Genomic DNA, 72,089 nt, shown 5'->3' on the forward strand with positions numbered 1-72,089 from the left:
TTAAAGGTACTTTTACGCTTGACAATTACCACCATGTTTCGCTGCTTTTAATAGAAGTGTAATAATAAAGTGGTCAGTGTTAACAGAGAAGATCAATGCTAAAACTGTTGCTTATCACTGAACATCAGTGGGGATGTGGTTACATTAATTGTGCCAGCACCACTCATTGTTACATAGCGCACAGCCGGGTCCTGGAAATCGGTGGTGTGGACTGTGTTCTCCAAGGCTCATTTGCTCAGGGCTAAATAAGACCCCTGGATAATAGCTCATACCATGAGTGGATAACAAACATTGTATCCTCATAGCCCCATACTATGACTGGACAAAATCTCCATACCATGACTGAATGATACCACCATACTGTGACTGGATAACACTGCCATTCAATGAATGCATAACACCGCCATACAATGACTGGATAACAGGGTATAAGGAGACACAGTTTAGGGTTTAAGGTGGCACAGTACAGAATATGATTAGGGTGCAGAGTACGGTGTATAATAAAGGGGCAAAGTACAGGGTATGACTGGGGTGCTGTGCAGGGTATGATAAGGGGCAAAATGCAGGGTATAAGAGGGCATAGTACATGTTGGGAAGCACAGTACCACCTATAAGGTGGCTCAGTGCAGGGTATAATAGTGGGGCATATTACAGGGTATTGAAAGCACAGTACAGATTAGAGGGCACAAAACAGGGTAGGGGGCTTTGTATAGGGTATGACAAGGGGACACACTACAGCTGGTTCCCTGAGTTGGGATTTATTATAAAAAATGAAAAGAAAAAAGTTTAACTCTCTCACAATGCCTATCCTGATGGCCGCACCCTAGGCACGTGTCCTTGAGGGCCTAATTAGAAATACTGTCCTGATCAGAACCCCTAGTTGTCTGCAGATAGGGACCTGTGCTTAATAGGAGAGACTCTGCCAGACCGAATATGAGTGACCAAAAGAAGACACTGAGACGGGGATACTCTGCCACAGATCCTGGGTCACCAGCCCTATGACCAGAGAACCGGCTGGACGACTGAGCCACAAACCCTGGGCCACCAGACTTTGGCCAGGGAGCCAGCTTTCTGAGAGAGACAGAGAGGAGGGGGGGGAGACAGCTAGCTCAAGTCTCAGACTGAAGAAGTCCGTTCTGTGCTTTGCCTGTGTTGACTTGTACTGAGTTCCTCCAGTAAAGAAGCACACTGGTTTACTGCAAACATTGACTCTGGAGTTATTTCCCATTGGGGTGCACCATGCCTTACCAGCAGCAACATATGGTGACTAGAGATGGCCTTGCGGTTCGCATGGGCGGTCGTTTCGCGGCAAAGTTTGCGTGTTCGCGATTCGCCAAACATGCAAATATATGGAGATATTCGCGCCCCCCATATTCTTTTACATTGTGAAGAACTTTGACCCATGACACATCCATCAGGAGGTACAGGACAGCCAATTGAGACGTTTCAGCACATGGACATACCCCCTACCTTATAAGTAAACCTGATCTGGCCGCCATTTTACATTCAGTGTTTTGCCAGTGTAGGGAGAGGTTGCTGTGTGGAGCAGGGACAGGCTGTTAGGGACACCAAACGCTAGCTAATAGGGCCACAAAGTACTTTTAAGGACTGGTATAGGTGTGCTATCGATAGGTGTGATACACAGAGGGGTGCGATATACTTATAATATACTTTTATAATGAGTCATAAACACATAGATCTATATAGTGATCACCTGGAAGTCAGGGGCCTAGGGGCTTACTAGGGCCATTTTTATATAGGGTAAGGTTCCGGACGGGGTCACTCTTATCAGGGCGGGTGGTCTGTGGTTAGTCTATCAAGGCCAGAATAGCACCCCCTGTAGGGCAATATCAGGGACAGTTCTCTGCCCACCCTGTCCTTCAATACCACATCATCATCTAGCCCAGGGATAGATGGTTTTTGCTTTCCCTCCGGGATTCATAGATGTGCACTGGAACCCCCCGGATTGTGGTAGGACATATGGTTTCTGATTTGGTGCAGCCGAGCACCTGATTTAGTGCCGCCGAGCACTTATTACCTACCACATCTATGCTTTTTGCTTAACTTTAATAATTTAATTTATTTTCATTTTGAGGGATATCTTTTCCATTCACACGTCCGCAAAATGGGTCCGCATCCGTTCCGCAATTTTGCGGAACGGGTGCAGACCAATTCATTTTCAATGGGGCCGGAATGTGCTGTCCGCATCCGCATTTGCGGATCCGCACTTCCGCATCCGTGCTTCCGTTTCCGAAAAAAAAAGAACATGTCCTATTCTTGTCTGCAATTGCAGACAAGATTAGGCCTTTTCTATTATAGTGCCGGCGTTGTGCGGTCCGCAAATTACAGAATGCACATTGCCGTTGTCCATGTTTTGCGGATCCGTGTGAATGGACCCTCATAGTAACATTATTAAAGGTTACGTTTTATCTTTATGTATATTCTAATGGATTGCCTTTCTTGTACAATGTTATAATATACTTTCTATGTTAGAAAATATATTATAGTGCATTTGTATTGTGCGGCAGTTGTGTGCGGTTCTGCTGCGATACTGCAGGTATATAGAGGGACAAGCGCTATTGGAACAAATAATTTCTACTGGTGTGATATACCAGTCGTCCCCCAAAAAAACTGATTGAAGTGAGGTGTTAGATACCAATATACTTTCTTTATAGTGCATTTGGGTACTATATAGTGCATTTGCGCACGCGAACATTATATTGCCGATATTTTGCATTGAAAAAATAATGAATAGAGATTGCAAATTCGAATAATACATCTGGTATGTCACTGTCCATGTTGTGGGACTATTTGTGCACTTCTAGTAATTATTTCTTGGCTGCAAATATGAGCTGAAGGTTTTTCAGGTTCGCCTGCCATTAAAATGAATGGGACCCGCCGCGAACTTGCGGTTCGCGATCATTTGATCGCGTTCGTGAACCGTCCCGGCAGATGTTCGTCCATCACTAATGGTGACACCTCGGCAGTGTTTGGAGGACCCAGCGTAGCATTGGTCCCACTCCAAAACCCGGCAACAGCATACTGCCTAGAAAAGAAAAAGAAAACACAAGTTGTTTCTATGGCTTTTTACAGTAAAAAACACCAGAACAAATCTATATGTAGAGAGGTGCGGTATGCCAGACCTTGCAGGGGAATTATGTGTGAGGTCACGGCGTGAGCAATAGGTGGGCCGAGGAAAATACAGTTCTGGTTACTCACGGTTTGTCACGGATGGTGTACAGGAAACAAGATAATACAATACAATACAAACAATGACTCACTGGACCCACAACTAAGGAACAAAAGGGAGACCCCTGCAATCGACCTGCCGCTCTCCCTTATTGCTCAGCCTATGCGACCACCCCAAAGGTGGATGGGCGCATATCCACGTACCTAGACTATCTTAGACCTGAAGGCCCTACAATAGTGAGGGGACACGACCACCGGCTCCCTACACAGACACGGAGGGAGTCAGGGTCACCTGGATCCAGAAAACAGAAAATCATAAATACATAAACAGAACTTATCTTGCAGACGACTGTGGACAGGGAACTGGGAACTGGGACAGCATGCACACACACTCCAGGAAGTTGTATCAGCCGCACACTACTGCCTTATGGGTAGGAATTTAAAGGGAAGTAATCAGTCCGACTGCATGACAGCTGAGATAGACTAACGAGGTGAGGAACAGAAACCAAAACAAAGAAACTCAAGGAGGAGGATCTGGACGGCTCCTGTCAGAGCTTCTCAGCTGTCTGGTTGTGACAGTACCCCTCCCTCTAGGAGTAGACTCCGGACACTCAGGGCCCACCTTCTCAGGATGGGACCTATGGAAAGCCCTGATGAGACGAGAGGCCTTAATGTCCGTCACTGGGACCCATATCCTCTCCTCAGGACCATAACCCTCCCAATGAACGAGGTACTGGAGGGAACCGCGGACAAGACGAGAATCCACAATCCTAGAGACCTGAAATTCAAGATTTCCATCAACAATAATCGGAGGAGGAGGCAAAGGCGAGGGTACAATAGGTTGAACATAAGGTTTCAATAAGGACTTATGGAAAACATTATGGATCTTCCAAGTCTGAGGAAGATCAAGACGGTAGGCAACAGGATTGATGACAGACAGGATCTTGTAAGGCCCAATAAACCTAGGACCCAACTTCCAGGAGGGAACCTTCAATTTGATATTCTTGGTAGACAGCCACACCAAATCACCAACATTCAGGTCCGGACCAGGCACACGTCTCCTATCCGCCACACGCTTATATCTCTCACTCATGTTCTTTAGATTATCCTGAATCTTTTGCCAAATAGATGACAAAGACGAGGAGAATCTGTCCTCATCAGGCAAACCAGAAGAGCCCTCTCCAGAGAAAGTCCCAAACTGCGGATGAAACCCATATGCACCAAAAAATGGTGACTTATCAGAGGACTCCTGACGACGGTTATTTAAAGCAAACTCAGCAAGGGACAAAAAAGAACACCAATCCTCCTGATTCTCCGCCACAAAACAGCGCAGATATGTCTCCAGATTCTGATTGACACGCTCTGTCTGGCCATTCGACTGCGGATGGAAAGCAGAAGAGAATGACAAGCGAACCCCCAAGCGAGAACAGAAGGCCTTCCAGAATCTGGAAACAAACTGCGTGCCCCTATCAGAGACTATGTCTGAAGGAATCCCATGCAATTTGACAATGTGGCCAACAAATGCCTGCGCCAGCGTCTTAGCATTGGGCAAACCAGGAAAAGGGATAAAATGCACCATTTTGCTAAAACGGTCCACCACCACCAGAATCACAGACTTCCCCGAGGAACGAGGCAAGTCCGTTATGAAGTCCATGGACAGATGTGTCCAAGGACGGGAAGGAATGGGCAAAGGAAGGAGAGGACCTGATGGCCGTGAATGAGGGACCTTGGCACGAGCGCAAGTCTCGCAAGCTGCCACAAAACCCTCAACCGACTTACGAAGCGCAGGCCACCAGAATCTCCGGGCAATGAGATCCAGTGTGGCTCTTGTCCCCGGGTGCCCAGCAAGGACCGTATCGTGGTGTTCTTTAAAAATCTTGTGTCTCAAAGCGAGAGGCACAAACAACCTCCCAGGAGGACAAAGATCAGGAGCTTCTGACTGAGCTGCCTGCACCTCTGCCTCCAATTCTGGAAAAAGAGCAGAGACCACCACACCTTCAGCCAAAATGGGACCCGGGTCTTCAAAATTCCCACCTCCCGGGAAACAACGTGATAGGGCATCTGCCTTCACATTCTTAACCCCAGGGCGGAACGTAACAACAAAATTAAACCTTGAAAAGAACAAAGACCATCTGGCCTGTCTCGGGTTCAGACGCTTGGCTGACTCCAAGTAGGCCAGATTTTTATGGTCAGTAAACACGGTAATAGGGTGTCTGGCTCCCTCTAGCCAATGGCGCCATTCCTCAAAAGCCAACTTGATGGCCAACAATTCCCTATCTCCCACATCATAATTTCTCTCTGCGGAGGAGAGCTTCTTTGAGAAAAAGGCACACTGTTGCCATTTGGCAGGAGAGGAACCCTGAGACAAGACCGCACCCACCCCTACCTCAGAAGCATCAACCTCAACTATGAAGGGTAACGAAACATCAGGTTGTACTAGGATGGGAGCGGAAGCAAAACTCTCCTTGATATTAGAAAAGGCCTTACGCGCCTCTACCGACCAGGAAGAAAAATCTACCCCCTTTCTGGTCATATCAGTGAGTGGTTTAACAACAGAGGAATAATTCAAAATAAATTTCCTGTAATAATTAGCAAAGCCCAAAAAACGCATCAGCGCCTTCTGATTCTCAGGAAGCTCCCACTCAAGCACAGCGCGAACCTTCTCGGGGTCCATGCGAAAACCAGAAGCGGAGACAAGAAACCCCAGAAATTGGATCTCTGGAACCGCAAACACACATTTTTCCAGTTTCGCGTATAATTTATTCTCCCGCAGGATGAGTAAGACCTGACATAAGTGTTCCTTATGAGTCTTGAAATCAGGAGAAAAAATCAAAATGTCATCCAAATACACTAATACAAATTTTCCCATTAAATGATAAAAAATGCTGTTGACGAAATGCTGAAAAACGGCTGGGGCATTCATCAAACCAAAAGGCATAACTAAATTCTCAAAATGGCCCTCAGGGGTATTGAAAGCCGTCTTCCATTCGTCTCCTTCTCTGACCCTAACCAGGTTGTATGCCCCTCTTAGGTCTAATTTGGAAAAGACTTTCGCCCCAACAACCTGGTTAAACAAGTCCGGGATCAGAGGAAGCGGATAAGGATCACGAATAGTGATACTGTTCAGCTCCCTGAAATCCAGACAAGGTCTTAAAGAACCATCTTTTTTCTTAACAAAGAAAAAACCAGCGGCAACAGGTGACTTCGAGGGTCGTATGTGTCCTTTTCTCAGACTCTCAGAGATATAAGCACGCATAGCGACCCTCTCAGGTTGGGAAAGATTGTATAAACGAGATTTAGGCAGCTTGGCGCCTGGGATGAGATCAATAGGGCAATCATACTCCCTGTGCGGAGGTAAACCCTGAAATCCACTCTCAGAGAAGACATCCAAAAATTCAGAGAGGAAAGGTGGTACAGTTTTAGTAGAAACCTCAGAAATAGATGTTATGAGGCAATTCTCTCTGCAAAAGTTACTCCAACCATTTATTTGCCTCGAATGCCAATCAATGGTGGGGTTATGTTTAGTGAGCCAGGGTAGCCCCAACACTAGAGGAGTAGGCAAACCGCTAAGGACGAAACATGACACATCCTCAACATGAGCATCATTCACAATTAAGCGGATATTGTGAACTATGCCCTTTAATGATTTCTGAGAAAGTGGAGCTGAATCAATAGCAAAAACAGGAATATCTCTTCCCAAAGTGCATACCTGGAAACCATGAGTTATTGCAAATTGATTATCAATGAGGTTGACAGCTGCTCCACTATCCACAAAAATGTCACAAAAAATGCTCTTGCTCTCTAGCGCCACCCTAGCAGGCAGGACAAAACGGGAACTACAAGCAAAAGGAAAACCTTCAATTTCCGCCTCAACCCTGCCAATAGTAACAGACGGAACATTCTTAAAAGATTTCTTCCTTTTTGTCTCTTTATTACTCCCAGAAAACTGCCTGAATCTCCTAGAGGGACAAACATTTGCCAGATGATTTATACCTCCACAACAAAAACAAACCCTCCCATGCGGGCTGAATCTTCTACTGTCAGAGGCAATCAACCCCAGCTGCATGGGCTCCTGCACAGAAGGGGCTGACAGCGACTGAGACCCCTGTGCACAGAATGAGACCGCTGCACTGTCCCGGGACTGAGTATGACAGGAAGGAGAGATCTCTCCTCTCTCTCTAAGACGCCTGTCAATACGAACAGCCTGAGACATAGCAGAATTCAAGGAGGTAGGTCTTTCATGAAAGGCAAATGCATCTCTCAATCCCTCTGAAAGACCATAGCAAAATTGACTTCGGAGTGCAGCATCATTCCAACCCGTATCTGCTGCCCATCTCCGAAATTCTGAGCAGTAAATCTCTGCGGATTGTTTACCCTGGCATAACAGACGTAGTTTAGACTCAGCCAGAGCAATACGATCCGGATCATCATATATCTGACCCAGGGCTAAAAAGAATTCATCCACTGAACGGAGGGGCCGTGCCCCCTCCGGCAGCGAAAAGGCCCAGGACTGAGCGTTACCCCTGAGCAGCGATATAATGATACCCACTCTTCGTTCTTCATCACCAGAAGAATGGGGAAGAAGGCGAAAATGGAGTTTGCAAGCCTCTCTAAAACGTACAAAATTCTCACTACCCCCGGAAAATGTATCCGGGAGCGAAATCTTAGGCTCAGCACAAACTCCATGAACGCAAGCTGAACCGGTCACTTGAAACTGAGAAAAAGTCTTACGGAGATCAGCTACCTCCAAAGCAAGACCCTGAAAGCGTTCAGCCAAAAGTGTAACCGGATCCATGCTTGAGACGGTTTTGGCGGCTGATAATGTCACGGATGGTGTACAGGAGACAAGATGATACAATACAAACAATGACTCACTGGACCCACAACTAAGGAACAAAAGGGAGACCCCTGCAATCGACCTGCCGCTCTCCCTTATTGCTCAGCCTATGCGACCACCCCAAAGGTGGATGGGCGCATATCCACGTACCTCGACTATCTTAGACCTGAAGGCCCTACAATAGTGAGGGGACACGACCACCGGCTCCCTACACAGACACGGAGGGAGTCAGGGTCACCTGGATCCAGAAAACAGAAAATCATAAATACATAAACAGAACTTATCTTGCAGACGACTGTGGACAGGGAACTGGGAACTGGGACAGCATGCACACACACTCCAGGAAGTTGTATCAGCCGCACACTACTGCCTTATGGGTAGGAATTTAAAGGGAAGTAATCAGTCCGACTGCATGACAGCTGAGATAGACTAACGAGGTGAGGAACAGAAACCAAAACAAAGAAACTCAAGGAGGAGGATCTGGACGGCTCCTGTCAGAGCTTCTCAGCTGTCTGGTTGTGACACGGTTAGGTCATCCCTGGGCAGGCTCGCATAAAAGTGAAAAGGAGAACGGCACAAGGATTCTCTGGGGCACACTCTGGTGTAAGGGACACAGGCCAGATGGTGGTTTGAGGTGCCCTTGGTGGTCTGTATTAATGTGCCAGTGGCAAGGTCCCTTGTTTTGTATGGAGGTACAACCATTTACTGTAGTGTTAATAGAGGAAATTGAGTCTGAGGCAAACAGAATGAAACTCAAAGTGGAACTTTACTAAAGATGACTTCTAGTAACAACACATCCAATGCATTAAAACAGTCTCTTAATATAATCCGGCATTAAGCACAATCTCCCATACATATGGGGAAAGGGAAATGCAAATCCTCAATGAAGTACAGGCTCTTGTAATACATAAGAAAGCTACTGCTCAGACTAGGCTTGTAATAATGAAAGTCTTACACTGGTCAAAACTCCGGCCTGATCCTAATCCTTGTTTAACCACCTCCGGACCGCCTAACGCAGGATCGCGTTCCGGAGGTGGCAGCGCTGCGCACAGTCACGCATATACGCGTCATCTCGCGATGGCCGAGATTTCCTGTGAACGCGCGCACACAGGCGCGCGCGCTCACAGGAACGGACGGTAAGAGAGTTGATCTCCAGCCTGCCAGCGGCGATCGTTCGCTGGCAGGCTGGAGATGTGTTTTTTTTAACCCCTAACGGGTATATTAGACGCTGTTTTGATAACAGCGTCTAATATACCTGCTACCTGGTCCTCTGGTGGTCCCCTTTGTTTGGATCGACCACCAGAGGACACAGGTAGCTCAGTAAAGTAGCACCAAGCACCACTACACTACACTACACCCCCCCCCCCCGTCACTTATTAACCCCTTATTAGCCCCTGATCACCCCTGATCACCCCATATAGACTCCCTGATCACCCCCTTGTCATTGATTACCCCCCTGTCATTGATCACCCCCCTGTAAAGCTCCATTCAGATGTCCGCATGATTTTTACGGATCCACTGATAGATGGATCGGATCCGCAAAACGCATCCGGACGTCTGAATGAAGCCTTACAGGGGCGTGATCAATGACTGTGGTGATCACCCCATATAGACTCCCTGATCACCCCCCTGTCATTGATTACCCCCCTGTCATTGATTACCCCCCTGTAAAGCTCCATTCAGACGTCCGCATGATTTTTACGGATCCACTGATAGATGGATCGGATCCGCAAAACGCATCCGGACGTCTGAATGAAGCCTTACAGGGGCATGATCAATGACTGTGGTGATCACCCCATATAGACTCCCTGATCACCCCCCTGTAAAGCTCCATTCAGATGTCCGCATGATTTTTACGGATGCACTGATAGATGGATCCGATCCGCAAAACGCATCCGGACGTCTGAATGAAGCCTTACAGGGGCATGATCAATGACTGTGGTGATCACCCCATATAGACTCCCTGATCACCCCCCTGTAAAGCTCCATTCAGATGTCCGCATGATTTTTACGGATGCACTGATAGATGGATCCGATCCGCAAAACGCATCCGGACGTCTGAATGAAGCCTTACAGGGGCATGATCAATGACTGTGGTGATCACCCCCCTGTCATTGATTACCCCCCTGTAAAGCTCCATTCAGATGTCCGCATGATTTTTACGGATGCACTCATAGATGGATCCGATCCGCAAAACGCATCCGGACGTCTGAATAAAGCCTTACAGGGGCATGATCAATGACTGTGGTGATCACCCCCCTGTCATTGATTACCCCCCTGTAAAGCTCCATTCAGATGTCCGCATGAATTTTACGGATGCACTGATAGATGGATCCGATCCGCAAAACGCATCCGGACGTCTGAATGAAGCCTTACAGGGGCATGATCAATGACTGTGGTGATCACCCCATATAGACTCCCTGATCACCCCCCTGTCATTGATTACCCCCCTGTCATTGATTACCCCCCTGTCATTGATCACCCCCCTGTCATTGATCACCCCTCTGTAAGGCTCCATTCAGACATTTTTTTGGCCCAAGTTAGCGGAATTTTTATTTTTTTTTCTTACAAAGTCTCATATTCCACTAACTTGTGTCAAAAAATAAAATCTCACATGAACTCACCATACCCCTCACGGAAACCAAATGCGTAAAATTTTTTAGACATTTATATTCCAGACTTCTTCTCACGCTTTAGGGCCCCTAGAATGCCAGGGCAGTATAAATACCCCACATGTGACCCCATTTCGGAAAGAAGACACCCCCAGGTATTCCGTGAGGGGCATATTGAGTCCATGAAAGATTGAAATTTTTGTCCCAAGTTAGCGGAACGGGAGACTTTGTGAGAAAAAAATTAAAAATATCAATTTCCGCTAACTTGTGCCAAAAAAAAAAAATTTCTATGAACTCGCCATGCCCCTCATTGAATACCTTGGGGTGTCTTTCCAAAATGGGGTCACATGTGGGGTATTTATACTGCCCTGGCATTCTAGGGGCCCCAAAGCGTGAGAAGAAGTCTGGTATCCAAATGTCTAAAAATGCCCTCCTAAAAAGGAATTTGGGCCCCTTTGCGCATCTAGGCTGCAAAAAAGTGTCACACATCTGGTATCACCGTACTCAGGAGAAGGTGGGGAATGTGTTTTGGGGTGTCATTTTACATATACCCATGCTGGGTGAGAGAAATATCAAATGCCAACTTTGTATAAAAAAATGGGAAAAGTTGTCTTTTGCCAAGATATTTCTCTCACCCAGCAAGGGTATATGTAAAATGACACCCCAAAACACATTCCCCAACTTCTCCTGAATACGGCGATACCACATGTGTGACACTTTTTTGCACCCTAGGTGGGCAAAGGGGCCCACATTCCAAAGAGCACCTTTAGGATTTCACAGGTCATTTACCTACTTACCACACATTAGGGCCCCTGGAAAATGCCAGGGCAGTATAACTACCCCACAAGTGACCCCATTTTGGAAAGAAGACACCCCAAGGTATTCCGTGAGGGGCATGGCGAGTTCCTAGAATTTTTTATTTTTTGTCACAAGTTAGTGGAAAATGCTGATTTTTTTTTTTTTTTTTCATACAAAGTCTCATATTCCACTAACTTGTGACAAAAAATAAAAACTTCCATGAACTCACTATGCCCATCAGCGAATACCTTGGGGTCTCTTCTTTCCAAAATGGGGTCACTTGTGGGGTAGTTATACTGCCCTGGCATTCTAGGGGCCCAAATGTGTGGTAAGGAGTTTGAAATCAAATTCTGTAAAAAATGACCTGTGAAATCCGAAAGGTGCTCTTTGGAATATGGGCCCCTTTGCCCACCTAGGCTGCAAAAAAGTGTCACACATCTGGTATTGCCGTACTCAGGAGAGGTGGGGAATGTGTTTTGGGGTGTCATTTTACATATACCCATGCTGGGTGAGAGAAATATCTTGGCAAAAGACAACTTTTCCCATTTTTTTATACAAAGTTGGCATTTGACCAAGATATTTATCTCACCCAGCATGGGTATATGTAAAAAGACACCCCAAAACACATTCCCCACCTTCTCCTGAGTACGGAGATACCAGATGTGTGACACTTTTTTGCAGCCTAGGTGGGCAAAGGGGCCCATATTCCAAAGAGCACCTTTCGGATTTCACAGGTCATTTTTTACAGAATTTGATTTCAAACTCCTTACCACACATTTGGGCCCCTAAAATGCCAGGGCAGTATAACTACCCCACAAGTGACCCCATTTTGGAAAGAAGAGACCCCAAGGTATTTCGTGATGGGCATAGTGAGTTCATAGAAGTTTTTATTTTTTGTCACAAGTTAGTGGAATATGAGACTTTGTAAGAAAAAAAATAAAAAAATCATCATTTTCCGCTAACTTGTGACAAAAAATAAAAAGTTCTATGAACTCACTATGCCCATCAGCGAATACCTTAGGGTGTGTACTTTCCGAAATGGGGTCATTTGTGGGGTGTTTGTACTGTCTGGCCATTGTAGAACCTCAGGAAACACGACAGGTGCTCAGAAAGTCAGAGCTGCTTCAAAAAGCGGAAATTCACATTTTTGTACCATAGTTTGTAAACGCTATAACTTTTACCCAAACCATTTTTTTTTTACCCAAACATTTTTTTTTTATCAAAGACATGTAGAACTATAAATTTAGAGCAAAATTTCTATATGGATCTAGTTTTTTTTGCAAAATTTTACAACTGAAAGTGAAAAATGTCATTTTTTTGCAAAAAAAAAGCTCATCTGAACTGCTTTGGATTGACCTCAACCAGCTAACAACTTAACTGCCTAACTTAGGTCTGAGCTAAGCTATATATACACACTGACACTGCTCCATCTTGTGGAGAAACCAGTCTAGTGCACCCTGACTAGGCCTGTGTAAAGGATATTTGCATATAGAATCACATTGTGACATGGAGAATAGGACAGGAGATAAAATACAAAATACAGGCATATCACATGACATTAATACATGATAAAAGCACATTTGCGGTGCCCACGGTCACGTGAGTGGGACACTGCAGAGGCAGGGTCTCATGGATTTCAGATAGCTTTTGCTACGTATTTACCACGGATATCATCCTATATGGATGAAATCTGCAGAGAACCTTATGTTCTCTTCTGGGTGGAAATCTTTTTTGCAGCGTGTGGATTTGACTAAATCTCATCCACTTTGCTTTTATTGTACGTTCACATCCACACCTGCCAGAAATTGGAGCAGGCAGTTCTGCCTAAAAAAATGCAACAAAACGAGCAACAAAAACCACGTGTACGATGTGCGCTTTTTCCATGGAAAAGCCAGAGGACTTTTCCCTCTCCATTTCAAAGGGTGAAATCCGCTGGGGAAAACTGCAGCATAAACTGACATGCAGCAGATTTCAAATTCGATCTGTCCGATCCAATCAACTGAAAGAGGGGACCCTGTGTCCCCTTCATTGTTTACCCAGGAACAGCACCTTCAATTCGGTTCTGGTTGCGTAACATACTGTAGCTCACAGAGCTCAATCTCTTTCAAGTGCATGGGACTGATCTGCAGTACCACACACAGCCACAACCGTATGTATGGTGCTGTTCCTGGGTAAATAAAGGCACCCGGTGGTCCAGCTGGAGTGCCCTGCACTTTTGCATTGAAGTCGGATAGGCCATCAATATCGCAGTTTGCGTAAACGACATAAGAACTAATGGATGGCTACGAGGCATTCTAAAGGATACAATGTGTCATTGCCCCTGACAAGAAGCGTGACTACACTTGAATTGTCTTGTGTTGCATTGTTAAGGTAACTGTATTAAGGAAAGTTTTTACTTTGGTGATATATTGTTTCCAATGGGATTAAAATGATAGAGAGAATAGGTAAATAGCAGAAAAGCATGGAACTTTGTAGCTGCTGATAATTGCAGGCCTGTCAGCCTGGCTGATGATGCCACAGGTCCCTCTGTCATGTCATGTGACCTTTAGAATATGGTGATGTCACAGGACCCTTTGTGACATCATGCAACAGTTAGGTTTAGAACTCTGCAACCTGAACGGCAGCCATATTTCTTCATCGTTTGACTGGTGAAGGCGACTTTTTCTAGTGCTTGGCAAATTTTTTAAATACAAGACCAGAAAAGAAGGACTGTTAGCCAAACCGTTCCAAGTGTCATCCCGGAACGTGCTGAAGGCAGACAGGACCTTCCTTAGCCTAACATAACATCTAGGGGCTGAATATGGAGACTTCCAGGAATCTTCCAAAGAAAAGGAAGAGGAAGAGAAAGAGGAGAGTTCAGCCGCCAAATAAGAGGAGGAGAATAGTAACACCGGAGAGGGCAAATGATGGCGGCAAAGAAAAAATGATCAAGGCTTCAAAAAGACCTGGAAGCCCTATACAGGAGAGTATCCAGAGAAAGAGGAAGAGGGGAGAAAAGATGGGGGAAAAAGCTGATGACAGACCCAGCATGTCCTACAATACTGACATGGAACAGCTGTCAGGTGAGTGCAGATCTAAGTTTCCTAGAGCCAATACCCCCTAATGTACGAATTCATGGAATTCTCCACTTTTGGAGAACCCTAATTATGACCAAGATTATGAATTCCTTTCTTTGCTACCCCCTAATGTAGTTACATTGTATTGTAATGGCAAAAATATAGAAATATTAAATCTTACGGTATCTCTCCTGTCTCCACCAGGGACAATCCCAGCAGACGCCCCCATCCTTGTGACTGGACTGGAAAGCTTCACCTTCCATAAAATCCTTGGAGAGGGTGGTTATGGTAAAGTGAGTATTAGGAATTCTTGGGACTTCTTCCTCATGTGTGTCATGTGTGTCGCAGTAATATCACTCTAGGGATGTCAACGCTTCATGTCTTCTCATCAGGTCTCATGGCAAGACAGGCCTTTCTTCCAGTTCTAATGCTCTGTCTCCTACAGGTCATGCTGGCCACACATCCCGCCTGCCAACAACAACTGGCAGTGAAGCTGGTGAAGAAGAGGGTCCTGCTTCAGGACTTTAAAGACACTGTCCTGATTGAGCGACAGGTCCTGGAGGTGACTGGGAAGAGTCCATTGTTTACCCATGCTTATGCCACCTTCCAGACCAAGGTAAGAGTCTGATCCATTATCGAGGCTTGATCAGTGGGTTAGCTATACCGATCCCAACTGAGGAGGCTGCAGGACCTTTACTATAATATTTTAGAAACCTGGATCATATTTTCTGTCTTTTATCATAGGACTATGCCTTCTTCATCATGGAGTTTCTTAGCGGAGGAGATCTAAGTGGCCTCATGAGAGCCAACGCCCTATTCACCGTTCCAGTCACCAGGTAAGACAGAACATGGATATATTAGATAAAACTGACGATTGCTGTCAGGAACATGCAGCTTTGTGTCGATATTAGTCTGGTAGTTTAATAGGTGAAATGTTGATATTCTTTCTTTTTGCCATCAGATTTATGGCAGCTGAGATCATCTGTGGGCTGCAGTTTCTCCACACCAGAGGCATCATACACAGGGACATAAAACCAGCCAATATCTTAATGAACAGCGCCGGTCACTTGAAGATCGCCGATTTTGGTCTTGCCGTGATGAACATCTTTGGGGATAAGAAGATCTCAGAATATGCCGGAACTCTTAGATACATGGCTCCTGAGGTGAGGAATCATCGACTGCACATGCTACTGAGCTGTTTCTTTCTACAGGGCTGGACAGCTGCATGACTTCTGCTGGCCTGAACAATGTTCTAACTCTTATTGTCTGCTGGATGTTTTCACAGATTCTTCTACGGAAGCCCTACAACACGGCAGTGGACTGGTTCTCAGCTGGTGTGATGATATATGAGATGGCTACTGGCAAATATCCATTCAATGCCGGTATACTGCCTGAAACAATCGAAAAGTCACTGATCAATGATGTTCCCAACTACCCAAAAGGGCTCAACCCCCAAGCTAGAGACCTTATAGTGGGGGTGAGTAGAAAGACACATAGCAGTAATACAGCGGCTAAATATTATGAAAATGAGGACATTGAAAATCAGGGATAGCATTGCAACGTGTGATGGAATGAATGTCTTTATTCTACATTTTTCCAGCTCTTAAACAAGTCACCAGAGAGTCGCCAGTTAGCGGTAGATAACATCAGGGAACATCCGTTTTTCATGGAAATTAACTGGACAGATATAGAGGGAGCAGGAGCTCGTCCACCATTCCAACTAGGACCAGTAAGTAAATGATCCAGAGAAGATGTGGCTAGTAGTACAGTTCCATTGTGTTCCTTCTTTATCAACACCGCTTTTGGTATGTTCTCTCCATAGCCACCAGTGATGACATTGACAAAAATCGATGACATCCTGTCCTCCACCGAAGCCAATAAGTCACCAATGGCTGAAAGAGATCAACAACTGTTCTGTGGATTCACATTTGCCAATGAGAACTGGCAGGTCGTAAAGCCAATTAAAGAACCTTTCATACGACCACGCAGGTGAGTCATTGTAGCTGAGAGGGGAATACGGATGGGGATTATTGGAGATTCCCTGTGAATCTGTGCAGTGTGGATTCCATTCACTGGCTTATAGTCTGCTCATGGGTGGACAGAGCAAACTTGAAGGTGGTTACCATTTTGCAAGGCTATTTCATTTCATTTCCAACCTGTTTTAATTTTTTCTTGGTAGAACGTTTGGCAGATTTGTGAGAGAGACCATCCGCAGGTTCTGGAGGAAGATGAAAAACTGGAAGTAAAGAGCTCCACTCTGTATACAGATGTCCCCAGTAGATCAGTGGCTGAAAAACATCATGTTCCAGCAGAGCCTCTTGCTGACATCATAAACAGCAGAAAAACCAACCAACACTTGCTGTCCTTGTATGAGCCTCAGATTCCAAACTCTGACCTCTATCTGCTCTCCTGACTACTCATCGGTACTGTGCCACACCAGTCCTTGTTCCTCAGCTTCATTTCCAGCTGCCACTAGAAGTAACCTGAGGGCTGTGACCTGCAGTCTAGCATGCAGCCAAGAAGCTATGGAGTCGATGAAGATTCTTCCAAGAATCAATGACTTGACCACCAGCGCTTCTAGTCGACAAGTTGCCTCTTGTGCCCAAAGGGAAGGGTGGTCCTTAGGCCATGGTTCCCTAGAGGTTTCCTCCACAGGGGGTTTTTCCTTTCCTGCGTGCCAATGGATCTTAACATCGACAAGAAAATGGCGACTTGTTAGACTTTGCCCTCAGTGGAGATCACACCATCCACTAGTGGTACAGAGGGACAGAAAAGGACATCTACCACCAATAAACAGTACCATTCACCATCATGTGGTTGTAGCTTATTTATGTTTTATCCAACAAGTCCCGCATGCATATTAGGGCAAGAGCCATCTATGTACTGTACTATGGATTGCTATTTATCCTGTAGTTGGGGGAAATCTGAAGGCACTTTCATTAGATGTTGTCTTTTTTAGGTGGTACTCCCCAGTTGCATGCGTTGAATTGTATTTTGTTACTGATGTTCAGTGTAGAAGCTGCATGGAAAAGATCTGCTACAAAACTGTCTTGTTTGCCCAGAGTCTAAAACAGGCTGTAAGGCCCAGACTCCCTGCCCACATATTCAAGCCATTTCTTGGATATCCATGTCAAGACATGGCATGATGAACTGTGTACTTATAGTTGAATAAATTGGAAAACCATCTGAGAAATAAAACCCCTAGAGAGGAGGTTATAGTATCCATTCCCATATTAAAATTAGCCATGCGAGTTTTTAGCTGATGTTTCTGCTCAGTCTGTCCCTTTTATAGCCCATGATGAAGCATTGAAATCAGAGCATTAAATAAAAAGCGTAAAAACTTTCAGAAACCGGCAGACAAAAATAAACGTTTAGGTTAGATAGGCTACGCCACCTAACCTCAGCTTGATCCCTGTTCTGTCTGCCCTGGTTTGTAAACAGTCAAAGTACAGTGCAGAGGTAGTCATATAAAAGATTACACCTTCACTGGTTACTAGAGACTAGAAAACCTCAAAGCTCGGGCAAGAGGGTGGATCCAAAGCCCAGCTAAATAGGGAGGCTGATCAGCTCCTTAGTCATCAGCTGGACAGGGAGCAAAAGGGAAGGATTTACTATGGCAGTGCTGAAACGAAGTTCCCAGAGTACTAGACCCAATACACAAAGGGAGTGCGGAGCAACGCCTGCACCTGCGCGGGACAGCAGGACAGCGGTGGACTCAGACCACCAGCCTAACAGGTTTCTTTACTGAAGAATTAAAATGCAAACAGTTCAGGAAAGGTCATACTTGCAATGGACCAGCTGATGTTACACAGAAATCCAGTATCCTCAGTGTTACGGATATTTTACACTCCAGCTGAGTAAATCCGTACAGCGTCTCCCGAAAACCAAGTAAATCCGAAGGTGAATTTGTGAATATATAGCTCCCAATCCCCCACAAACAGGATCCAGGACTTCAGAGAACCGGCTTGACGACTGAGCCACAAACCCTGGGCCACCAGCCTTTGGCCAGAGAGCCAGCTTTCTGAGAGAGAGACAGAGAGGAGCGGGGGGAAGGGGGGGGGGGTTGACAGCTAGCTCAAGTCTCAGACCGAAGAAGTCAGTTCTGTGCTTTGCCTGTGTTGACTTGTACTGAGTTCCTCCAGTAAAGAAGCACACTGGTTTACTGCAAACATTGACTCTCTGGAGTTATTTCCCATTGGGGTGCACCATGCCTTACCAGCAGCAACATATGGTGACTAGAGATGGCCTTGCGGTTCGCCTGGGCGGTCGTTTCGCGGCGAAGTTTGCGTGTTTCGCGATTTGCCAAACATGCAAATATATGGAGATATTCGCGCCCCCCATATTCTTTTACATTGTGAAGAACTTTTACCCATGACACATCCATCAGGTGGTACAGGACAGCCAATTAAGACGTTTCAGCACATGGACATACCCCCTACCTTATAAGCAAAGTAAATAATATTTTCCAAACCGATTGTGTAACATCCTAAAGTATGTCACTAAACTCTTCGCTACAACATGTTAGGTATATGCATATTGTCATCTGGTATAAGTTTGCATCGCTCTCTTCATAATGTGCATTTTCTAGGCCTGTATTGTATATTTGCTGTAATTCTCAATGTACACCAATAGGTGGCAGCAATATGTAAGCAGACCATGGTTAGTTAATATATCTAGACTGGAATAGACCATTCCAGGCTAGCTCCCCCCTTTCTGAGGAGGAGTGGAATGTTCCCACATCCTACTTCAGGGGGAGGAAGGAAAGTTCTAGGCAGTGTGAGCCACCCCCCTGCTGGGGTAGGCTGTGTTAGTAGGAGCTCCCAGAAACAGGGACCCCAAACAAGGATCCAAGCCTCGGCTGAGGCCCCAGATCAACCTTCCCAGCCTGAGTCCCTTACCTCAGCTGGTAGACCAGGAAAGCAGCCCTTCACAAGACGTATAGATCTCCAGGAAGAAACCACCATACCCTGCGAGCAGTCCTGTAAGTAAAGATCCTAAGACAAAGAGAAGATAATTACCTCAACAGCTAGTCAGACCCAAACTAAGCAGACTAAAGACAGAGCAGAAGATAGATAACTGCTAGATTCTAATAGGCGTATGATCCGATGCCGAAAACATATAAATTCATGCCACATATTGGCAAAACCTGCTGGGACTCTAGACTAACGCTGTAACTTGTATGGATCAAAGCTGCATATCATACCACCAAGTAAAGACAAGTTGGACCCTATTATCTGTGTGGAATCCCATCATTCCTCAGTTACTCCTATTTTTTTTTTTTTTCTTCAAAAATCTCTTTATTGGATTGAGAAATCAGTTGTACAGCATTGGGTATAGAAACAATACAATACAGGAAATTTGCATCAAAGCACAGTTGTGCAAGCAGTTTGGAAAATAAGATTTCTCAATACACATTTTATCATAATATTCCCCAACTCCCCTCCCCCCCTCAACCTCCCCCCCCCCCCCCCCCCCCCTCCCCACCCCTGAACACCAATCTAAGCTTTTTGGACTTGAAGTGGTTCACCCGCAGTACCCCATCCTCCGCCCTGGCAGTTACTCCTATTAACCACACTCAATTTTGTTGCATGTGAGCCGGGATACAGGAGTCCAGCCGTACCACAGGTAGGAGACACCGTTGACACTACCATATCTACTATACAGACACATTATCCCCCTCTGGCATTCCTCACCTGGTACGTGAGCTCATAACATCTTAAAGGGCCCTGCTACAGTACCTGCGCAAGCTGCAACTGGCGTCACGAACTTATACACATATAAACTGACCCACTGCAAAGCATTCCCACTGACCCAGTGTCCTGCTCTTTGCAATTGTACAATTTTCTTTTTATTTCTGAGCGGTAATTTACCTGGATTGTGAAATCTGCAGCCAATTCTTTGTGCTGTTTTCACCATTTTCAACGTGTGGCTGAGATCCACGAAAATCTGCAACAAAAAACAGAAAGTATGAATATGTAGAGTGAATCTCTAAATCGCACATCCTCATACCTATGCTTCTGATATACAACTGTTATTAATAATCAGCATTTCCTATGATAAAGCATGGCTCTACAGCGATGCTATCAATCATTTGCTGTGCACTATAAAGAGACAATTAGTATACAGTTTGATCAAAGTGCATAGGCCCACTTACCGCGACAAGGGTGTCTCTAGTTTAAGTGGGAACCTACTCTAACCATGGCGCAGAGCCGTGCGGCGACCACCACGCCTCCACACCGCTCCAGCAGGCAACGGGATCCGGTAGCCGCACAGCAGCCCCACAGTGCAGTGAGGCCGCATGGGCCCCGGGTCCCATTACTCCACCAGCACGGCATAGAAGCAGAGACGGCCGCCGTCCAGCGCCGCATGTGAACTGGTGCAAATGGCTCACCTGTTCACAGCCTCTCAGGAACTCCAACTGAGATGTGGTAGGAATTTATAGACCCTTTGCAGACTTCTGCTAATTAAAAAGCACCTGATCCGCATGGGGGAGGAGTGCTGATTCAGGGGAGGGGGGAAAAGAATGGTATAGCATAAATTGTATGAATATGTAGAGTGAATCTCTAAATCGCACATCCTCATACCTATGCTTCTGATAGTTCACATGCGGCGCTGGACGGCGGCCGTCTCTGCTTCTGTGCCGTGCTGGTGGAGTAATGGGACCCGGGGCCCATGCGGCCTCACTGCACTGTGGGGCTGCTGTGCGGCTGCCGGATCCCGTTGCCTGCTGGAGCGGTGTGGAGGCGTGGTGGTCGCCGCACGGCTCTGCGCCATGGTTAGAGTAGGTTCCCACTTAAACTAGAGACACCCTTGTCGCGGTAAGTGGGCCTATGCGCTTTGATCAAACTGTATACTAATTGTCTCTTTATAGTGCACAGCAAATGATTGATAGCATCGCTGTAGAGCCATGTTTTATCATAGGAAATGCTGATTATTAATAACAGTTGTATATCAGAAGCATAGGTATGAGGATGTGCGATTTAGAGATTCACTCTACATATTCAAAAAACAGAAAGTAACACGTGGAATTAGTGCAGAAAACACAGAAATCCGGACAGAAATTCATGTGGATTTTCTATTTGTAAGGCCTCCCTCATTCAAACATTTGTATTTGTGGTCCGCACACAATCTGCGGAACCACTTATATCAACCGCCATATGCCGCAGTTGCATAAGACGACATGGTAGGTGGAGTGCCCCATTACAGGACCATGATCCAGGACCCAATTAATCCGGACTCCAGAGTAACTTTTACAAGTCCCACAGTACTGCCTGCCACCACCAGACCAGCCCTCTGCCCCAGGAGAGTAACGGGCTGGAAGCTGGATCATTGGTCCTGTAATGGGGCACCCCAAGGCAGTGCCACTTCATATACTATAGGGGTGCAGAGCAGATTCTGGGGTCTGGGGTCACATCTGGTCTGGCACCTACCAATAAGGCCCCATTCACACGTCCGCAATTCTGTTCCGCATTTTGCTGAACGGAATTGCGGACCCATTAATTTCTATGGAGCCGCACGATGTGCAGCCTGGACACGGGGTTGCGGACCCGCACTTCCGGGTCTGAAATTCCGTTCCCGAAAAAAAATAGAACATGTCCTACTATTGTCCGCAACTGCGGACAAAAGTAGGCATATTCTATGCAGTGTCGGCAATGTGCGGTCCGCAAATTACAGATCGCACATTACTGATGTCAGTGTTTTGCGGATCCACGGGCCCGTGGATCCGCAAAACACTTACGGATGTGTGAATGGGGCCTTACCATGCGTCTTCAGTTAGATGAGAGAGAAAAGTCTGAGTGCACTCAGACTTTTCTCTCTCATCTAACTTTTACAAGTCAGTCCCATCAGACTCCCAGTCCAGACTAGCCTGGTGCCTGCCACAGTAGTGCCTCTGCCACCACCAGACCGCCCACAGTGGAACCATCTACTGCGAGTACAGCAACCTTCAATAAGGAGCAGAACTTAGGGTAGTTTCACACTTGCAGCAGGACGGATCCGACAGGCTGTTCAGCCTGTTGGATCCGTCCTGCCGCTATTTCGCCTTGCCGCCACTCCATCCCCATTGACTATAATGGGAACGGGGACGGAGCTCTGGTGCAGCGTGGCAGTGTGCGGTGAAAGGCTGGCGGCCGAAAAGTACTGCAAGTCCGACTTTTTCATCCGGTGGCCTCTCATCGCGCAGTGCTGCGCCGGAGCTCCGCCCCCATCCCCATTATAGTCAATGGGGACGGAGCAGCGGTCCAGCGAAATAGCGGCAGGACGGATCCGACAGGCTGAACAGCCTGCCGGATCCGTCCTGCCGCAAGTGTAAAAGTACCCTTAGTCTGTTATATAAGGGGGGGGGGGAACACCAGAACTAGAGTGTGCCCCCCAAAAGAAGGAAGGGGCGCCCTCCTTATCACTGCTGGCATCTCTTTTTAACTTCAGATCATCAGACTCTCACTTACTAATTACAGCACACACCCTGGCCTGTCGTGTCCACCATCAGACAGGGGAGGGAAGAAAAGAAACCCCAGAACTAGAGTGTCAGTGTGCCCCCCAAGTTGGGGGGCACACTCTAGTTCTGGGGTTTCTTCCCAGGGTGTGTGCTGTAAATTTGTAATTAGTGAGAGTCTGATGATCTGAATTCTGAAGTTAAAAAGAGCTGCCTGCAGACCTGCAATGATGAGGAGGGCGCCCCTTGCTTCTCTTGCGGGCCCCACTCTGCAGGCAGCTCTTTTTAACTCCAGAATTCAGATCAAGTATCTCAGAAATCATAAGTTCTCACTTTCTTTCACTTACTTTTTTTTAGAGCACACGAGTCACGACACTAGTCACAGCAGACTGGAGTGGCACTGGCAGGACTGGAGTGGAGACCAGTTCAGGAGGAGGCAGGAGCACTGAGTCCCTCAGGTACGCCCCCCGTTCCGGCCCCCTCCTCCGCCTACTGACTCCTCTCTTCTCCCCAGCCAGGCCCGAACCGCGGACCGCCCACTACACTAGTCTAGTGTAGTGGGCGGGCGGTCCGAGGCTCGGGCCTGGCTGCCTGTGTGTAGTGCCTGTGACGGGCCCCCAGTGGCGTAGGGCCCCATAGCCACTGCTATGGCGATCCCTACGCCACTGTTTATAAGTCAGTTAGGTGGGCGGCGGCAGCCATTTCATGCAAGCTCAGTGCACTAGCACTGCATCTGAGCTTTTGGGACATTGAAAATGATTTTTTTTTGCCAATTTACATCTGGTGTATTTGCAGGCTTAGTCGGTGTGCAATTTAACCACCTCAGCCCCCCTAGCTTAAACACCCTTAATGACCAGACCACTTTTTACAATTCTGCACTACACTACTTTCACGGTTTATTGCTCGGTCATACAACTTACCACCCAAATAAATTTTACCTCCTTTTTTTCTCACTAATAGAGCTTTCATTTGGTGGTATTTCATTGCTGCTGACATTTTTATTTTTTTTGGTATTAATCGAAATTTACCAAAATTTTGGGGAAAAAATGACATTTTTCACTTTCAGTTGTCAAATTTAAAAAAAAAAATACATTTCTATAAAAAAAATTCTCTAAATTTATTGTTCTACATGTCTTTGATAAAAAAAAATGCAATAAGTGTATATTTATTGGTTTGGGTAAAAGTTATAGCGTTTACAAACTATGGTACAAAAATGTGAATTTCCGCATTTTGAAGCAGCTCTGACTTTCTGAGCACCTGTCATGTTTCCTGAGGTTCTACAATGCCGTGACAGTAGAAAAACCCCACAAATGACCCCATTTCGGAATGTAGACACCCTAAGCTATTCGCTGATGGGTATAGTGAGTTCATAGAACTTTTTATTTTTTGTCACAAGTTAGCGGAAAATGATAATTTTTTTTTTTCTTACAAAGTCTCATATTCCACTAACTTGTGACAAAAAATAAAAACTTCCATGAACTCACTATGGCCATCACGAAATACCTTGGGGTGTCTTCTTTCCAAAATGGGGTCACTTGTGGGGTAGTTATACTGCCCTGGCATTTTAGGGGCCCTAATGCATGAGAAGTAGTTTGAAATTCAAATGTGTAAAAAATGCCCTGTGAAATCCTAAAGGTGCTCTTTAGAATTTGGGCCCCTTTGCCCACCTAGGCTGCAAAAAAGTGTCACACATGTAGTATCGCCATACTTAGGAGAAGATAGGCAATGTGTTTTGGGGTGTCTTTTTACATATACCCATGCTGGGTTAGAGAAATATCTCTCTAAAAGACAACTTTTCCCATTTTTTTATACAAAGTTGTCATTTGACAGAGATATTTATCTCACCCAGCATGGGTATATGTAAAAAGACACCCCAAAACACATATCCCTACTTCTCCTGAGTACGGCGATACCACATGTGTGACACTTTTTTGCAGCCTAGGTAGGCAAAGGGGCCCAAATTCTAAAGAGCACCATTAGGATTTCACAGGGCATTTTTAACACATTTGGATTCCAGACTTCTTCTCACGCATTAGGGCCCCTAAAATGCCAGGGCAGTATAAATACCCCACAAGTGACCCCATTTTGGAAAGAAGACACCCCAAGGTATTCCGTGAGGGGCATGGCGAGTTCCTAGAATTAAAAATTTTTTGGCACAAGTTAGTGGAAAATGATTTATTTATTTTTTTTCTTACAAAGTCTCATATTCCACTAACTTGTGACAAAAAATAAAAACTTCCATGAACTCACTATGCCCATCACGAAATACCTTGGGGTGTCTTCTTTCCAAAATGGGGTCACTTGTGGGGTAGTTATACTGCCCTGGCATTTTAGGGGCCCTAATGCGTGAGAAGTAGTTTGAAATTCAAATGTGTAAAAAATGTCCTGTGAAATCCTAAAGGTGCTCTTTAGAATTTGGGCCCCTTTGCCCACCTAGGCTGCAAAAAAGTGTCACACATGTGGTATTGTCGTACTCAGAAGAAGTTGGGCAATGTGTTTCAGGGTGTATTTTTACATATACCCATGCTGGGTGAGAGAAATATCTCTCTAAAAGACAACTTTTCCCATTTTTTATACAAAGTTGTCATTTGACAGAGATATTTCTCTCACCCAGCATGGGTATATGTAAAAAGACACCCCAAAACACATTGCCCAACTTCTCCTGAATATGGCGATACCACATGTGTGAAACTTTTTTGCAGCCTAGGTGCGCAAAGGGGCCCAAATTCCTTTTAGGAGGGCATTTTTAGACATTTGGATTCCAGACTTCTTCTCACGCTTTAGGGCCCCTAAAATGCCAGGGCAGTATAAATACCCCACATGTGACCCCGTTTTGGAAAGAAGACACCCTAAGGTATTCCGTGAGGGGCATGGCCAGTTCATAGAAGATTTTTTTTTTGCCACAAGTTAGCGGAAAATGTTTTTTTTTTTCTCACAAAGTCTCCCTTTCCGCTAACTTGTGACAAAACATAAAATCTCCCACTGACTCAATATGCCCCTCAGCGAATACCTTGGGGTGTCTACTTTCCAAAATGGGGTCACATGTGGGGTATTTATACTGCCCTGGCATTTTAGGGGCCCTAAAACGTGAGAAGTCTGGAATATAAATGTCTAAAAATTTTTACGCATTTGGATTCCCTGAGGGGTATGGTGAGTTCATGTGAGATTTTATTTTTTGTCACAAGTTAGTGGAATATGAGACTTTGTAAGAAAAAACAAAAAAACAAAAAAAAAAAATCTATTTCCGCTAACTTGTGCCAAAAAAAAAAAATCTTCTATGAACTCGCCATGCCCCTCAAAAGTGATCTTTTTATAGCCCCGCAGCGATTTTACGGTGTTTTTGCAGTGATCAGAAAAAAATAACTTCTGTCACTACGGTAGGGCGGACTGAACGCAAGTGTGCGCACAAGATCAGGCCTGATCGGGCGAACACTGCGTTTTTTGTAGAGCCTATAGAACATGTCCTTTTCTTGTCCGCAATTGCGGACAAGAAAAGGCATTTTCTATATAGTTCTGGCAAAATGTGGAAAGTACATTGCCGGTGTCCGTGTTTTGTGGATCTGCGGTGTCAGTGTTTTGCGGATCCGCGGTGTCCGTGTTTTGTGGATCCGCGGACAGGGGGGTGATCAGTGACAGGGGGGTGATCAGGGGTTAATAAGTGACAGGGGGGGGGTGTAGTGTAGTGGTGTTTGGTGCTACTTTACAGAGCTGCCTGTGTCCTCTGGTGGTCGATCCAAGCAAAAGGGACCACCAGAGGACCAGGTATATTAGACCCTGTTATCAAAACAGCGTCTAATATACCTTTAAGGGGTTAAAAAATCAGATCTACAGCCTGCCAGCGAATGATCGCCGCTGGCAGGCTGCAGATCCACTCGATTACCTGCAGTTCCCATGAACGCGCGCGCCTGTGTGCGCGTGTTCACAGGAAATCTCGCCTCTCGGGAGACGACGCGCCGCCGTGTCTAGGAGGAATGAATTGACCGCCTCCGGAACGCAATCCTGCGTTAGGCGGTCCGAAGGCGGTTAAGCTAGAAATACAGCCATCATTTTCCGGGTTTTTAAAAACACACTTTTTGCCAAAAAACACTATTTTCCTGATCTGCAAGTGTTAAATTCAAGTTTTATATATACAGCTTTCATATTCTGTTACCAAAAAAACACTTTTTTGGCAATATGCAACATCTGGATTAGTCAGTGTGCAATTTAAGCTAGAAACACAGCCATCATTTTCTTGATTTTTAAAAACTCATTTTTTTTGCAGATTCCACTATTTTTCTGGCCTTGCAGCATCAGCACGTGTGACATTCCAGGGTTATATACTGCTTTCAAATTCAGTTATTAAACAAACACGCGTTTGGGCAAAAAAAAATTAGTTGGCAGCCTTTGCTGTAGATGTCATTGTGAGATACCGCATTTACATACTGTCTTTCTATTCAGTTATTTTAAATAAAGCCATTTTGAGCACAATTCTTTGATAGCGTCCTAGTGTGGATCAGGGCGTGTGAGATACACCCTTTAAATACAGGGGTTCTATTCAGATATTTGAAATACAGCCATTTTGGGCAAACAAATTTAATTGCAGCCTAGTGTGGATCAGGGCGTGTGAGATACACCCTGTATATACAGGGGTTCTATTCAGGTATTTGAAATACAGCCATTTTGGGCAAACAAAACTAAAAGAAGTCCTAGTCTGGTTAAGAGTGTGTGAGATACACCCTTTAAATACAGGGGTTTGATTCTTTTATTAATAAAACACCTTTTTTTGTGCAAAATACAAAATTTTTCAGGCCTTGCAGCATCAAGACGTTTGAAATTCCAGGGTTATATACTGCTGCCATATTCAGTTATTAAACAAACACCCGTTTGGGCAAAAAAAGTTTATTTGGCAGCCTTTGCTGCATATGTCATTGTGATATACACCATTTATATACACTGCTCAAAAAAATAAAGGGAACAAAGTGAAGCACTGCCAGAGCCCTGCAAAATGACCTCCAGCAGGCCACAAATGTGCATGTGTCTGCTCAAACGGTCAGAAACAGACTCCATGAGGGTGATATGAGGGCCCGACGTCCACAGGTGGGGGTTTTGCTTACAGCCCAACACCGTGCAGGACGTTTGGCATTTGCCAGAGAACACCAAGATTGGCAAATTCGCCACTGGCGCCCTGTGCTCTTCACAGAAGAAAGCAGGTTCACACTGAGCACATGTGACAGACGTGACAGAGTCTGGAGACGCCGTGGAGAATGTTCTGCTGCCTGCAACATCCTCCAGCATGACCGGTTTGGCATTGGGTCAGTAATGGTGTGGGGTGGCATTTCTTTGGAGGGCCGCACAGCCCTCCATGTGCTCGCCAGAGGTAACCTTACTGCCATTAGGTACCGAGATGAGATCCTCAGACCCCTTGTGAGACCATATGCTGGTGCGGTTGGCCCTGGGTTCCTCCTAATGCAAGACAATGCTAGACCTCATGTGGCTGGAGTGTGTCAGCAGTTCCTGCAAGACGAAGGCATTGATGCTATGGACTGGCCCGCCCGTTCCCCAGACCTGAATCCAATTGAGCACATCTGGGACATCATGTCTCGCTCTATCCACCAACGTCACGTTGCATCACAGACTGTCCAGGAGTTGGCAGATGCTTTAGTCCAGGTCTGGGAGGAGATCCCTCAGGAGACCATCCTCCACCTCATCAGGAGCATGCACAGGCGTTGTAGGGAGGTCATACAGGCACGTGGAGGCCAAACACACTACTGAGCCTCATTTTGACTTGTTTTAAGGACATTACATCAAAGTTGGATCAGCCTGTAGTGCGTTTTTCCACTTTAATTTTGAGTGTGACTCCAAATCCAGACCTCCATGGGTTGAAAAATTTGATTTCCATTTTTTTATTTTTGTTTGATTTAGTTGTCAGCACATTCAACTATGTAAAGAACAAAGTATTTCAGAAGAATACACTGCGTGCAGAATTATTAGGCAAATGAGTATTTTGACCACATCATCCTCTTTATGCATGTTGTCTTACTCCAAGCTGTATAGGCTCGAAAGCCTACTACCAATTAAGCATATTAGGTGATGTGCATCTCTGTAATGAGAAGGGGTGTGGTCTAATGACATCAACACCCTATATTAGGTGTGCATAATTATTAGGCAACTTCCTTTCCTTTGGCAAAATGGGTCAAAAGAAGGACTTGACAGGCTCAGAAAAGTCAAAAATAGTGAGATATCTTGCAGAGGGATGCAGCACTCTTAAAATTGCAAAGCTTCTGAAGCGTGATCATCGAACAATCAAGCGTTTCATTCAAAATAGTCAACAGGGTCGCAAGAAGCGTGTGGAAAAACCAAGGCGCAAAATAACTGCCCATGAACTGAGAAAAGTCAAGCGTGCAGCTGCCAAGATGCCACTTGCCACCAGTTTGGCCATATTTCAGAGCTGCAACATCACTGGAGTGCCCAAAAGCACAAGGTGTGCAATACTCAGAGACATGGCCAAGGTAAGAAAGGCTGAAAGACGACCACCACTGAACAAGACACACAAGCTGAAACGTCAAGACTGGGCCAAGAAATATCTCAAGACTGATTTTTCTAAGGTTTTATGGACTGATGAAATGAGAGTGAGTCTTGATGGGCCAGATGGATGGGCCCGTGGCTGGATTGGTAAAGGGCAGAGAGCTCCAGTCCGACTCAGACGCCAGCAAGGTGGAGGTGGAGTACTGGTTTGGGCTGGTATCATCAAAGATGAGCTTGTGGGGCCTTTTCGGGTTGAGGATGGAGTCAAGCTCAACTCCCAGTCCTACTGCCAGTTTCTGGAAGACACCTTCTTCAAGCAGTGGAACAGGAAGAAGTCTGCATCCTTCAAGAAAAACATGATTTTCATGCAGGACAATGCTCCATCACACGCGTCCAAGTACTCCACAGCGTGGCTGGCAAGAAAGGGTATAAAAGAAGAAAATCTAATGACATGGCCTCCTTGTTCGCCTGATCTGAACCCCATTGAGAACCTGTGGTCCATCATCAAATGTGAGATTTACAAGGAGGGAAAACAGTACACCTCTCTGAACAGTGTCTGGGAGGCTGTGGTTGCTGCTGCAAGCAATGTTGATGGTGAACAGATCAAAACACTGACAGAATCCATGGATGGCAGGCTTTTGAGTGTCCTTGCAAAGAAAGGTGGCTATATTGGTCACTGATTTGTTTTTGTTTTGTTTTTGAATGTCAGAAATGTATATTTGTGAATGTTGAGATGTTATATTGGTTTCACTGGTAAAAATAAATAATTGAAATGGGTATATATTTGTTTTTTGTTAAGTTGCCTAATAATTATGCACAGTAATAGTCACCTGCACACACAGATATCCCCCTAAAATAGCTAAAACTAAAAACAAACTAAAAACTACTTCCAAAAATATTCAGCTTTGATATTAATGAGTTTTTTGGGTTCATTGAGAACATGGTTGTTGTTCAATAATAAAATTAATCCTCAAAAATACAACTTGCCTAATAATTCTGCACTCCCTGTATTTAATTAACTCAGATCTAGGATGTGTTATTTTTGTGTTCCATTTATTTTTTTGAGCAGTGTATTTAGGTTATATTCAGATATTTGAAATACAGCCATTTGGTGCACAAATCTTTAATTGATGCCTAGTGTGGGTCAGGCGGTGTGAGATACACCCTGTATATACAGGGCTTATATTCTTCTATTAATAAAACACCCTTTTTGTGGAAAAATACACAATATTTCAGGCCTTGCAACATCTTGACGTTTGAAATTCCAGGGTTATATACTGCTGCCATATTCAGTTATTAAACAAACACCCGTTTGGGCAAAAAAAGTTTATTTGGCAGCCTTTGCTGCATATGTCATTGTGAGATACACCCTGTATATAATTGGGTTATATTCAGATATTTGAAATACCGCCATTTGGTGCAAAAATCTTTAATTGAGGCCTAGTCTGGTTCAGGCCGTGTGAGATACACCCTTTAAATACAGGGGTTTGATTCAGGTATTTGAAATACAGCCATTTTGGGCAAACAAATTTAATTGAGGCCTAGTCTGGTTCAGGCCGTGTGAGATACACCCTGTACATACTGTCGTTCTATTCTACTATCAATTAAACACCCATTTAGAGCAAGATCCTTAATTCGAGAAATATGAGGAGAGCGTCAAATTGTCACGGTGGAGAGTGGGGGAAACCCCCCACCGTGCGGTGTTAAATGGTAAAAAGGGGATCAGCCTGGCCAAAAGGAGTAATAAGGGAGCAGGTCACCTCCTGCAGCGTCCCTAATCCTCTCCCTGACTCATCGTATGAGTGGACCCCGATGGTAGGACGACTCATACTCTGGATTCCTAGAGACCCTAAGTTGCCCTGGTAATCCCTCACTAAGGAGTCGGGAAGAGACGACCTGATCATCCCAGTCATGGAGGAACAGGAGTCTCTATCTGAGGCCAGGCTGTAAGGAGAGGGGAACACATACATGGAGATGGCAGGTAAGCGAAACCCATAACACACTTACCTGCCACAGACACACTGACTGGAACACGTGCACAAGTTCTGCTATCCACACAAACATTAAAGGTCACAGAACACACCACAAACCACACAGGAACCCAGGATACCCATAGCTGCAATAAACGTGAGACAGGGGAATGTCTAGCAAACATGCTGGACACCAAACATCACCAGCCATGTAACACCACACAAGACATACAAAACCCTGAACATAATCCACACAAACCAAAACATAAGAAGGGAAGGAGACACCATAAGAACATCAACATCTATGACCACAAGGGTGGCCCTCACTGGACAGATGGAACACCCTGGACTGGAGCAGAGCTTCAGCACCAACGACAGCTGAAGTACCAATGGCTCCAGCCAGAAAACCACAGAAGATAAAAGCCAAGAGACCACACCCAGTCAGGGAGTTAACCCTTACAGCACCAGACAGAGGGAGGCTACAACTTAAAGGGGAAGTGCACACACAAGCATACTAAACCACACGTTACCACCGGCAACAGCATGCGTGGCAACCATGTCACGGCAATCACCCAGAAGGCCGAGACACTACCACCGCATGCTCTCACAGCAACATGTTGCCGCGGGCAACCGCAAATGTGGCAACAGTGTCACAGCACAAACCAAAGGTCGTGACACTCCCACCCCTCAAAGCCCCCCCCCCCCCCCCAAAAAAAAGGGGAACTAAAAAGAACACCCAATATACAACAGGGTGTGGGGGGGGGGGGGGAGTAACAGGATCAGTGTCAGTGCCAGAAAGTCTCTAAAAGACTGCTGCCAGCCCCTGGAACCACCTAGAACCAGGCAGCCAGTCACCATACAGCTCAGAGAGACCGCACTGTACCCTGTCAAGAGGAAGTCCCTAACACTGACCTCCCCTATATATATCTACCCATACTCCTCCTCCCACCGGCTCTCCCCTTCCTTCCTTACTCCACCTACTACTTCTTTAACCTCTTACTATCCTCCCTCCTAACCACTAACCAGGGCCTATTCTTTACCCCTAACCAGGGAAACATAAGGGGAGGGGAGGGGGAAGGGGGACCAACAGTCCCTCATCACCCTCCTTACCCTGTCGGGTGCTCTCCAGACAGCTGGTACTAAAATGGGGATGGGGCAAGGAGGGGGAAAGGGGGAGGACCCCACCGGCCCCTTCCAACTTAAACCAAATAAAGACTCCGACAACTTAGTTTTATCAACCAATCCTTTACTGGGTGATGATCAGCCACAGCTAATTTTTTCTTTTAACAAAACGGTATAAAAAAACACCACCTCCTCCACGAACCATTCCTCCGATGCGGTATACCACCCTGGCTCCCCCAGGGTGTACGTACGCCAATAACTCTTCAGCACGACCTTTCCTTTTCAAATGCCGCCACGGAGGAGGACCGTATCTTAAACGGGGCTCCGACCACCACCCAGCAAACTAAAAGCCTGTTTGATGCCATCCTGCAAACCGGACAAAAAGATATCCAGTCCAATCTCGGTCAGGTGCACACCGTCCGGCCTCATCAAAGATCTATTATCGCCCTCTAACTGCCAATGCCGGACAACCACCCCTCCCTTAGAACGCACAAAGCGGGACAACCGGGCATTCAAATTCCTCCTGCACTTTTCCATAGCCTCCCCGTCCCTGGCCCCATGCCAAACTACTCTTGGCACTACCTCTGACCACACTATAACCAGCTCCGGGAAGAGCGCAGGGAAGCGCTACAAATCAGATCTCATCAACGCCATTAATTCCAGCATCCTCTGGGAACACAGGTCATTCCCACCCGCATGTAAGACCAGTATCACTGGCCCCACCGATCTACGTCCAATTTCCACCACCTTCGGCAACACCTGGGACCATCTCAGCCCCCGAAGCCCCCTCCAGTGCACCTCCACTTCCCTGAATCCCAGGCTGCGACCTCCAGGCCTGCATTCAGCCCTCTGCGCTGCCCAGAAGATGTAGGAATGTCCAACCAACCAGATCACCGGACGAACGACTTCTGAAAAGAAACAGAATTAGTAAAAGCAGGCCGACCTCCAACGACCAATCCGCATGACCTCCGATTCCGGCAACCCTGCCCTAGTCGCCTCCGTCGCCGCACCTATTCTAAAGGAGTGGGTGCCGAATTCCCCCGGATCTAACTCCAACTGCGCCAAACATTTACGCAACACCGAGGAAAACGGAAATTTTGTCAAGGGGGACCCGTCAGCATGAGCGAAAAAATTCCCCCCACTAACCCGTACCGCCCGGTAATCTGAGACCAATCTTATAGGGCAAGCCCCACCCGGGACCGAATGGATAGGTAACCACACCACGTTCCCAAACTGATCGGTTTTTGAGCAACGAATCCGAACCCACAGCGCATTATTATTGAGAATCACATCCGACACCAACAAACCACCCTGTCGAGAGCTTGAAGGCGCTACCAGTTCCCCCACCCGTAGAGCCGCGAAAAAAGCAACGCTAAAACACGCCGCAACTAAAGCCTGCTCGAACCCCGATGAACACACAACTTGACACACATCCACCAATCTGCCCAGCAAACTAAACGAAATCGGACGCCTACTATCACGCACCACATATGCCTTCTGCCACCCCTTCATAGCCTGACGGACCAAGAAATTTTTTGTGACATCTGGCCACCCGCATAATTTAAAATAAAAACCCACCCCCGCCAATTTACGCCGCGCAACCGAAGCCGAAACTCCTTGACCACGTAGCCTTAACATCCACTCCACCGTGACCTCCAAACGCAAATCATCCCGTGCCGCCACTTCCCTATTACCCTTTACCGCCAACCACTCAGCCCAGGCCTTACCATGCGCCTGTCACGTGGCCGGAGTCACCGAAGAGCTGACCAACGTCATTAATTGTTGACCACTAGACGCCACAGGAAATCCGGGCACGCCATTCCATCCATTTCCGCCTCCGGAAGAAGGTCCCGAAAAACCTGTCAACGGAAACGAGAGAGGGCATCAGCAATCCTGTTATCCACCCCCGGCACGTGACGGGCTCTAAAGTAAATATTGCGTTCCAAGTACCGTAGGACCAAATGCCGAAGCAATGCTAAGACCGGCAATGACGAAGAGGACAACCAATTAATACACTGAACCGTGCCCAGGTTATCCGACCAAAAACACACGTGACGATTTTCTAACCTATCACTCCAAATCTCCACTGCCACTACAATAGGGAACAGTTCCAGCAGCGTTAGGTTACTCACCAAACCCAGAACTCTCCACTCATCAGGCCAAGGGGAAGTGCACCATTCCTTACCCAACACCGTACCAAAGCCACAGGAACCAGCCGCATCCGACCACAACTCCAACTCACAACTAGATATTTCCTGCGAAATATAACACGTATGGCCGTTGTAAGAACACAAAAACTCACGCCACACCTTTAAATCAGCCTTGAGCGAATTTGTCAGCCGGATGCGATGACGAGGGGAAAGCACCCCCCGTGTCGCCAATGATAAACGCCGCGAGAAGACCCGCCCCATAGGCATAACCCGGCAAGCAAAACACAACAAACCCAGGAGCGACTGCAGCTGCCTAAGAGTCACCTTCCGCACCACCAGAAACCCCTCAATCAAAGCCTTGAGCCCAACCAACTTGTCCTGTGGCAAACGAAAGACCATAGCCACTGTATCTATTTCGATACCCAAGAAAGACATCCGCGTCACCGGACCTTCCGTCTTCTCAGCCGAAATGGGAACCCCAAAACGCTCCATCAAAGCCAAAAAGGAAGACAAGAGAGCCTGAGAGACCCCCTCACCCCCTGGCGCTACAAACAAGAAGTCATCGAGATAATGAATCACCGACGAACAACCAGATTCAAAACGCACAACCCACTCCAAGAACGAACTGAACAGTTCGAAATAGTGGCACGAAATGGAGCAACCCATGGGCAAATAGGTATCGTAATAGAAAAAACCCTCACAACAACCCCCAAGCAAATGGAAACAATCCGGGTGAATAGGCAAGAGCCTAAAAGCTGACTCAACATCCGATTTAGCCAACAGAGCTCCCTTCCCCGCTTCTCTCACTAGCGCCACCGCCCGGTCAAACAATACATATGACACCGATGACTCCTCCTGAAGTATCGCATCATTCACCGATGCGCCCTTCAGATGAGACAGGTGATATATCAGGCGAAATTTGCCTGGTTCCTTCTTGGGTACAACACCCCACAGTGAAACCTCCAAATTGGAAAAGGGGGGTTGAACAAAGGGACCCATAATCCTGCCCGCTGCCACTTCCTTCTGCAGCTTCTCCCTGAGAGCCTCCGGATGTTCCCTAGCTGATTTAAGATTGTCCAAAAAAAACGGGGATCTATTGAGGATAAACGGTATGAAAAAACCTTCCGAAAAACCCTTCCGCAAAATGTCACCCGCCCCTTTATTGGGGTACCGGTCTAACCAAGGAGCCATCCTTGCCACGTTGACCGGCGTCCTTCTGTTCAAGGGTGGTAGGGGTTTTGAAACCTCTTCCCTGGGTTCTAGAGCACCTACCCGCAGGATGGGGGTCCCCGCATGCCGAACATTCGTGCTTGTACCTGCACAAGCCAGCGTACTTGCAATGCCCTTCATTGTACAACCAACATGCCCCCGGGCGTCTGACGGCCACTGGCCCTTGAGCAGCCGAGGCCCCAACGCCAGTGGCCGTCCCTGGAAAGGAAGGAGGCCGTGGCGCCGTCATAAAGCAGAGCCAGACATCCGTGGCCTTCACACCCCACCCCAGCTCATGCTGTAGCGCAAGACGCCTCTGAAATTCCTCATCATTTTTCCACCAAGCACTACCCCCATGCGCCTTATACGCACTATAAATCGTGTCCATGTAAATAAACAACCCAGCGCACCGCTCCGGATGCCTCTGCCCCATCACACACCCCAAAACCGCAAAAGCCTGCAACCAATTATTCATAGTTCTGGCTACCTTAAACCGTTTATCATAGGGCTTATCCACAAAACGATTCTCTTTATCCACCCCATGCTGATCCACCAACACCAAGGACCATATGTCCACGTATTGGTGGGACCAGATTTTCTCCCTAACCGACTCCTCTAAATGAGCCCCCAAAGAACTGACACCACAAAAACATGAATCCTTATGGATCCCTGCCAAAACTGCGGAGGCCTTCATCACCTGTGAAGAAGCCACCTCTGGCGCCTCCGCCACCCCAACCACCGGAACCGCAGGGGGATCAGGGGAAACCACGGGCAACCTATCCAGCAACGATTTTAATAAAGACTCTAAACCCGCATTGACACCTCCCGCTCCCCACGCCCCCACATATTGGTACTCACCAGAACCCAGGACAACCACTGCAGGTACAGGCACAGCATCCCTGTGTACTGCCACCGAAGCCAGGCTAGGGGCCCTGGAAACCTGACCAACCGCCAGTCGTCCACGCCCGGATCGCGGTGTACAAACAGACTCTTCCGAGGCGCCCGAGGATCCCTCTGAAGATGACGGAGAACGCCACCTGGAAGATCTGGACGGCCTGCTGTACCGGGAGGACCTGGAATGTCGACTGGAACGCCGCCTCCTGCGGCTACGCCGCCCCCGTCTTCTGTCCTCTCTGGAGGAAGTGGGGGACAAAGATCTCTCCCTGCGTCTGCATGATCTAACCGGAGAGGCCGCAGCAGCAGGAGTGGGAGGGATTTGTAAAAGGGGGGCTAATGAAGGGCTCAACACTGCAGCACCAACCGCCACAGAAGATCCCCCAGTAGGAGGAGCCGAACTCCCAGCCGACCCTCCAACCATAGGGGAAGCGAGGGAAAGCATTGCCGCAGGTGGGGGGGGTGGGACAGCTTGTGATGGCGGTGGAGTGAGGGGGCGGTCATCCGCCGGAACATCGCTAGAATGATTAGCCCCCATAATGGCCGATTCACTCGCCTGCCACGCCGGGACACATGTGACCAGCGAGGATGAAGGCGGAAGGGGAGGAGCCAAGATGCGGCCTACTTCCGGCTCTGATCCCCACACCGGTACATAGCAGCCGTGGGCATCAGCCGCCACAACAGGGAAGGGGGACACCTGACGCAGCCTAGCAGGGGGGCGGCGACTACGCGCCGAGCGCCGCACACCTTGAACCACCACCGTGGGGAACTCACCATGCGGCGAATCCGGCGGCACTAAGGGGACAGACGCAGGAGGAGCACAGGCCGAGGAAGGATCAAAGCTGTGCAAGAAAGATCGCAGCCATCCTTCCCCCTCCGCATGAAAACGCGCCAGAAGAGAAGCGCGCAGCGCATCATCACCTGCGGACATCTTGCAAGAGCCAAGCCGGCGGTAAGATCTCACCAACTCGGCTTACCCTGTCAGGAGGAAGTCCTTAACACTGACCTCCCCTATATATATCTACCCATATTCCTCCTCCCACTGGCTCTCCCCTTCCTTCCTTACTCCACCTACTACTTCTTTAACCCCTTACTATCATCCCTCCTAACCACTAACCAGGGCCTATTCTTTACCCCTAATCAGGGAAACATAAGGGGAGGGGAGGGGAGGGGGAAGGGGGACCAACAGTCCCTCATCACCCTCCTTACCCTGTCGGGTGCTCTCCAGGAGCAACACACAGGAACCAGGGCACCAGCCACCAAACAGCCCAGAGAAACCACACTGAACGCTGCGTCCACCTCAGACACGGTTCACACCAGGTCATTGCCAGCATGTATCCACAACCAGCACACAGCCACTACACCAAAGGGATGCACCCAGCACACAACACAAGCACCTGAACCACTGAGAAATGGACGAGGAGAAACGCAAACACGAGTGACGGTTCACACCAACTGCAACCAACTGTCACCGGGAACCGCCCCAGTTATGGAGGAACAGAAGTTTCTATCTGAGGCCAGGCTGCAAGGAGAGGGGAACACATACAGCATATGGAGATGGCAGGTAAGCGAAACCCATAACACACTTACCTGCCACAGACACACTGACTGGAACCCATGCACAAGTGCTGCTGTCCACACCAACATTAAAGGACACAGCACACACCACAAACCACACAGGAACCCAGGACACCCATAGCTGCAATAAACGTGAGACAGGGGAATGTCTAGCAAACATGCTGGACACCAAACATCACCAGCCATACAACACCCTGAACATAACCCACGCAAACTAAAATGTAAGAAGGGAAGGAGAAACCATAAAAACATCAACATCTATGACCACAAGGGTGGCCCTCACTGGACAGATGGAACACCCTGGACTGGAGCAGAGCTCCAGCACCAACGACAGCTTAAGTACCAATGACTCCAGCCAGGAAACCACAGAAGATAAAAGCCAAGAGACCACACCCAGTCAGGGAGTTAATACTTACAGCAACAGACAGAGGGAGGCTACAACTTAAAGGGGAAGTGCACACACAAGCATACTAAACCACACGTTACCACTGGCAACAGCATGCGTGGCAACCATGTGCAATGAGCAGGACCGTGGTACGGTTAGGCGGACGCCAAAGTATGCAGTGGGTCTGGATATGGGTATTTTTAATAGTTTTTGTTCGTGACGCCAATTGCAGCGTGCGCAGGGTACAGTCTCAGGGGCCTTTAAGGTGTTGCAACTCACGTACCAGGTGAGGAATGCCAGAGTGGTATAATGCCTCTGGGTGGCAGTAGGTATAGTGTCAATGGGCATCGTGGAGCGGATGAACCGGACCATCAAAACCCGGCTTTCCAAGGCACTGCTGGAGAAAGGTTCCTCTTGGGTAATCTCTCTCCCCGCCGTGCTAATGGGTATTCAAGCCACCGAGGCCTCCAGTACTGCTATCTCCCCGTTTGAACTTATGACCGGACGTAAGATGCCCCTCTGTCTGCCTAACGAACCACAAGTGTCGGGGCCCACAAAGAACGCCATCGCCAGAGACATGTTTCTCCAACAGGTTCAGCAGAACCTGAAGGAGTTACTGCCTCATGCAGCTATATGGTTGCACAAACCGTATCTACAGGGGGAAACACCAATGCCCGCTGTAGGAGAAATGGTGATGGTGAAAGTCGGGCTGGCCCATGGGACGCAAACTGGGAAGGACCCTACAAGGTCCTTGAAGTAATGGGAGACACCATGCTGAAGGTACAAAGGCCAATCACAAACAAAAAGAAATCCCATAGACTGCAGGAAGTCTTGTGGATTCACATCGACCAGGCCAAGGCCACCCGAGCCTCCCCAACTCAATAACGCATACCGTTCCGAGTTGGGTGAGGGGGGGGGGAAGGCTTGGTAGGTCAATGGTGAATCCATTACACTTATCACACTCCATCTAATTACAGAACACAAGAGGGAGATACGCCATGGGACCACATTGCCAGGGAAGAGCTGGGCGTCCTCTGAACGGGATACGTCTCCAGCTTGTGACACTGGTGGTAAGCATGTTGATGGCAGGATCAGTCTCTTTATGGGAGGGCCTGGGGACAAACATTGGTATGGCCAACATATCACTTAGTGGACCCAGCCTTTTAATGGTGGAATGTTTGGGTGGCAAAATCCGGAAACCATCCGAGAACTTCACCTTTACATCGGGTCAGTGGTATCTGTATGGTTTCCAGAGAGAGGGTTTTGCCAACGGTGTAATTCAGCATTATACCCCGGTGGAGAATGTGTCTGCCATACAACATGTCTCAAGGAATTCAGACATTTTCAGGACTCGGACCCTACACCTATCAAATCCTTAAGATGGGTGTCTAGAGACCCACACTTGCACCCTTAACAGCAAGTGAGAGTCAACACTACTACGGTGTTGTGTACCAAGGAGGGAATGCTGAGTCCGGAAGATGTCACTGGGGCAGAGTACAGCGGTTGGTACATCCTGAAGGCTTCCTTCCTGGGGAAGGATAGCCAGGACAGGTTAAGGGTTAGGACGTATTTTGATAGGCCCATTCCAGTAAAAGGCACCCTGAAGGCTTATTGCATGTTGAGGGATTCCCAGATGATTATCACCAGGGAATCCAGTTATGTTCAGGGACATGTGTCCACAGATTACTTGCGAACCAGTATAATGATGTTAAAGTTAAACTGCAGTGACTCATTTGGAATGACCAGAGTGGTCCGGTAAAACTGGAAGGCCTATACCGAGCCACAGTTTTAAAGGTATGGACCGATGCCAAGGACCCTAGGTATGTTCAGTTAAAGGGATCTCCATCCATACGGTCTTTTATGATCACGATCATGAGAGACAACTGTGTTCCTGAGGTGACAGGATACTATTTCGTCACCTATGCCCACTGGGAGCAGGAAACCCAGATGGTGATGTTGGACACTAATCCCTGGAGGTGGGATTTGGTGTGCAACAGGGTAGATACCCCTACGGTAGATGTATGGATAGATGGATGGCTGGTACCCCTATGACTGAAGAATACCGGGGTAGATATGTGTTTTCTGATTGTAAAGACCCCAGGGGCAGGGATATTAACTTTGACATCAATATAGATGGTTCGTTTAAGTGGCCTTTTTGCGAGGCAGTAGACGAAGGATGCTGGACCTTTACTCAGTGGGTCTATCTGTCCCAAACCAAACCTGTAGGGAAGCTAGTGTTACAGGCTGGAGAAAACGAACAGTGGCATCTGTTCAAAGGAAGGGGGCAGATCTGTGTAACAGTGGTGAGGGTCCCCTACGATACAGAAGATCTCCAACCGGTAAAACCGCATTCGGACTCTTGCACCGCCCCTATCCATCAATTGGCAGATCCGCAGGTCCAAAGCGAACTCTCGGACAACCTTAAACATATTGTCTCAGCGTTACACAGTAGCCACTTCCCATTCAACCTCCGTCAGCGAATAAGTCCACTGATCTCTCCTTTCGCCATCAATCATACCAACTGGTGGGTGGTTCAGTGGCATGGATGTCGAAATTTAACCTGCACTGCTTCGTCCTTGGCATCTGTGTCCGGTCGCCTCAGACAGGGATACAGTGCCATCAATCTAGGAACGGTGATGAACAACCGAACAGAACTTCATCCCCAGCTCCCCTCGAGCATTCTAACCTATGAAGAAGGCCATCCTTCTTTGTTTGACACTGAGGGATGTTGGTTGAGAGAGGATGCCATCCTCTGTCAGGGTAGTTGGGATCGGGTGCTTAGGCACCAGTGTTGGAACACCGAGGGGACCTGTGAGATGAAGGCCAACCCAATACCCTCGTCCTCTTTAAAATACTTGGGACAGGGGTATTGGTGTTGGTACCAAGGGAGTAACGAATCGTATACAATTTATGGACTTAATAGTACCGAGCGAGGAGTACTTCTCCCCGGAGCGTACTGTACCCTTAGTTCCGTTCTAGGTCTGGACGTCGCAGAGCAGCAAGGAAGAACCCCAAAGATTTCATGGTGGGAGAGTCTTTTTGGATACAGTCCTAAGGCAACCTCGTTTTTCAATTTACTGATACACCCAGTGATAGTGCTTCTGGTTCTGGTTGGACTCATGTACCTAGGACTGTGGTGGATGTAACGGAGGGTCAAGAGACTAGCAGACCAACTAAGCCAGAACCAGACGGCACTTCACGAACTCAACCGCCGGAGGCTCAGGACTTGATTTCACCAAAGTCCTGAAGCCTAAAAAGATCCAAAGGACAGGACAATTTGTGTGTGTGTGTGGGGGGGGGGGGGGGGATTCAGGATGGCAAATTATCCTGAGACCTTTTGGGAGGTACATCCTATGCCTTCCTGAGACCTCATAGTATTGTGTATATCATAAATGTCCTCGGGTTTAGGTGGGTTGGGGAGGGGAACTGTGTAAATACGATGTATTTTGTGTGAATGGGGGTAAGATTAGGGCACGATAGGGACAGGCCCCCTCTGTTCGCTATTTGCCACCTTGAACCCATCTGTCCACTGTCCATGGGAGAACCGCACTCATCCTTCAATCAAGACGGAACAAGGGATGTTGGACGAAAGTCTTGCTTAAAGAAAGTTAGCGCAGATGGAAAATTAAGACTGTGAGGGTGAACCCGCTCCAGGTTCCTTGGGGGTGGACAACACCTGAAGATCGGCATTAATACCGAGAGACTGTGGGGGTGTGGTCACTCCAAATTCATTGGGGGTGGCCGACACCGGAAGATGGTTCCCTGAAAGAAAGGCCTGTTCTGTGAGGGTCAAACCGCTCCGGAAGTCAGGAAAAGACGACAGTAGGAGGGGCTGATACCGGAAGATGGAAGCAAAAGATGTCAAGAAAGTTCCCGCGAGAAGAAGACGGTGTATCCTGTGGATGGATGAGTAGGTTACGGTGAAGGGCAGGTCGGAGGAAGCTGGATGGGGGATGTCTAGGTACTTAAGGATCAATGTGCACTACAGTTCTTCCTAAACTTCCACCAAGGATGGGGGTGAGGGGGACAAATATGTCTCAACCCTTTCCCCCAAAAGATTGTTGAATTTCTAAAAACATGGGGATTGTTGAGGAAGGGTTGAAATATATGCATATATGTGTATGTATGTATGTATATATATATATATATATATATATAAATGCATGCGAACACGTGTGTGCATGTATAATATATATATATACATACATAAATAGGCACATTATAGGATGATGTGCACAGATGTGCCCAACATCCCAGCCTGGTGGTGTGCGATAATGAGCAAAATCTCGTAGCAGCTCTGGGACTAACTGGTTTGACGCACATCCCTTGCCTGGCGCATGTGCTGAATTTGGTGGTGCAGAGATTCCTTAAAAATTACCCCGATATGTCCGAGCTGCTACATAAAGTGCAGGCCGTCTGTGCGCGCTTTCGGCGTTCTCACCCTGCTGCTGCTCGCCTGTCAGCGCTGCAGCGTAACTTCGGCCTTCCCGTTCACCGCCTCATATGCGACGTGCCTGTTGAGGAAGGGTTGAAATATATGCATATATATGTATGTATGTATACAGGGCCGTTTGAAGGAATTTGGGGGCCCCAAGCAAAATAGACATGGAGGGCCCCCCCCCCCCCTCCACGCCCTCCCCACCTTACGCACAGTGTGACCTCAAGTCTGGGGCCAGGCTGAGGCAGTGCGGGACAAATTCTATATACCCCCTCCCCTCTACCCTACCGTGAAACAGATATTTGGATGGACATAACATTGCTATGAAATATACAGTAGAATACAGCACCACATACCTGTTACATCCAGTGACATCTCCTGTGATGTAGACTTTCCTCAACGTCTTCATTCGGAGATAGGACCGTCATGACACCTTCTTTCAGCCGCTTCTCGTCTCTGCAAAGTTTCGCAGAAAATGTTTTAGATTCCTGACTTTACTATCATCCTCAGATAACAGACGTCCCCTTCCCCCGTAGTGCCCATAAGTATAATGCTCTCTGTATAATTATAATATATAATGGCCCCCTCTGTATTATTATTATAATGACCACCTCTGTAGTATTATAGTAATAATTATGGCCCCCTTCAGCTCCTCCAGCATACAGTCCCGTGTAAGATACATCACTCCCCCTGCCTTCAGTCCTTCTTGCAAACAGTCCCATGTAACTTTGTAACTATTTAACTTGTGCCAGCCCAGCGAAGGAAGCAAAACAAGCACCGGCTCTGCTTGGGGGCTTGGGGCCCCGGGCCAGCTCGGGGCCCCAAGCAATTGCTTGTTTTGCCTGTCTGTTAGCGACGGGCCTGTATGTATATATATATATAGATAATTGAAGGAGTAGGGCACACCTACATTCAGATACACATGGAAGAGTTTTTCTAGACAATAAATTTATTTATGCCAGAAAAAAATATATATACATATGTAACCCTGTGAAGTTACACCGGCTGCGTTATCTGAAATGCCCAGTAGATGGACTCAGTATGCTGTTAATAAGACATTGAGCATTGACCACATGACTGGCTGAAATGAGTCACATGGTTAGTGACATCATCGCAGGTCCTAAAACGACGCGGGCTGCACAGCTCTAAAGAGGAAGGTCCTGGAAAAGTTTCTGGAAGCTACGATTTGCTCAGCCAGAGAGAGGACATGGGTCTGGCATTGAGAGACTGCAGCACAGAGATAGAACCTGGCGGAGAGAACTTACTTCACCCAAGATCACACCTGCTGAGAGAGGGACCGCTGGCAAAGACAAGCACTGAGTCCAGACGTCTGGTGAATCCAGTGAAAGGAGATTGCTGCGGACTGGCCTGGTAAATGGTGTTGTGAGGGTAAGTCAAACCTCTCCCTGTATCACCACAGGGCACCTGTCTCCTCACCACAATAAAGACTCTGAGGTCCTGTGCGGACATTACACAGCTCAGGCTGCTTCAGTGACCCTGCGGAGCAAGAGCTTATAAGGGCCCCAACTCTCCAATGTGCACCAACGGCCATTAGGGCGAAGATAGGGGGTGGGACGCAGGTGTGCTAGTGGGTGGGTGAGGAAGAATCCACATTACCCTGTTATTTGTGTTACGCTATTGTATTTTCCTATGTATGTTGGTTCATTTTGTTACGCATTATATAAAGTTAATTCCAGTTAGGCTGTGTCAGTCTCATTTGCACCAAGTATGTTCCCAGTGGAGCCTCACATCCCTACCCCGGATGTTCCACTGGGTGGAGGCACTGCCGCAGACATGTACCCCAACTCCCAGATAGCGGAGGCTCAGGATCCGCCTGTCAGGCATAGTGAGTTAACTAGGGTTAGGGACCCCATAGACACTAGGGGGCGCCACCAAAACCCCGTTACACATAAAATATTATTAAACATATATTTGCATGCTATTTAGACTTATAGTCACTTTAAAATTATCTAAATTGCAAACATCCATAAAAAGCAACACTAAAATATAAAATTATGTGAAAAATCCTAGGGAAGAAATGTCCTGAATACAGGGAGTGCAGAATTATTAGGCAAGTTGTATTTTTGAGGATTAATTTTATTATTGAACAACAACCATGTTCTCAATGAACCCAAAAAACTCATTAATATCAAAGCTGAATATTTTTGGAAGTAGTTTTTAGTTTGTTTTTAGTTTTAGGCCTCTTTCACACTTGTGTTGTTGGGATCCGGCATGCACTTCCGTTGCCGGAGGTGCCCGCCGGATCCGGAAAAACGCAAGTGTACTGAAAGCATTTGAAGACGGAACCGTCTTCCAAATGCTTTCAGTGTTACTATGGCACCCAGGACGCTATTAAAGTCCTGGTTGCCATTAGTAGGAGCGGGGAGCGGGGGAGCGGTATACTTACAGTCCGTGCGGCTCCCGGGGCGCTCCAGAATGACGTCAGAGCGCCCCATGCGCATGGATGACGTGTCCAATGCGATCACGTGATCCATGCGCTTGGGGCGCCCTGACGTCACTCTGGAGCGCCCCGGGAGCCGCACGGACGGTAAGTATGCTGCTCCCCCGCTCCCCGCTACACTTTACCATGGCTGTCAGGACTTTAGCGTCCCGGCAGCCATGGTAACCATTCAGAAAAAGCTAAATGTCGGCTCCGGCAATGCGGCGAAACGACGTTTAGCTTAAGGCCGGATCCGGATCAATGCCTTTCAATGGGCATTAATTCCGGATCCGGCCTTGCGGCAAGTGTTCCGGATTTTTGGCCGGAGCAAAAAGCGCAGCATGCTGCAGTATTTTCTCCGGCCAACAAACGTTCCGTTCCGGAACTGAAGACATCCTGATGCATCCTGAACGGATTTCTCTCCATTCAGAATGCATTAGGATAATCCTGATCAGGATTCTTCCGGCATAGAGCCCCGACGACGGAACTCTATGCCGGAAGACAACAACGCAAGTGTGAAAGAGCCCTTAGCTATTTTAGGGGGATATCTGTGTGTGCAGGTGACTATTACTGTGCATAATTATTAGGCAACTTAACAAAAAACAAATATATACCCATTTCAATTATTTATTTTTACCAGTGAAACCAATATAACATCTCAACATTCACAAATATACATTTCTGACATTCAAAAACAAAACAAAAACAAATCAGTGACCAATATAGCCACCTTTCTTTGCAAGGACACTCAAAAGCCTGCCATCCATGGATTCTGTCAGTGTTTTGATCTGTTCACCATCAACATTGCGTGCAGCAGCAACCACAGCCTCCCAGACACTGTTCAGAGAGGTGTACTGTTTTCCCTCCTTGTAAATCTCACATTTGATGATGGACCACAGGTTCTCAATGGGGTTCAGATCAGGTGAACAAGGAGGCCATGTCATTAGATTTTCTTCTTTTATACCCTTTCTTGCCAGCCACGCTGTGGAGTACTTGGACGCGTGTGATGGAGCATTGTCCTGCATGAAAATCATGTTTTTCTTGAAGGATGCAGACTTCTTCCTGTACCACTGCTTGAAGAAGGTGTCTTCCAGAAACTGGCAGTAGGACTGGGAGTTGAGCTTGACTCCATCCTCAACCCGAAAAGGCCCCACAAGCTCATCTTTGATGATACCAGCCCAAACCAGTACTCCACCTCCACCTTGCTGGCGTCTGAGTCGGACTGGAGCTCTCTGCCCTTTACCAATCCAGCCACGGGCCCATCCATTTGGCCCATCAAGACTCACTCTCATTTCATCAGTCCATAAAACCTTAGAAAAATCAGTCTTGAGATATTTCTTGGCCCAGTCTTGACGTTTCAGCTTGTGTGTCTTGTTCAGTGGTGGTCGTCTTTCAGCCTTTCTTACCTTGGCCATGTCTCTGAGTATTGCACACCTTGTGCTTTTGGGCACTCCAGTGATGTTGCGGCTCTGAAATATGGCCAAACTGGTGGCAAGTGGCATCTTAGCAACTGCACGCTTGACTTTTCTCAGTTCATGGGCAGTTATTTTGCGCCTTGGTTTTTCCACACGCTTCTTGCGACCCTGTTGACTATTTTGAATGAAACGCTTGATTGTTCGATGATCACGCTTCAGAAGCTTTGCAATTTTAAGAGTGCTGCATCCCTCTGCAAGATATCTCACTATTTTTGACTTTTCTGAGCCTGTCAAGTCCTTCTTTTGACCCATTTTGCCAAAGGAAAGGAAGTTGCCTAATAATTATGCACACCTAATATAGGGTGTTGATGTCATTAGACCACACCCCTTCTCATTACAGAGATGCACATCACCTAATATGCTTAATTGGTAGTAGGCTTTCGAGCCTATACAGCTTGGAGTAAGACAACATGCATAAAGAGGATGATGTGGTCAAAATACTCATTTGCCTAATAATTCTGCACGCAGTGTACATACATAAATAGGCGCATTATAGGATGATGTGCGCAGATGTGCCCAACATCTGCGCACATCTGTCCTTAATATTCCACAGGGGCTCATTGTGGCCCCTGTGGGGAATACGTGCCCCCTTATACATGTGCCCCCATATATGGGTCCCCTTATAGTATGTTCCCCTTATAAATCGTATACCCCCATATCCAGAGGAGGAGGAACCATGTTTATAGCAGGGTGGCACGCAGACCAGCTAATGGCCATCACTGGTGCGTGGCTGGGGGGATACAGAGGACACAGACGATACACCTCCCACAGAGGACAGCTTTTCACACATTTCAGCTCTTTTTAAATAAAAATTTTTTTATCTCCCTTAAGTTTGGTCTCTTTTTCTCACGCTCCCTCTCCTGTGTGGAACCCTGATTCGCCGATAACCGTGATCAACATGGTAGGCTCAGAAAAGAACATTGAAAGTTGATAGAGAAGATATACAAATGGATGGTGGATGTCACTGGGGCACCTCTACATAGGTGACAGGAACATAAATTTAAAAATATCGTCAATTACATTGTCAGGTGAAATCTTTCAAATTTTGCCGGATAGAAACACCTGCTCTGCATAGTTGACAGGGAATAAAATTTAAGAAATTCTTCATTAATTGATGCGCGACACATCCTTTCATTCAATGCTTAATGTTCTGCTTTGCGTTATTGAACTGTTGTATAACACTAGTCAGACAGCTTAACAATAATTCAGAAGTCAAGAAAGGTGAGACATCAGATCTGTATGTATTCTTTTTTCTGAATAACTTTGTAAAACTACAATATAAACATAAACAAAACATAAGTGTCAATACATTACACATAATACAGCAGCCTCACTCCATCAGTGAGAGTACTCACAGACAATTCCATCATTAGTCCAGGAATAGATCAAGAGCTCCTCTGCATGCAGCCTGCAAGATGAAATGGAGGAAATACAGTTCCAGGTTAAAGGTTACTGCCTCTGACAATACACTTCCTGTAAAGTTCTGGCGAAGTAGAAACTAACTATGACCACTAGATGGCAGCAACGTCAAACATAACATTTCAGTATACTCTTTACAGCACATTACACACATTTATTATGCACAAAATGGGCAGAACACTCCCTGTCTGGCATAATTTATTATGTCACTACCTAAATAACTACTGCAATGCAGGAAAAACATATAAACAGGAAATGGAATCCTAGCTAATCGGAAACTAAAACTATAATGTCAGTTATAGGTCTAAGATAGATTTTGGAAGTCCCATTCTTTGCAATCTTGACCTCCACCTTCCTAACCTTGCCATCCCTGCTTGGTAGAGCATTGACAATAAGTCCTACAGGCCACTCGTTCCTGCTCTCTTGGCTGTCTTTTAACAGAACAACATCACCCACTTTTACATTTGGGCGATTCTCAGTCCATTTCCTACGGTGTTGCAGATTTGACAGATACTCCCTCTTCCATCTTTTCCAAAAGGTGTCTGCCAAGCATTGTACTTGCTTCCATTGTTTCGCATGAACTTGTGTTGTACTTATGGTTCCGGATGGATCAGACAAAGAGTTCACTTTTTGAGTCAACAACATTGCTGGGGTAAGGACCATAGGTGTATCTGGGTCTGAGGACACAGGAACTATAGGCCTGGCATTCATAATAGCTGTAACCTCTACCATAAAGGTGCTTAAAGTCTCATGGGTCAAGTGAGCAGTTTTGGTTTGTAGCAACATAGCGTCCAAGATTCGCCTGGCAATACCTGTAAGTCTCTCCCAGACACCACCCATGTGTGAGGAGTGTGGAGGATTAAAGACCCATGTACATCCTCTGTCTTGGAGAAAGTCTTGCAATTGTGATTCGCTGGCACAAATGTTAAGTTCCTTGCAGGCTCCTACAAAGTTTGTTCCTCTGTCAGAACGGAGCAGTTTTGCTGGGCCACGAATTGAGAAGAATCGCCTTAAGGCATTAATAAAGCTTGATGTTGACATGGTTTCAAGTAGCTCTATGTGTACAGCTCGGGTGGACAAACAAGTGAAAAGGACTGCCCATCGTTTACTGTCTGCACTGCCTCCTCTAGTGCGGCGGGTTAAAACAGACCACGGACCAAATACATCTAAGCCCACATTGGTGAAAGGTGGTTGAGCAATTACTCTGTCCTCTGGTAGCTCTGCCATCTTTTGACTTTGTAACCTTCCTCGCAGCTTGCGACAGATGACACATTTGTGTATAACAGCTGATACCAAGCGTTTGCCACCAAGAATCCAGAAACCTGCGGATCTAATAGCACCCTCTGTGATGTGCCGCCCTTGGTGAACTACTTGTTCATGATAGTACCTAACAAGCAGTGTCGCAATGTGAGTGATCATAAGGTATAATGACAGGCTGTTTCTCTTCCTCTGAAAGTTCTGCAAGAGACAAACGTCCACCTACTCTCAACAACCCATTTTTGTCTAAAAAGGGGCTAAGCTTCCTAAGACGGCTTAGTTTTGAGAATGTCTTTTGTTTTTTGATGCAGTCAATTTCCTTCTGAAAATGTTTGTTTTGAACAGAAGAGATTATAACAGACTTTGCCTGAGCAAGTTCTTCTAGATTGACCTGTTCATGGAAACTTTCCCACCTTCTGACCTGATTGCTGCTGGTTTCCCTCTGGAAGGTTTTAGCGACATGGATGAGTCTGGCTAGGGTCTTAACTAATATCTTCCAGCAAGAAAATCTATCAAAGCAATGTGAGTGAAGTGTGGGTTCAGAAGCTATGGTGCTGAAGCTTGTAATGTCAAATCTGATTTCAGGGTCAGCTTCAGGCTCTATGAGTGGAAAAACATTAGCAGTGTCTACCTGCTCACAGTGTGGTTGGTACAGAAAGGATGGGCCTGAGAACCATATAGAGTTCTGAAGGCATGCTGCTTGAGTAGGCCTAGTGGCATAATCTGCAGGGTTTTGATCCTCTATAGAGAGGGCCTGTTTATCATCATCTTTAGTTTTCTGAAATACTGTTATCCCTAGATTGTCTATCTCAATGTTGGAATTGACTTCTTCTTTACCATATAGTGTAGGAGAGTCACAGTGTTGTGTTGACCTGCCAAAGCTTTCCTTGACAATGAAGTTGTTGTGACAGGGACTGAGAAGGGATGTGCGTCCATTTGTTAACACAGACGTTTTCAAAGTGCTAATGCTGTCAGGCTTGTGCACTGTCCCCAGGCAAACTTCTCCTACAATGACCCACCCCAGGTCCAGTCTCTGTGCATAGGGGGCATTATAAGGTCCATTGATTTTCTGGCGTACCTTGTGTACCTGAAGGATATCTCTTCCAAGAAGTAGAAGGATAGGAACATCTGGCTCAACAACTGGGATAAGGTGAGCAATTGAGCGGAGGTGAGGGTGGTGATGAGCCACTTCTGGAGATGGAATCTCAGTTTTGTCGTCAGGTATCATGCCACACTCTATTAGGGTAGGAAGTGGGAAGTGCACTTTCTTATTGAAGGATTCAATGGTAAAGTCAGTAGCTCTTCTCCCTGTGGTTTCAATTGTCCCTGCACATGTCCTTAGAGTGTATGGAACTGCACTTGCCTTAAGGTTAAAGATATCAAAGAAATCTGACTTTGCAAGGGATCTGTTGCTCTGTTCATCTAGCACTGCATACATTTTCACTGCCCTTTCTCTCTTGCCAGTGGGATACACAGTCACTAAACAGATTTTAGAGCATGATCGTGCACTCTTGCCTTGTCCACATACTTCTGTGCAATTAGACATTACAGAGGAGAGTGGGGTCTCTTGTTGCTCCCTGCCCTGATCTTTCCTGGGTTCTACAGTCTCTAGTGGGGCAGGAGCAGGGCCAGGGTGCAAAGCTGCAATATGTCTCTCACTGCCACATTCTGTACATTCTACTGGTATTTTGCAGTCTTTGGCAATGTGATAAGTAGATCCGCAGCACTTGAAACAGATGCCGTTTTGTTTAAGGAAGGACATCCGCTCTGCAATGGGTTTGCTTCTAAAGCCTTTGCATTTCTTTAGTGGATGTGGTTTTTTGTGTATTGGACAATGTCTATTAGGGTTTTCTATGGTGTGTACCTTGTGGGTGCTTTGGTAGTCAGTGACTTCTGAAGGTACAGCTGTTTTGTGTGTGGATACATAGGTCCTACCGTGAGGTCTGTGAGGTCTCTCAGGTCTGTGTGATTGATTGCCGCTGGTGGTGAAGGCGAAACTGGGATCACTTCGGATTTTCGCTTGCTGTCAGACAAACCTAGAAAACACAGAGAAAGGGGGAAAAGCGACTCCATAATCTTCTTTGAATTTACCCCCTACAGACATCCACTTGTCTTGCAGATTTGAGGGTAGTTTCTCTACTATGGGATTAGTGCCTCTAGCTGTATCTAGATACGAAAGTCCTTGCAAGTAGCCATCCTCTTTGGCATATTCTATCTCTAGTAGAAGATCACTTAGTTCTTGTAGCCGCACGTTGTCTCTGTAGCCCACCTTGGGAAAGACTTCAAGTTTTTTCAACAGTGCTCCTTCTATTACCTCTGGGGATCCATACGTTTCTTCTCGTCTTTTCCAGGTCATGTTGAGTCCTGCTCCAGGGTTGAACAGGTTTGCTCTTCTCATCCTCTTAGCATGCTCTGCTGACTCAGTACCAAGCCATTTTATCATTAAATTAAGCATTTCTGCTGGTGATAAGTTCAGACCTTCAGTGGCATTCAGAAAGGAAGATTTCCATGCCCAATAGTTTTCAGGACAGTCATCAAATTGGAGAAAGCCTGAGCTAACCATTTCTTTGCGGATGAGATATTTGGTGACATCCACTGCACATTGTTGTTCGCGTATGTAATCTATAGGTTGAGGTGATGGGAACACTTGTTTTTTGTTCTGAGGGGTTTCTGGTGCTTCCTTCTTGGTTTTCTGGCAGCCGCTGACCTCATGAGGTTGATTGGGCCTGCTCAGGGGGTATGTTAATCTCGGCCTGAATTCCTTTGCTTCAGGTTTAAGAGACTGTTCCTTTGTATGCGCATCAGTAAGGTTCTGGACGTATTCACTTGTACGATCTGCAGAGAATAGAGGTTTTTCTGGAACCTCTGAGTCTTTATATGATTTTTCACTTCCTGACCGACTTGTTGCCCCGTAGGCAGCGGCCTCTGCTTCAGCGACTGCAACTGCAGTCTGTCGCTGCAGGATGAGCAATTTTGATTCTAAAACCGCTTCTTCTTGTGCTATGGCAGCTTCCCTAGCTGCTTCCCTAGCTGCTTCCTTAGCTCTTTCTTGTGCTATGGCAGCTTCCTTAGCTGCTTCCTTAGCTCTTTCTTGTGCTATGGCAGCTTTCTTTGCTGCTAACTCCTGCATCATCATGGCTTCTTTTTCTGCGTACTGTAGCTGGACACGGGCAGCTTCTGCCTTGGCACGAGCTCTAACTGCTGAGGAAATTTGCTGAGGACATCTTGCTAGCCCGTGAAGTTCTGGACACATGTGACTTTTCATCGTCTTGCTGGGCACTGGGAATGTTCTCCCTGCCTTGCTGTGTCGGCGGTAGCGTGGCATCAGCCTGGTACTTTGTTCCTGATCTTAGACTCATGTTGCAGTAATGGCGTCTCAGTTTATTCCAGACCGCCACGTGGGTTGTCTTTTTACTGTTCTGCTTCGCGTTATTGAACTGTTGTATAACACTAGTCAGACAGCTTAACAATAATTCAGAAGTCAAGAAACGTGAGACATCAGATCTGTATGTATTCTTTTTTCTGAATAACTTTGTAAAACTACAATATAAACCTAAACAAAACAAAACAAGTGTCAATACATTACACATAATACAGAAGCCTCACTCCATCAGTGAGAGTACTCACAGACAATTCCATCATTAGTCCAGGAATAGATCAAGAGCTCCTCTGCATGCAGCCTGCAAGATCCAGGAGCAGTGATGAAATGGAGGAAATACAGTTCCAGGTTAAAGGTTACTGCCTCTGACAATACACTTCCTGTAAAGTTCTGGCGAAGTAGAAACTAACTTTGACCACTAGATGGAAGCAACGTCAAACATAACATTTCAGTATACTCTTTACAGCACATTACACACATTTATTATGCACAAAATGGGCAGAACACTTAAACTTTAAAAAGTTGTCCCACTTTTACGCTTTAATACTTTGTCCCATATTTCCGCTCTATAATTTTAAATTTAAAAAAATGAATCCTCCCTTGGCTGTGGTCTCTATTTCTCATGCTCCCTCATCGGCCTGGAATCCTGATTCCCCGCCACCCGTGATCACCATGGTAGGCGCATAAAAGAACATCAAAAGTTGATAGAGCAGATATCAAATTGGATCGTGAACATCATGGGGATGTGCGACATGGTGGGGCAGTAAGTATGCACACGCCTACACGAACTGACTGACAGGGGTCAGCACCTGCAACTTCTGGGTCACCAAATTGGGCACATGGCCTGAGCTTGCCCTTTACCCCTTGGAGGTGCTGGCCTGCCCTGCAGCCAGTGTATTGTCTGAACGTGTGTTTAGCACGACTGGGGGGGTTATCACAGGTTATATTTCCCAATGTTTTGGGGTGTACCCTGATTTAAAACAATAAAAATAAATTTAAATTTAAAAGCAGTGTAGACTACCTCCTCCTTATCCACCGCCGCTTCCACCCACACCGCCACATCCACCGCCTCCTTAACCTCCTACTGCATATGGACCTAGTCCTCCTAGATCAAGATTATTATTTTATATTTTTACATATTTTATGTTATTTAAAGTCATTTCCCTATCCACATTTGTTTGCAGAGCACTTGTCATGCTCTTAACCACATTTTGATGCCATTTGCAGCCCTCTAGCCCTTTCCATGACATTTTTACAGCCATTTTAGTGCTCAAAAGTTCGGGTCCCTATTGACTTCAATGGGGTTCGGGGTCAAGTTCGGGTCAAGTGTAGGCTTCCGCTGCTCGACCTGATAGCTTACTGCTCAATATTGCAGCCCAGCTATCTCTCTCCAGGTTCTCCAATGCACATTGTTGTTCGAAATCCTGCAAATAGCTGTCTATGTCCATTTCGCCATCTGTAAAGGCTTTAAATGCAGCATAAATAATCTTACATGCCTGTCCATTAGCAGCTCTCTGTAGTGCCATTTCATCCCATTGTTGGGTTGCAGTCGCTTGTATTCTTGCGCTTTGTGCTAGCATTGCTTGCGCCATTATTTGGGCGATCGTCTCTTGTGATGGGTTGGGACCCAAAATGCTAAGCCTCCATCTTACGTCCTTTGGAAATTCTGTTTCTTCTGGCCTCTCCATGGTAGCGTCGCTGCTTCTGTTGCTCTCTAGCAATTCGGCAATTATCGTGGCTTTCGGTTTGTTACTTGCCACTATGCCGCGAGCTTCCAGTAGTTCCTTTATCGTCGTTCGTTTGAAACGTTCGTATCTATAGGCCATTCACTCCTTCTTTCGGTTCAATATGCCCATTTGGGAGAAAATCCCGCTGCTTGCCACCAGTGTTACAGATATTTTACACTTCAGCTGAGTAAATCCGTACAACGTCTCCCGAAAACCTAGTAAATCCAAAGGTGTTGTGAATATATAGCTCCCAATCCCCCACAAACAGGATCCAGGACTTCAGAAAGGGGGTAAAAACTATCAACTTTATTGATGGCCACAGCTCAGCCTTATATCAAGTCCTCCAGCAAGGGTTACTCCCACGGGGCCCTTGTGGGGAACAGGCACACAAAATACAGTGACCAATCAAAATGCAGTAAGATATAACACACTCCCACATGAACAATAAAATCTCTCCTCTCTATCCTGGAGATAATTGGATAAAGGGGCCGGACATAGTTCCATGCATTCGATGACTAAGAACATTGTGTTTGCTAAATGCATCACAGGCAATATCCATTGTGTTTGTGGATTGCGTCACGGGCAATGTCCATTGTGTTCGCTAATGTCCATTGCTAACTGCGTCACAGGCAGATGAAGTGGTTTGTGTACATTTAAAGGGCAAAAAGGGTCAACTACATAAACAGCAGACGAAATACAAGAGTCTGGACATTCCTAAAACAGGGGTTTTGTCACACTCAGATGTTACAGTTTTCACAGCTGCACAGGTAATCACAGGCCAAAAGGTGTCCCATTAAAATTGTTGAAGTAAACTTTCCTACTCTGCACGTTGCTAGTTGACTTGTACTTTAGCATCCCAGTGTGTGGTGTAATACGTTACCATAAGCAATATCTCCCAACCTTCTGCAACAATATTTGAACAGGCTGCTAATCCACTCTTCCACCTTGCAATATGGAAATCTACACAGGTGGTCCAAACGTTGTGGCGTGTGCTCAGGCACTGAAGGCTTCTCCTGAACAGGGGTGCCTTAGAGTCCATAAAGTCATTTTTAAGACTGATCCCCTCTACAGCTCTTTCTCTACACCTCTCTTGCATTGGGCTCGCTTTCTGGAGATGTTCTGGCTGTATCTTGATTGGTAAAAGGTCCAGTAAGAGCTGGCCTGTCAGATTTACATATGCTTCCTTCGCCTAGACTTAGGCTGGAGTAGGCTACAACAGACTAACTGGAATACATTGACTCTAGAATGTTTTGCCCTCTCTTATATACAGGGTGACACCAGCCCAATATAGTGGTGGCTAAAGACACAGCCTGTGATTACCATGTGCTTATAGAAAAAATATAGTAAATGCATACATGACAAACATATTTTTGGCACTTTGCAGTATAATACGACTCATGGAGCAGGATGCTGCAGTAGTGGCCTGATGGATCCACTGCAGTGAAGTCCAGATCCCTGTACAATGGTTAAAGAGTGAATATAAGGGGGGCCACTAACCTCTCCCTAAAGACCCAAGGAGAGGCCCCGAGCCAAATTTGTTTAAGTTACGCAGCACTTCCACATCTGCTTCGTAACAATTTCCTTCTGCTAAGCTCCTGCAAATTCACTATGGACAGTGGACATTTGTGAAAACTTGCCCTTATTGCTACTATGGAAAGCCATCAACTCCCTACTTTATTGCACTTTGGAGGGTTAACTTGCACTGTAATGTATGCTATTGTGTGTACTTATACTGTTTTATATTGTTGAACTGCATTAATATGTTTTTGCAATACGGTATATCCTGTTCATTTGTACTGTTATTACACTCTAGCTGCACTGCACTGTGGAAGGGTTTAAATGTACAGTACAGTCAGCTAATACTGAGAGGATTTTTGACTTTTACCTATGCAAAGTTTTGGAGGGGGAAAAAAAACAGACACATTGACTTTCTGATTATCTGGTTTAGCTCAGTTGTGTATGTCTAAGGCCTCTTTCACACTTGTGTTGTCCGGATCCGGCGTGTACTCCACTTGCCGGAGGTGCCCGCCGGATCCGGAAAAACGCAAGTGTACTGAAAGCATTTGAAGACGGAACCGTCTTCCAAATGCTTTCAGTGTTACTATGGCACCCAGGACGCTATTAAAGTCCTGGTTGCCATAGTAGGAGCGGGGAGCGGGGGAGCAGTATACTTACAGTCCGTGCGGCTCCCGGGGCGCTCCAGAATGTTGTCAGAGCGCCCCATGCGCATGGATGACGTGTCCATGCGATCACATCACCCATGCGCGTGGGGCGCCCTGACGTCACTCTGGAGCGCCCGGGGAGCCGCACGGACGGTAAGTACACTGCTCCCCCGCTCCCCACTACACTTTACCATGGCTGCCAGGACTTTAGCGTCCCGGCAGCCATGGTAACCATTCAGAAAAAGCTAAATGTCGGCTCCGGCAATGCGCCGAAACGACGTTTAGCTTAAGGCCGGATCCGGATCAATGCCTTCCAATGGGCATTAATTCCGGATCCGGCCTTGCGGCAAGTGTTCCGGATTTTTGGCCGGAGCAAAAAGCGCAGCATGCTGCGGTATTTTCTCCGGCCAACAAACGTTCCGTACCGGAACTGAAGACATCCTGATGCATCCTGAACGGATTTCTCTCCATTCAGAATGCATTAGGATAATCCTGATCAGGATTCTTCCGGCATAGAGCCCCGACGACGGAACTCTATGCCGGAAGACAATAACGCAAGTGTGAAAAAGCCCTAAAGACTTGTTTATATCTGGAAAACTGCTTATACATTCGCATAGCCTTGAATTAAAGCTCTATACAAATTTATGATAAACAGAAATTGCAACAGTGTTTGTGCTTCGGCTGTGCTTCTCCATTCCACCTTTACCTCTAGAAGGTTGTAATATAGCTAGAAACTGTATATAAGAAGAGCAACCAGGGCTGCATTTACAGCTCATGCTACGCTAGGCCCTGGTCATATACGCCCCCATTAAAGGTACTTTTACGCTTGACAATTACCACCATGTTTTGCTGCTTTTAATAGAAGTGTAATAATAAAGTGGTCAGTGTTAACAGAGGAGAAGATCAATGCTAAAACTGTTGCTTATCACTGAACATCAGTGGGGATGTGGTTACATTAATTGTGCCAGCACCACTCATTGTTACATAGCGCACAGCCGGGTCCTGGAAATCGGTGGTGTGGACTGTGTTCTCCAAGGCTCATTTGCTCAGGGCTAAATAAGACCCCTGGATAATAGCTCATACCATGAGTGGATAACAAACATTGTATCCTCATAGCCCCATACTATGACTGGACAAAATCTCCATACCATGACTGAATGATACCACCATACTGTGACTGGATAACACTGCCATTCAATGAATGCATAACACCGCCATACAATGACTGGATAACAGGGTATAAGGAGACACAGTTTAGGGTTTAAGGTGGCACAGTACAGAATATGATTAGGGTGCAGAGTACGGTGTATAATAAAGGGGCAAAGTACAGGGTATGACTGGGGTGCTGTGCAGGGTATGATAAGGGGCAAAATGCAGGGTATAAGAGGGCATAGTACATGTTGGGAAGCACAGTACCACCTATAAGGTGGCTCAGTGCAGGGTATAATAGTGGGGCATATTACAGGGTATTGAAAGCACAGTACAGATTAGAGGGCACAAAACAGGTTTGGGGGCTTTGTATAGGGTATGACAAGGGGGCACACTACAGCTGGTTCCCTGAGAGGGAGTTGGGATTTATTATAAAAAATGAAAAGAAAAAAGTTTAACTCTCTCACAATGCCTATCCTGATGGCCCCACCCTAGGCACGTGTCCTTGAGGGCCTAATTAGAAATACTGTCCTGATCAGAACCCCTAGTTGTCTGCAGATAGGGACCAGTGCTTAATAGGAGAGACTCTGCCAGACCGAATATGAGTGACCAAAAGAAGACACCGAGACGGGGATACTCTGCCACAGATCCTGGGTCACCAGCCCTATGACCAGAGAACCGGCTGGACGACTGAGCCACAAACCCTGGGCCACCAGACTTTGGCCAGGGAGCCAGCTTTCTGAGATAGACAGAGAGGAGGGGGGGGAGACAGCTAGCTCAAGTCTGAGACTGAAGAAGTCAGTTCTGTGCTTTGCCTGTGTTGACTTGTACTGAGTTCCTCCAGTAAAGAAGCACACTGGTTTACTGCAAACATTGACTCTCTGGAGTTATTTCCCATTGGGGTGCACCATGCCTTACCAGCAGCAACATATGGTGACTAGAGATGGCCTTGCGGTTCGCCTGGGCGGTCGTTTCGCGGCAAAGTTTGCGTGTTCGCGATTCGCCAAACATGCAAATATATTCGCGCCCCCCCACCCATATTCTTTTACATTGTAAAGAACTTTGACCCATGACACATCCATCAGGAGGTACAGGACAGCCAATTGAGACGTTTCAGCACATGGACATACCCCCTACCTTATAAGTAAACCTGATCTGGCCGCCATTTTACATTCAGTGTTTTGCCAGTGTAGGGAGAGGTTGCTGTGTGGAGCAGGGACAGGCTGTTAGGGACACCAAACGCTAGCTAATAGGGCCACAAAGTACTTTTAAGGATTGGTATAGGTGTGCTATCGATAGGTGTGATACACAGAGGGGTGCGATATACTTATAATATACTTTTATAATGAGTCATAAACACATAGATCTATATAGTGATCACCTGGAAGTCAGGGGCCTAGGGGCTTACTAGGGCCATTTTTATATAGGGTAAGGTTCCGGACGGGGTCACTCTTATCAGGGCGGGTGGTCTGTGGTTAGTCTATCAAGGCCAGAATAGCACCCCCTGTAGGGCAATATCAGGAACAGTTCTCTGCCCACCCTGTCCTTCAATATCACATCATCATCTAGCCCAGGGATAGATGGTTTTTGCTTTCCCTCCGGGATTCATGGATGTGCACTGGAACCCCCCGGATTGTGGTAGGACATATGGTTTCTGATTTGGTGCAGCCGAGCACTAGTGATGTCGCGAACATAAAATTTTCAGTTCGCGAACAGCGAACGCGAACTTCCGCAAATGTTCGCGAACTGGCGAACCGGGCGAACCGCCATAGACTTCAATAGACAGGCGAATTTTAAAACCCACAGGGACTCTTTCTGGCCACAATAGTGATGAGAAAGTTGTTTCAAGGGGTCTAACACCTGGACTGTGGCATGCCGGAGGGGGATCTATGGCAAAACTCCCATGGAAAATTACGTAGTGGACGCAGAGTCGGGTTTTAATCCATAAAGGGCATAAATCAACTAACATTCCTAAATTGTTTGGAATAACGTGCTTTAAAACATCCAGTGTGTGTATACGATCAGGTATGATGTTGTATCGATCAGGTAGTGTAAGGGTTACGCCCGCATCACAGACATTGACAGACCAAACTCCCCTTTTAATGCACCGCAAACAGTTCATTTGCACAACCGCAAACTCCCCATTTGCACAAGGTTGGATACCAAGCTAGCCACGTCCCGGTGATGTCATTGAAGGTTTCTTCCTCCACCCAGCCACGTACAACACCAAGGGTCCCCGAAAGGTCAATTGAATTGATTTTTCGAACGGGGAGATGGTTAAAAAAACGCTGGCTCCCTCCCCTTTGTTTTTATCCACGGTGACTGCGTCTGCGCCGTGCAATTTACTGTCACACCCGATATGAGTGGTATTTTCTGTAGTACTATTCTCATCAGTTTAATCCCTCTAACGTCCCCGACTCCCCAATCTGGGGGCCATTTATTAAACAGATTTTTCGGACGGGGAGATGGTTAAAAAAACGCTGGCTCCCTCCACTCTGTTTTAATCCACGGTGACTGCGTCTGCGCCGTGCAATTTACTGTCACACCCGATATGAGTGGTATTTTCTGTAGTACTATTCTCATCAGTTTAATCCCTCTAACGTCCCCAATCTGGGTGCCATTTATTGAATAGATTTTTCGAACGGGGAGATGGTTAAAAAAACGCTGGCTCCCTCCCCTTTGTTTTTATCCACGGTGACTGCGTCTGCGCCGTGCAATTTACTGTCACACCCGATATGAGTGGTATTTTCTGTAGTACTATTCTCATCAGTTTAATCCCTCTAACGTCCCCGACTCCCCAATCTGGGGGCCATTTATTAAACAGATTTTTCGGACGGGGAGATGGTTAAAAAAACGCTGGCTCCCTCCACTCTGTTTTAATCCACGGTGACTGCGTCTGCGCCGTGCAATTTACTGTCACACCCGATATGAGTGGTATTTTCTGTAGTACTATTCTCATCAGTTTAATCCCTCTAACATCCCCAATCTGGGTGCCATTTATTGAATAGATTTTTCGAACGGGGAGATGGTTAAAAAAACGCTGGCTCCCTCCCCTTTGTTTTTATCCACGGTGACTGCGTCTGCGCCGTGCAATTTACTGTCACACCCGATATGAGTGGTATTTTCTGTAGTACTATTCTCATCAGTTTAATCCCTCTAACGTCCCCGACTCCCCAATCTGGGGGCCATTTATTAAACAGATTTTTCGGACGGGGAGATGGTTAAAAAAACGCTGGCTCCCTCCACTCTGTTTTAATCCACGGTGACTGCGTCTGCGCCGTGCAATTTACTGTCACACCCGATATGAGTGGTATTTTCTGTAGTACTATTCTCATCAGTTTAATCCCTCTAACGTCCCCAATCTGGGTGCCATTTATTGAATAGATTTTTCGAACGGGGAGATGGTTAAAAAAACGCTGGCTCCCTCCCCTTTGTTTTTATCCACGGTGACTGCGTCTGCGCCGTGCAATTTACTGTCACACCCGATATGAGTGGTATTTTCTGTAGTACTATTCTCATCAGTTTAATCCCTCTAACGTCCCCGACTCCCCAATCTGGGGGCCATTTATTAAACAGATTTTTCGGACGGGGAGATGGTTAAAAAAACGCTGGCTCCCTCCACTCTGTTTTAATCCACGGTGACTGCGTCTGCGCCGTGCAATTTACTGTCACACCCGATATGAGTGGTATTTTCTGTAGTACTATTCTCATCAGTTTAATCCCTCTAACGTCCCCAATCTGGGTGCCATTTATTGAATAGATTTTTCGAACGGGGAGATGGTTAAAAAAAACCTGGCTCCCTCCACTCTGTTTTAAACCACGGTGACTGCGTCTGCGCCGTGCAATTTACTGTCACACCCGATATGAGTGGTATTTTCTGTAGTACTATTCTCATCAGTTTAATCCCTCTAACGTCCCCAATCTGGGTGCCATTTATTGAATAGATTTTTCGAACGGGGAGATGGTTAAAAAAACGCTGGCTCCCTCCACTCTGTTTTAAACCACGGTGACTGCATCTGCGCCGTGCAATTTACTGTCACACCCGATATGAGTGGTATTTTCTGTAGTACTATTCTCATCAGTTTAATCCCTCTAACATCCCCAATCTGGGGGCCATTTATTAAATAGATTTTTTGAACGGGGAGATGGTTAAAAAAACGCTGGCTCCCTCCACCGATATGAGTGGTATTTTCTGTAGTATTATTCTCATCAGTTTAATCCCTGTTACGTCCCATATCAGGAATTGCCTTTTATGAAAAAAAATTTAGGCCGGGTACCTTCGACTGCCTTCACAGTGACAGACCAAACTCTCATACACTAAACTGAATTGATTTCAGGAACCGGGAGATGGAAAAAGCAGCTTGGTCGGTCCTCTTACTCCCAAATTGGGGCACTGCGCGTGCACAGAGCAATGTGCTGTGACACCCTATATGAGTGGTGTCTTAACTAGTACTATTGCTATCAGTTTAATCCCTGTTACGGACCCTATCCGGTCGAATTGATTAACCATTGTCGAATCCCCCATTGACATCCCCCTTATAAGCTGTGTAAAGCATATTTTTTAGTTTGGTTTTGAACTGCTGCATCCTTTCCGACTTTTGGTAATTTGGTAACATTTCTGCCACTTTCTGCTTATACCGGGGGTCTAGTAGCGTGGCCACCCGATCGCTTTTGGTCTGACCATAATGAAGCAACGGCCTTATCATCTGGAGTGTGGCAACATTGCCAACACACTTTTATAGAGGTGATGATGATTGCTTCATTGTGATACGCAAGCCCCTTCACCACAACAAGGTAACGATCACGAAGGGGAATTGACACTTGTATGTGCCTTTTTTTTTTGGTTTGTTTTTGCAGCCACAGTGCTGCACCATAGGACAGAAAAATTAGGCATGTACACATGCCTGAAAAATAATGGCACTGTTGCAGACGCTATTGTAGCAGCGGCCGGAAAAATTTATGTTTTCCAGGCAGAAAAGTGACTAAAACATTACGGCTTGAACCCTAGTTGGTGGTGGAGAATTCACGAAAGTCATCCGGTATGCAGACATTAAATACAGCAGCGTGGGGACCATTTTGAGGCCAAGGCATGTAATCAGGCCTTTTGTTAGTCAAACGTATCCCCCACTGTCAGTCCCTTCGGGATCCATGCCTCATTCATCTTTATGAAGGTGAGGTAATCAACACTTTTTTGACCGAGGCGACTTCTCTTGTCAGTGACAATGCCTCCTGCTGCACTGAAGCTCCTTTCTGACAGGACACTTGAAGCAGGGCAGGCCAGAAGTTCTATCGCAAACTGGGATAGCTCAGGCCACAGGTCAAGCCTGCACACCCAGTAGTGAAGGGGTTCATTGCTCCTCAGAGTGTCGATATCTGCTGTTAAGGCGAGGTAGTCTGCTACCTGTCGGTCGAGTCGTTCTCTAAGGCTGGATCCCGAAGGGCTGTGGCGATGAGTAGGACTGAAAAAGCTCCGCATGTCCTCCATCAACAACACATCTGTAAATCGTCCAGTCCTTGCCGCCGTGGTAGGAGGAGGATTACACTCACCTCTTCCCCTGTTAGATTCCCGTTGTGCTGTGACATCTCCCTTATAAGCTGTGTAAAGCATATTTTTTAGTTTGGTTTTGAACTGCTGCATCCTTTCCGACTTTCGGTAATTTGGTAACATTTCTGCCACTTTCTGCTTATACCGGGGGTCTAGTAGCGTGGTCACCCAGTACAGATCGTTCTCCTTTATCCTTTTTATACGTGGGTCCCTCAACAGACATGACAGCATGAAAGACCCCATTTGAACAAGGTTGGATGCAGAGCTTCTCATTTCCCGTTCCTCGTCCTCACTGATGTCATTGACGGTCTGTTCTTCCCCCCAGCCACGTACAACACCATGGGTCCCAGATAGGTGACAACAACGAGCACCCTGGGGTGCCTGCTGTGGTTGGTCTTCCTCCTCCTCAAAGCCGCCACATTCCTCCTCTGACTCCTCTTCCTCATACTCCTCTTCCAGCGTTGCTGCAGGTCCGGCAAGCGATGATGACAAGGCTGTTTCTGGTGGTGATGGTGACCACAACTCTTCCTCTTCCTCTTCACGCTCATCTACAGCCTGATCCAGAACTCTTCGCAGGGCACGCTCCAGGAAGAAAACAAATGGGATGAGGTCGCTGATGGTGCCTTCGGTGCGACTGACTAGGTTTGTCACCTCCTCAAAAGGACGCATAAGCCTACAGGCATTGCGCATGAGTGTCCAGTAACGTGGCAAAAAGATTCCCAGCTCCGCAGAGGCTGTCCTAGCACCCCGGTCATACAAATACTCGTTGACGGCTTTTTCTTGTTGGAGCAGGCGGTCGAACATTAGGAGTGTTGAATTCCAACGTGTCGGGCTGTCGCATATCAAGCGCCTCACTGGCATGTTGTTTCGCCGCTGAATATCGGAAAAGTGCGCCATGGCCGTGTAGGAACGCCTGAAATGGCCACACACCTTCCTGGCCTGCTTGAGGACGTCCTGTAAGCCTGGGTACTTAGACACAAAACGTTGTACGATGAGATTCAACACATGTGCCATGCACGGCACATGTGACAACTTGCCCAAATTTAATGCCGCCAACAGATTGCTTCCATTGTCACACACCACTTTGCCGATCTCCAGTTGGTGCGGGGTCAGCCACTGATCCACCTGTGCGTTCAGGGCGGACAGGAGTGCTGGTCCTGTGTGGCTCTCTGCTTTCAGGCAAGTCAACCCCAAGATAGCGTTACACTGTCGTATCCGGGATGTGGAATAGCCCCTGGGGAGCTGGGGGGAATCAGTTGATGTGCAGCCAGACGCCGCAGCAGAAGAGGACTCAGCCGAGGAGGAAATTAAAGAGGATGGAGTAGGAGTAGAGGAGGTGGCAGTAGGTCTGCCTGCAAGTCGTGGTGGTGTCACCAACTCCGCTGCAGAGCCACGCATTCCATGCTTGTCAGCCGTCAGCAGGTTGACCCAATGCGCAGTATACGTGATATACCTGCCCTGACCGTGCTTTGCAGACCAGGTATCAGTGGTCAGATGGACCCTTGCCCCAACACTGTATGCCAGAGATGCCATGACTTCCTTTTCAATGACATGGTAGAGGTTTGGGATTGCCTTTTTTGAAAAAAAATTTCGTCCGGGTACCTTCCACTGTGGTGTCCCAATAGCGACAAATTTTTTGAAGGCCTCAGACTCTACCAGCTGGTATGGTAAAAGCTGGCGGGCTAAGAGTTCCGTCAAGCCAGCTGTCAGTCGCCGGGCAAGGGGGTGACTTTGTGACATTGGCTTCTTATGCTCAAACATGTCCTTGACAGACACCTGACTGTGGGCAGATGAGCAGGAACTGCTGAAGGTGAGAGATGGAGTGGCGGGTGGTTGAGAGGGGGCAGGGAGGACAGCAGTGGTTGACGTGGCTGAAGATGCAGGACCAGGAGGAGCATGGTGGCTTTGAGTTTGTGTGCTGCTTGTACTCATGTGTTGATCCCATAGGCGTTTGTGATGTGAGATCATGTGCCTTCGCAAAGCAGTTGTACCAAGGTGGGTGTTGGACTTCCCACGACTCAGTTTCTTTTGGCACAGGTTGCAAATGGCATTGCTTTTATCAGAGGCAGACACACAAAAAAAATGCCACACTGCTGAGCTTTGCAATGACGGCATTCTAGTGGTGGCAACAGCATGCGTTGACTGGCGTGCTGTCTGGCTGACCCCAGGTGCCGATACATGCTGTCTGACTGTGCCACTAACTCCTTGCGACGACCTCCCCCTGCTTCCAACTCGTCTCCTCATTCTCTCTGTCTCCCCTTCAGAACTTTCCCCCTCTTCTTCTCTTCGAGCAGGCACCCACGTGGCATCCGTGGACACATCGTCATCATCAACCGCTTCACTTGTATCTGACACCTCAGCAAAGGAAGCAGCAGCGGGTACAACATCATCATCATCACACTGTACGTCCATGTGTGTAATCCTGCCTGACTGAGACATATCCCCGTAATCTACATCATCTGGCAATAATGGTTGCGCATCACTAATTGCATCCAACTGATGTGTAAATAACTCCTCTGACGGATCAAGTGAAGCGGCTGTGGTGGCTGTGGTGGTAGTGGCGACGGGCGGGTGCGTGGTAACTTGAGAGCAGGTGACCGAAGCTGAGTTGGAGGAGGATGGTGCGTCAAGGTTCTTAGCGGAAGCTGTTGAAGATTGGGTGTCCTGTCTAAGCCAGTCAACTACGTCCTCTGAATTTTTCGGGTTCAGGGTACGTGGCCTCTGAAAACTGGGCATTATTCCAGGGACAGTGGAAATCACAGCACCACGACCACGACGGCCCCTGCGGGGTGGCCTGCCTCTGCCTGTCATTTTTTTTTTAGATAAGTGGTACTACGCGTGCTAGGTACTGTGCCACCCGGTATGAGTGGTTGGCACTGGCAGTGGGCACACTACAGTCTGTGGAAGTGGGCCTGACACACACTGGCAGCAGGCAAGCAACTGAATTTAGACTACTGTCTAAAAATTAAATGCCTTATTTATCGGCAAGCTACTGTGCCACCCGGTATCAGTGGTTGGCACTGGCAGTGGGCACACTACAGTCAGTGGAAGAGGGCCTGACACACACTGGCAGCAGGCAAGCAACTGAAATTACACTAAAGTGTAAAAATTAAATGCCTTATTTATCGGCAAGCTACTGTGCCACCCGGTATGAATGGTTGGCACTGGCAGTGGGCACACTACAGTCAGTGGAAGAGGGCCTGACACACACTGGCAGCAGGCAAGCAACTGAATTTAGACTACTGTCTAAAAATTAAATGCCTTATTTATCGGCAAGCTACTGTGCCACCCGGTATCAGTGGTTGGCACTGGCAGTGGGCACACTACAGTCAGTGGAAGCGGGCCTGACACACACTGGCAGCAGGCAAGCAACTGAAATTACACTAAAGTGTAAAAATTAAATGCCTTATTTATCGACAAGCTACTGTGCCACCCGGTATCAGTGGTTGGCACTGGCAGTGGGCACACTACAGTCAGTGGAAGCGGGCCTGACACACACTGGCAGCAGGCAAGCAACTGAATTTAGACTACTGTCTAAAAATTAAATGCCTTATTTATCGGCAAGCTACTGTGCCACCCGGTATCAGTGGTTGGCACTGGCAGTGGGCACACTACAGTCAGTAGAAGCGGGCCTGACACACACTGGCAGCAGGCAAGCAACTGAAATTACACTAAAGTGTAAAAATTAAATGCCTTATTTATCGGCAAGCTACTGTGCCACCCGGTATGAGTGGTTGGCACTGGCAGTGGGCACACTACAGTCAGTGGAAGAGGGCCTGACACACTGACTGGCAGCAGGCAAGCAACTGAATTTAGACTACTGTCTAAAAATTAAATGCCTTATTTATCGGCAAGCTACTGTGCCACCCGGTATCAGTGGTTGGCACTGGCAGTGGGCACACTACAGTCAGTGGAAGCGGGCCTGACACACACTGGCAGCAGGCAAGCAACTGAAATTACACTAAAGTGTAAAAATTAAATGCCTTATTTATCGGCAAGCTACTGTGCCACCCGGTATCAGTGGTTGGCACTGGCAGTGGGCACACTACAGTCAGTAGAAGCGGGCCTGACACACACTGGCAGCAGGCAAGCAACTGAAATTACACTAAAGTGTAAAAATTAAATGCCTTATTTATCGGCAAGCTACTGTGCCACCCGGTATGAGTGGTTGGCACTGGCAGTGGGCACACTACAGTCAGTGGAAGAGGGCCTGACACACACTGGCAGCAGGCAAGCAACTGAATTTAGACTACTGTCTAAAAATTAAATGCCTTATTTATCGGCAAGCTACTGTGCCACCCGGTATCAGTGGTTGGCACTGGCAGTGGGCACACTACAGTCAGTGGAAGCGGGCCTGACACACACTGGCAGCAGGCAAGCAACTGAATTTAGACTACTGTCTAAAAATTAAATGCCTTATTTATCGGCAAGCTACTGTGCCACCCGGTATCAGTGGTTGGCACTGGCAGTGGGCACACTACAGTCAGTTGAAGTCGGCCTGACACACACTAGCAGCAGGCAAGCAGCTGAAATTACATTAAAGTGTAAAAATTAAATGCCTTTTTTAAGCAAAGTCCTGTGCCAGCCGGTATGAGTGGTGGGCACTGGCAGTGGGCACACTACAGTCAGTGGAAGTCAGCCTGACACACACTGGCAGGCAACTAACCTTAGATTAAAGTGTAAAAATTAAGTGCCTATTTTTTAAGCAAAGTCCTGTGCCACTCGGTATGACAGGGGTGGGCACTGGCAGTGGGCACACTACAGTCAGTTGAAGTCGGCCTGACACACACTAGCAGCAGGCAAGCAGCTGAAATTACACTAAAGTGTAAAAATTAAATGCCTTTTTTATGCAAAGTCCTGTGCCAGCCGGTATGAGTGGTGGGCACTGGCAGTGGGCACACTACAGTCAGTGGAAGTCAGCCTGACACACACTGGCAGGCAACTAACCTTAGATTAAAGTGTAAAAATTAAGTGCCTATTTTTTAAGCAAAGTCCTGTGCCACTCGGTATGACAGGGGTGGGCACTGGCAGTGGGCACACTACAGTCACTTGAAGTCGGCCTGACACACACTAGCAGCAGGCAAGCAGCTGAAATTACATTAAAGTGTAAAAATTAAATGCCTTTTTTAAGCAAAGTCCTGTGCCAGCCGGTATGAGTGGTGGGCACTGGCAGTGGGCACACTACAGTCAGTGGAAGTCAGCCTGACACACACTGGCAGGCAACTAACCTTAGATTAAAGTGTAAAAATTAAGTGCCTATTTTTTAAGCAAAGTCCTGTGCCACTCGGTATGACAGGGGTGGGCACTGGCAGTGGGCACACTACAGTCAGTTGAAGTCGGCCTGACACACACTAGCAGCAGGCAAGCAGCTGAAATTACATTAAAGTGTAAAAATTAAATGCCTTTTTTAAGCAAAGTCCTGTGCCAGCCGGTATGAGTGGTGGGCACTGGCAGTGGGCACACTACAGTCAGTGGAAGTCAGCCTGACACACACTGGCAGGCAACTAACCTTAGATTAAAGTGTAAAAATTAAGTGCCTATTTTTTAAGCAAAGTCCTGTGCCACTCGGGATGACAGGGGTGGGCACTGGCAGTGGGCACACTACAGTCAGTTGAAGTCGGCCTGACACACACTGGCAGGCAACTAACCTTAGATTAAAGTGTAAAAATGAAGTGCCTTTTTTTTAAGCAAAGTCCTGTGCCACACGGGATGACAGGGGTGGGCACTGGCAGTGGGCACACTACAGTCAGTTGAAGTCGGCCTGACACACACTAGCAGCAGGCAAGCAGCTGAAATTACACTAAAGTGTAAAAATTAAATGCCTTTTTTATGCAAAGTCCTGTGCCAGCCGGTATGATTGGTGGGCACTGGCAGTGGGCACACTACAGTCAGTGGAAGTCAGCCTGACACACACTGGCAGGCAACTAACCTTAGATTAAAGTGTAAAAATTAAGTGCCTTTTTTTAAGCAAAGTCCTGTGCCACACGGAATGACAGGGGTGAGCACTGGCAGTGGGCACACTACAGTCTGTGGGCCTGCAGCTCCTCACACACAGGCAGGCCAGGCAACTGCAATATGTATATAAAGGAAAAAAAAAAAGCAGACTAATGTTGCAGCCCTAAAAAGGGCTTTTTGGGGTGCTGTCAGGACGCTGTCCTTACAGCAGAGATCAGATGAGTCTTTCAGGACTGGAGTGGACACTGAATTCACTAGCCTAGCTATCGATTTCCCAATTAAATCAGCAGCAGTTACAGTCTCCCTCCTCTCACTAAGACTGCAGCTTCAGAATGAATCTAAAATGGATGCTGTGCAGGAGGTGGGAGGGTCTGGGAGGGAGGGTATGCTGCTGATTGGCTGGAATGTGTCTGCTGACTGTGAGGTACAGGGTCAAAGTTTGCTCAATGATGATGTATAGGGGGCGGACCGAACATCGCATGTGTTCGCCCGGCAGAGGCGAACGCGAACAAGCTATGTTCGCCGGGAACTGTTCGCCGTCGGATAGTTCGGGCCATCTCTACCGAGCACCTGATTTAGTGCCGCCGAGCACTTATTACCTACCACATCTATGCTTTTTGCTTAACTTTAATAAAATTTATTTTCATTTTGAGGGATATCTTTTCCATTCACACGTCCGCAAAATGGGTCCGCATCCGTTCCGCAATTTTGCGGAACGGGTGCAGACCAATTCATTTTCAATGGGGCCGGAATGTGCTGTCCGCATCCGCATTTGCGGATCCGCACTTCCGCATTCGTGCTTCCGTTTCCGAAAAAAAAAGAACATGTCCTATTCTTGTCTGCAATTGCAGACAAGATTAGGCATTTTCTATTATAGTGCCGGCGTTGTGCGGTCCGCAAATTACAGAATGCACATTGCCGTTGTCCATGTTTTGCGGATCCGCAAAACACTTACGGACGTGTGAATGGACCCTCATAGTAACATTATTAAAGGTTACGTTTTATCTTTATGTATATTCTAATGGATTGCCTTCCTTGTACAATGTTATAATATACTTTCTATGTTAGAAAATATATTATAGTGCATTTGTATTGTGCGGCAGTTGTGTGCGGTTCTGCTGCGATACTGCAGGTATATAGAGGGACAAGCGCTATTGGAACAAATAATTTCTACTGGTGTGATATACCAGTCGTCCCCCAAAAAAACTGATTTAAGTGGGGTGTTAGATACCAATATACTTTCTTTATAGTGCATTTGGGTACTATATAGTGCATTTGCACATGTGCGCACGCGAACATTATATTGCCGATATTTCGCATTAAAAAAATAATGAATGGAGATTGCAAATTCGAATAATACATCTGGTATGTCACTGTCCATGTTGTGGGACTATTTGTGCACTTCTAGTAATTATTTCTTGGCTGCAAATATGAGCTGAAGGTTTTTCAGGTTCGCCTGCCATTAAAATGAATGGGACCCGCCGCGAACTTGCGGTTCGCGATCATTTGATCGCGTTCGTGAACCGTCCTGGCAGATGTTCGTCCATCACTAATGGTGACACCTCGGCAGTGTTTGGAGGACCCAGCGTAGCATTGGGCCCACTCCAAAACCCGGCAACAGCATACTGCCTAGAAAAGAAAAAGAAAACACAAGTTGTTTCTATGGCTTTTTACAGTAAAAAAACACCAGAACAAATCTATATGTAGAGAGGTGCGGTATGCCAGACCTTGCAGGGGAATTATGTGTGAGGTCACGGCGTGAGCAATAGGTGGGCCGAGGAAAATACAGTTCTGGTTACTCACGGTTAGGTCGTCCCTGGGCAGGCTCGCATAAAAGTGAAAAGGAGAACGGCACAAGGATTCTCTGGGGCACACTCTGGTGTAAGGGACACAGGCCAGATGGTGGTTTGAGGTGCCCTTGGTGGTCTGTATTAATGTGCCAGTGGCAAGGTCCCTTGTTTTTTTATGGAGGTACAACCATTTACTGTAGTGTTAATAGAGGAAATTGAGTCTGAGGCAAACAGAATGAAACTCAAAGTGGAACTTTACTGAAGATGACTTCTAGTAACAACACATCCAATGCATTAAAACAGTCTCTTGATATAATCCGGCATTAAGCACAATCTCCCATACATATGGGGAAAGGGAAATGCAAATCCTCAATGAAGTACAGGCTCTTGTAATACATAAGAAAGCTACTGCTCAGACTAGGCTTGTAATAATGAAAGTCTTACACTGGTCAAAACTCCGGCCTGATCCTAATCCTTGTTTAAAGGTGCTTTTCTGAATCCTGAAACTTCTATTCCAATGTTGTTCTGACAGTTGGCCTAACTGTCCTCAGGAATTGAACTGGAGGTGTGGAAGCTTCATGCTGTCTCCTACACCTACTACAAAGGTGCCTAATA

At 46.9% G+C, this 72,089-nt stretch overlaps 2 long non-coding RNA genes across 2 annotated transcripts; both read left to right on the top strand.

Moving 5' to 3' along the window:
- The first annotated feature begins 15,279 nt into the window (after positions 1-15,279).
- On the top strand, positions 15,280-15,863 carry LOC120994175. The gene is made up of 3 exons (XR_005777347.1): positions 15,280-15,328; positions 15,465-15,655; positions 15,778-15,863. It is a non-coding gene; the product is annotated as an uncharacterized LOC120994175 (long non-coding RNA).
- Positions 15,864-16,176: 313 nt separating this feature from the next.
- On the top strand, positions 16,177-16,707 carry LOC120994176. Its single transcript, XR_005777348.1, has 3 exons — positions 16,177-16,221; positions 16,315-16,481; positions 16,672-16,707. It is a non-coding gene; the product is annotated as an uncharacterized LOC120994176 (long non-coding RNA).
- The last annotated feature ends 55,382 nt before the right edge of the window (positions 16,708-72,089 follow it).

Source organism: Bufo bufo, chromosome 3 (assembly GCF_905171765.1).
Source record: "Bufo bufo chromosome 3, aBufBuf1.1, whole genome shotgun sequence".
In the NCBI taxonomy this organism is placed as follows: domain Eukaryota; kingdom Metazoa; phylum Chordata; class Amphibia; order Anura; family Bufonidae; genus Bufo; species Bufo bufo.